The sequence below is a fragment of the Pristiophorus japonicus genome, chromosome 12 (genome assembly GCF_044704955.1).
Source record: "Pristiophorus japonicus isolate sPriJap1 chromosome 12, sPriJap1.hap1, whole genome shotgun sequence".
Classification (NCBI taxonomy): Eukaryota; Metazoa; Chordata; class Chondrichthyes; family Pristiophoridae; genus Pristiophorus; species Pristiophorus japonicus.
Window position 1 is genome coordinate 157,296,730 of NC_091988.1, and position 66,680 is coordinate 157,363,409.

At 43.8% G+C, this 66,680-nt stretch overlaps 1 protein-coding gene across 1 annotated transcript; it reads left to right on the forward strand.

Annotated features, from left to right (window-relative positions):
* The first annotated feature begins 6,606 nt into the window (after positions 1–6,606).
* Positions 6,607–59,031, forward strand: LOC139277022 (protein-glutamine gamma-glutamyltransferase 2-like). The gene is made up of 12 exons (XM_070895028.1): positions 6,607–6,733; positions 13,553–13,735; positions 25,599–25,717; positions 32,452–32,580; positions 34,062–34,239; positions 44,151–44,286; positions 47,314–47,417; positions 47,977–48,219; positions 48,496–48,768; positions 50,149–50,309; positions 51,921–52,054; positions 58,531–59,031. Exons 1-12 carry the CDS (start codon positions 6,670–6,672, stop codon positions 58,679–58,681), a joined length of 1,875 nt encoding a protein of 624 aa, XP_070751129.1. The 5' UTR covers positions 6,607–6,669; the 3' UTR covers positions 58,682–59,031.
* The last annotated feature ends 7,649 nt before the right edge of the window (positions 59,032–66,680 follow it).

Below are 66,680 nucleotides of genomic sequence, written 5' to 3' on the forward strand. Positions count from 1 at the left end.
TTTTTAAAAAGGGAGGGAGAGAGAAAACTGGTAATTATAGACTGGTTAGCCTGACATCAGTAGTGGGGAAAATGTTGGAATCAATCATTAAGGATGAAATAGCAGCACATTTGGAAAGCGGTGACAGGATCGGTCCAAGTCAGTATGGATTTATGAAGGGGAAATCATGCTTGACAAATCTTCTGGAATTTTTTGAGGATGTAACTCGCAGAGTGGACAAGGGAGAACCAGTGGACGTGATGTATTTGGACTTTCAAAAGGCTTTTGACAAGGTCCCGCACAAGAGATTGGTGTGAAAAATCAAAGCGCATGGTATTGGGGGTAATGTACTGATGTGGATAGAGAACTGGTTGGCTAGAAGCAGAGAGTCGGGATAAACGGGTCCTTTTCAGAATGGCAGGTAGTGACTAGTGGAGTGCCGCAGGGCTCAGTGCTGGGATCCCAGCTCTTTACAATATACATTAACGATTTAGATGAAGGAATTGAGTGTAATATCTCCAAGTTTGCAGACGACACTAAGCTGGGTGGCGGTGTGAGCTGTGAGGAGGATGCTAAGAGGCTGCAGGGTGACTTGGACAGGTTAGGTGAGTGGGAAAATGCATGGCAGGTGCAGTATATTGTGAATAAATGTGAGGTTATTCAATTTGGGGGCAAAAACACGAAGGCAGCATATTATCTGAATGGTGGCAGATTAGGAAAAGGGGAGGTGCAACGAGACCTGGGTGTCATGGTTCATCAGTCATTGAAAGTTGGCATGCAGGTACAGCAGGCGGTGAAGAAGGCAAATGATATGTTGGCCTTCAAAGCTAGGAGATTTGAGTATAGGAGCAGGGAGGTCTTACTGCAATTGTACAGGGCCTTAGTGAGGCCTCACCTGGAATATTGTGTTCAGTTTTGGTCTCCTAATCTGAGGAAGGACGTTCTTGCTATTGAGGGAGTGCAGCGAAGGTTCACCAGACTGATTCCCGGGATGGCTGGACTGTCATATGAGGAGAGACTGGATCAACTAGGCCTTTATTCACTGGAGTTTAGAAGGATGAGAGGGGATCTCACAGAAACGTATAAGATTCTGACGGGACTGGGCAGGTTAGATGCAGGAAGAATGTTCCCGATGTTGGGAAAGTCCAGATCCAGGGGACATAGTTTTAGGATAAGAGGTAGGCCATTTAGGACTGAGATGAGGAGAAACTTCTTCATTCAGAGAGTTGTTAACCTGTGGAATTCCCTGCCGCAGAGAGTTGTTGATGCCAGTTCATTGGATATATTCAAGAGGGTGTTTGATATGGCCCTTACGGCTAAGGGGATCAAGGGGTATGGAGAAAAAGCAGGAAAGGGGTACTGAGGGAATGATCAGCCATGATCTTATTGAATGGTGGTGCAGGCTCGAAGGGCCGAATGGCCTACTCCTGCACCTATTTTCTATGTTTCTATGGTTCTATGTTTCTAATCACATTGGAGGCCTAATTACATTATAGGACCTCAACTTGCATTTATTCGTGAGCACCCATCTGTTTCCGATGGGATGTTTGCCACCAAAGTCAGCTCCTAAGTTATAAATGACAATTGATGGGTTTCCAACGGGAACAGGGCGGTAAGTTGATTATCACTGTTTTCGTGGCTCATCCACTCCATTCTCGTCAGGTGGGTTGGGTTAAAATCGGCCCACCGATATTTTAATCCATTTGCCCGCCCATTCCCTATATCTTTTTATATTCTTCAAGCATTTTCAAATACTTGTCCAATTCCCTTTTAAATTATGTTATCATTTCTACCTCAACAGCCGCGTGCGATAAAACATCCGAATAATCTCTGTGTGAATCTTTTTTCTAACCTCCCCCTTTGCTCTTCTGGTGATAATCATGGGTCTATGCTCCTTGTTACTGAATTGCTAATTCTTTACTTTCCATCTTAAACCATCTCCTTGATCCTGCCCTATTCCAGTGAAAAAGACGCATTTTTTGAAGCCTTTCTTCATAGCCAAAATGGCCATGAAACTCATAATAATTTGACAGTCTAGGTTTTAACCAGCAAATGAACATCGACTGAATATTAGGTGTTATCTGCATCTAAAAGTTATATTGTCGTTTGTTACAATTAACAGTAACTATACCATTGCATCACTGAATTGACACAGTTCTTTAATCCACCCCTATCTGAACTCAACAAGCTACTCCTGCTCATTTTGTGGTGATTTCTGGGTGTGGCTCAAGATCAGCTTCCATTCTATGCAGCCACTTTAATGCTTAGTAAGGCAGGAACTACTTTATTTTTTAGTTTGTGATGACTGAAAATTAACTTTAATTTCAATTAATTTCAAATATGTGAAGTGTTTTATGTATTTATTATGTTGTGTTTCTTGTCTTAGGGGTTTATTCTCATTGATAATAATGGGAACTTGTAAAAACAGAGTTCCCATTATTATCAATGAAAATACGAGACAGTGATTGGTGGTCCAGGCCCATGTGACTCCAGCTTTTTCGTGTGTGTGGGGAAGTCCTCTCCCTATATGCTACACATTGAATGAAGGCCTCCGACTGGAACCGAGGGCACCTCCAGGACCACCAGGTACGTTCACAAAAGATTTTCGGGTCAGAGGCATTCGTTCGAAGGAAGCCACCGACCAGAATTTTAGCCCCATTGTTTTGTCTTATAACACTCCTGTGAAGTGCTTTGGGATGTTTTACTATGTTAAAGGCGCTATATAAATACAGGTTGTTGTTTATACTTATTGCTGCATTCCACTGTCCACTTTCCACGGGGCTTCTTTATATCACTGCCAACATTACTGCCTCATAGTACTCAGTAGGAAAGATACTTAATGGAGTGAATTTGAACTCCCTGTTAAATCCTCACCACAACAATACATTATAAGCACATTGGGCCCAAGTTTCCCCAGGAGTTGCTCCGTTTATTTTGGAGCATCTTGATTTTTCTGGAGTATCTTTTCAGTTGCAATTCTGGCCATTTAATTTGCGCCGGTGTAAGTGAGCTAGTTAGGTTTTTTTTTTAAGTTTAGTTTTTTTTTTCAAAAGTTCCCAACCACTTACTCCTGTTTTGGCCATTTAAGCAAGTTTTGCCAACAAATAGTTGCTCCAAACTAACTTAGGCCAGCGGAAATTGCCACTTCTGTCCGCACAGAAAAACCTTACGTAGATTTAAGGAGTCGGCGCAAGTAACTACATTTAAAGCACCACCACACACCAAACAAAGCACAAAAAGTAATAAGCATTCAATAAAAAATAAAGAACTGAAGTAAATAATTAAATTAACAAATAAAGAACTGAAATAAATCCTACCTTCAACTAAACTCGGCAGCAGCTTGCCGTGCGGGAGTCCCTTTGGCCTGGGATAGGTGCGGGAGAACGCAGCATCTGAACTGGGGGCGGCGGGGGGAGGGAGGGAGGAAGAAGTCTCAACACAGCAGGCTGGAGGGAGCTGAGGGTGGTGGGTGGTGAATGCGGCATCTTAACGGGGGAGGGGAGGGGAGGGAGGCGGGGGGATTTTTTGAGATAGAGAGAGACACATACCCGCATGAAATGTATTCAATTTGGTCAACAAAATAACGCCACGAACCGATATTGGATTGGTGCTAGCAGATGTTGGTTGTTTGCCTTGGTTCATTCAAAGTTTGCTTTTCTGGCCTCAGCCAGCTTGGTAATTCAGCTCGAGTCAGGTCCCCATCTGCCTCGCCTCCGCTTGGCCTGTTCCTTCACTTTCACACGTTGCATGAAGCCATCCCCGCTCTCTGAATGCTTCGTGTGCCCCACACGCACATTAACCCTGTTGCCAAACATCTCCTGCCTTTGACTTGCTGGTTGACAATAATGCCTTCGGCAAGTTATGCTATAAAGATCCCAATCGTCATAAAATATTCAAGATATGTTAAATCAAAGCGTGCGCTGACACATCGGCACAGCCACTGAAATAATGCTGCTAGGGCCATTGGGGGCTGCTCACATGAACACGACATTGGGGGAGCCCATTCGGCCAGGGCTAGTTGTGGCGTGATTCGGGCCCCTCCCACACAGCCTGCAGAGATTCGGGCTACGAGGAGCTACTGCACATGCGCGCACACTCTAGTGTGCATGTGCAGAGGTCCCGGCACTGTTTTCAGTGCTGGGACCTGGCTTCGCCCTCCACACGATCTGCTGCGCTGTGCCAAGGGCCTGGATTGACCAGACTGCAGGGAGAATACGAAGGTAAATAATAGGCGCCGTTTCGGTTCTAAAAAGTCGGCACACCATATGAAGGTGCACTGTCCTAACCCTGGGGGTAAACTTAGGCCCATTGTCACTGCAAGGCCCACTACTGCGTATGAAATCTTGGCCTAGAACAATTTGTTATGGAGTTTGGCTTGATACATGAGGCGGGGACTTCAACTCATACCCTCTGAAGAGAAAGTGAATGCGTTAGCACAGCCGTTAGAATAAGGTGACCATATTTTCTAAATCGAATCCAGGGAGACACAGTGTGGGAGCACAGCAAAGTAGGCAGGACAGAAAATGTAGGTTGCGCAACGTAGCAAGGCAAAACATTTTTAGCAGCCTATATTTTAACAGTTGCACATATACAAATGCAAAACAAGTGTGCATATTATTACCGCAGATATGATGGCACACTATTGAAGGCACCGTTCATAAATACAATAACACTGTTCAGGAACGAACAGTCGAATCTTGCATGTGTTCTATGTCATATGCCATTCAGTCAGCATCATAGCTATGGCAACTGCAATAGTGCTGTACCATCTATACTCACCCCCAAGTACCCTATCTTTTAATTTCTCAATTTTAAATGTGTTCCAAACAGATTGAGATTTTCTATTTAAGGTATGAAACACCCTCTCTCAGATAGTTTCAGAATTTAGAGCGTATTCTTTTAAAAAAAAAGAATGAATCCTACCTTTGCACCATGTTGATCTCTGAGGTAAAGCAAATCCATTCACCCACCAGCTCTCACCCTTGGCTTCTCCTCCAATTTTTTTTCCCGCTTATGTGAAGGGATCCACCCTCCCGCCAGTCACTATTGGCTGAAACAGCTGCCTCCTTATAAGATGAAACCTAACTCCCCTGTGCCACTTCTGCCCCCAGCAGCAGCCTACACTCAAATCACAGAAATTACAGCACAGGAGGAGGCCATACGGCCCACCGCATTTATACCAGTGCTAACTCTTCAAGTGGCACGATCTACTTTAATCGTTGCCCTTCCCTTTCCCTGTCTCCTGTTATAGTGCCTCTTTTCAAATAATCCTTTCTTGTACAGGAGTGTGATATTTGCCATTCTCTGTCATAATTCCCATTACCATGCTCTGGTACTTGCAAGGACAAAAGAATAAAGCTACCCATGTGGTGAACCAGGCATTGTGGCAGTAACAAGCAGTACCATAGGGCTCAATTTTGGCCCACCTCTTTTTTTGGCACACTTACCGGAGTAGTGGCGCTTTTCGCCTTTCAGAAATGCGCTGAAAAAATTCCTCCTCACTTTGGCCGCGTGGCCAGTCGAGCCGGGGGCGCAGCTAGCGTCCTGCGCTGAAAACAGTGCCGGGACGTCTGCACATGCGCATTGGAGTCGGGTCGCGATGTCCGCGCATGCGCATGAACACCGAAATTTGGCAATCGGCCATTTTTAAAGAGATACGTAGCTGCTTGTGTTTTGCCATTTGCTTGTTGCAGCCTGTTCGGTGATTTTGCTTGCTGCAGCCGCTGTGTGTGCTCCGATGTCGGCAGTTCAATCGCTCAAGCCCCTAGCTCTGGCCGAGTGGCCTCCCGGTGCGTTATCGTCCCGCACCTATCCCAGGCTGAGTGACCTCCCGCACCGGCCGGCACACTGCCTTCTCGGGCCGAGTTTTCAGATGAAGGTAGGACTTACTTCTACTTTTTATTTGTTATTGAATGCTTATTACTTTTTGTGCTTTGTTTAGTGCTTTGTAAGTCTTGGAGCTTTAGGTGCAGGTCCTCTCCACTTCCCTTCCCGCCCCATCCCAGGCCAAGTGAGCCCCGATGTACCTACCTGCGCTGATTTCTTAACTCTCCGCAAGGGTTTTCTGAAGTGGCCACATACGCTGGCCTAAGTAAATCAGGAGTAACTATTAGCTGGCCCAAGTGGCCTAACTGTCCAAAACTGGCGTAGGTGGCTGGTAAGGCCATTTTGAGAAAAAACAACTTTAAAAATCGTAACTAACTCACTCACACTGGCGCAAATTGAATGTGCAAAATGGGGATTTTTAAGATCCGCCAGAAAAATCAAGTTACTCCAAAAAAACAACCAAAATTGAGTTCATAGTGTGGAGGGGGGAATGATTTTGCCTTCCATGAGGCTGAGCACTTGGCCTCAACTGCTCTACTGTAGAGTGCTTGCAAGTGGGAATTGGCCAAGTGCACACAGGTGGTGACCAGAGAGTAATTTATTCTACCGTCTCAATTAGAAGGAGTGCCTGGCCTGGAGGCGCAGGGGAACATTACAGGGAAAGAAGAAAAAAAATGCTGAAAGGGTTGATTTGATTCATTAAGTTCTTACGAGAGGCAGCTGTCAGGGTTGAAAGTAGGCGTAACTGGTTGGGCAACTTTGAAGCTTGGACAGCCTCGCTAACAGGAAGGAACAGTTTGAAGACATGTTGCAGCCAATGACAAACAAGTTGAAAGTATAAATGTTAACAGATTTCTGACAGAAATGACAGTTACCGAAAGAACATCAGAGCTGAGAGACCACTTCTTTGATAGAAACATGGGAACATGTGAGTTGAGATGAAGCATTCTATTTTGGGATGGTGGGGGAGGAGGGGATACAGAAGGAAGAAAGATTTGTTTAAAAAAATATTTAGGAAAGTTAACAATGTAATGAAAGAGGGTGCATTAGAAACAGCTTCTTATTTTAAAGTGGCATTGTGAAAGGAAAGAAGTATAAAAAGAAAAAGTTGCATGCGTGCCAGCAATTGAGATGTTTAATAACTTGTTGGAAATTGCAGAAACTTTGCGGGAAACCCCATTTCCTAATGTATCGCAGGTCTCTCATCGTGAAAGTTGGCAGCACAGTGGTGTTCATGTTGGCACTCGTTGGCTGAGTGGTGCTGCAAACCATGATAGTTTTTATTTGATATTGATCGATATTTTTCTGTTTCACTTAATATAACGAGCACTGTTCTTGTTGTTTTATTGTCCTCAATTCTTTCTTTGATGTAAATATTTTTATTGATTTTAACAAGTGTATTTTCCCCTATTGATTTGAACCAGCTCGGCTTTAGCTTTGTTTTCAGTTTATTTGTTCACGGGATGTGGCCACCGCTGGTAAGGCCAACATTTATTGTCCATCCCTATTGCCCTGAGAAGGTGCTGGTGAGCCGCCTTCTTGAACTGCTGCAGTCCAATTATGCAACCGTTGAATTTTACAACACAGAAAGAGGCCAGTCAGCCCACTACACCTGCGCCATTTTTCTGACAGAGCTATCTGCTTAATCCCATTCAGCCGCCTTTTTCTCATACCCTTTTAATTATTTTTTTCCTTATGAATTCTGCTTCCATCACTGTTTCTGGTCAGATATTTCACGTAATTAACATTTCTAACAAGCCTCTGCGTAAAAATGTTTCTCCTAAACACGCCCTTAATTATTTTGATGGCGGTCTTAAATTTATGCCCTCTAATAATTAGCTGACCAATCAATGGATTTCCCCAATTAGCCTTGTCAAAACTGCTTATGATTTTGAACACCTCCACCAGCTCTCCATCTACATAGAGAAACATAGAAAATAGGTGCAGGAGTAGGCCATTCGGCCCTTCGAGCCTGCACCACCATTCAATAAGATCATTGCTGATCATTCATCTCAGTACCCCTTTCCTGCTTTCTCTCCATACCCCTTGATCCCTTTAGCCATAAGGGCCATATCTAACTCCCACTTGAATATATCCAATGAACTGGCATCAACAACTCTCTGCAGTAGAGAATTCGACAGGTTAACAACTCGTTTCTCCTCATCTCAGTCCTAAATGGCTTACCCCTTATTCTTAGACTGTGTCCTCTGGTTCTGGACTGCCCCAACATCGGGAACATTCTTCCTGCATCTAACCTGTCCAGTCCCGTCAGAATTTTATATGTTTGTATGAGGTCCCCTCTCATCCTTCTAAACTCCAGTGAATATAGGCCCAGTCGATCCAGTCTCTCCTCATATGTCAGTCCTGCCATCCCGGGAATCAGTCTGGTGAACCTTCGCTGCACTCCCTCAATAGCAAGAATGTCCTTCTGTCCTTCCTCAAATTAGGTGACCAAACTGAACAGAATATTCCAGGTGAGGCCTCACCAAAGCCCTGTACAACTGCAGTAGGACCTCTCTGCTCCTACACTCAAATTCCCTAGCTATGAAGGCCAACATACCATTTGCCTTCTTCACCACCTACTGTACCTGCATGCCAACTTTCAATGACTGATGTACCATGACACCCAGGTCTCGTTGCACCTCCCCTTTTCCTAATCTGCCGCCATTCAGATAATATTCTGCCGTCGTGTTTTTGCCACCAAAGTGGATAACCTCACATTTATCCACATTATACTGCATCTGCCATGCATTTGCCCACTCACCTAACTTGTCCAAGTCACCCTGCAGCCTATTAGCATCCTCCTCACAGCTCACACCACCACCCAGCTTAGTGTCATCTGCAAACTTGGAGATATTACACTCAATTCCTTCATCTAAATCATTTATATATATTGTAACTAGCTGGTGTCCCAGCACTGAGCCTTGCGGCACCCCACTAGTCACTGTCTGCCATTCTGAAAAGGACCCATTTATCATAACTCTCTGCTTCCTGTCTGTCAACCAGTTCTCTATCCACGTCAGTACATTATCCCCAATATCATGTGCTTTAATTTTGCACACCAATCTCTTGTGTGGGATCTTGTCAAAAGTCTTTTGAAAGTCCAAATACATCACATCCACTGGTTTTCCCTTGTCCACTCTACTAGTTACATCCTCAAAAAATTCAAAGATTGGTCAAGCATGATTTCCCTTTCATAAATCCATGTTGACTTGGACCGATCCTGTCACTGCTTTCCAAATGCGCTGCTATTTCATCTTTAATCATTGATTCCAACATTTTCCCCACTACTGATGTCAGGCTAACCGGTCTATGATTACCTGTTTTCTCTCTCCCTCCTTTCTTAAAAAGTGGTGTTACATTAGCTACCCTTCAGTCCATAGGAACTGATCCAGAGTCGATAGACTGTTGGAAAATGATCACCAGTGCATCCACTATTTCTAGGGCCACTTCCTTAAATACTCTGGGATGCAGACTATCAGGCCCTGGGGATTTATCGGCCTTCAATCCCATCAATTTCCCTCGCACAATTTCCCGTCTAATAAGGATTTCCTTCAGTTCCTCCTTCTCACTAGACCCTCGGTCCCCTAGTATTTCCGGAAGGTTATTTGTGTCTTCCTTCGTGAAGACAGAACCAAACTATTTGTTCAACTGGGCTGCCATTTCTTTGTTCCCCATTATAAATTCACCTGATTCTGACTGCACGGAACCTATGTTTATCTTCACTAATCTTTTTCTCTTCACATATCAATAGAAACTTTTGCAGTCACTTTTTATGTTCCCAGCAAGCTTCCCCTCATAATCTATTTTCCCCCTCCTAATCAAACCCTTAGTCCTCCTCTGCCGAATTCTAAATTTCTCCCAGTCCTCAGGTTTGCTGCTTTTTCTGGCCAATTTATATGCCCCTTCTGTGGATTTAACACTATCCTTAATTTCCCTTGTTAGCCACGGTTGAGCCACCTTCCCCATTTTATTTTTATGCCAGACAGGGATGTTCAATTATTGAAGTTCATCCATGTGATCTTTAAATGTTTGCCATTGCCTATCCACCGTCAACCCTTTAAGTATCATTCGCCAGTCTATTCTAGCCAATTCACGTCTCTTACCATCGACGTTATCGTTCTTTAAGTTCAGGACCCGAGTCTCTGAATTAACTGTGTCACTCTCCATCTTAATAAAGATTTCTACCATATTATGGTCACTCTTCCCCAAGGGGCCTCGAACAACAAGATTGCTAATTAGTCCTTTCTCATTACATACCACCCAGTCTAGGATGGCCAGCCCTCTAGTTGGTTCCTCGACATATTGGTCTAGAAAACCATCCCTAATACACTCCAGGAAATCCTCCTCCACCGTATTGCTACAAGTTTGGATAGCCTAATCTATATGTAGGTTAAAGTCGCCCATGATAACTGTTGTACGCTATATTGCACGCATCCCTAATTTCTTGTTTGATGCTGTCCCCAACCTCACTACTACTGTTTGGTGGTCTGTACACAACTCCCACTAGCGTTTCTGCCCTTTTGTATTCCGCAGCTCCACCCATACAGATTCCATATCATCCAAGCTAATGTCCTTCTTTACTATTGTGTTAATTTCCTCTTTAACCAGCAATGCTACTCCACCTCCTTTTTCTTTCTGTCTATCCTTCCTGAATGTTGAATACCCCTGGATGTTAAGTTCCCAGCTTTGATCACCCTGGAGCCATGTCTCCGTGATGCCAATTATATCATATTCGTTAATTGCTGCCTGCGCAGTTAATTCATCCACCTTATTACGAATACTCCTCGCTTTGAGGCACAGAGCCTTCAGGCTTGTCTTTTTAACACACTTTGCCCCTTTAGAATTTTGCTGTAATGTGACCCTTTTTGATTTTTGCCTTGGGTTTCTCTGCCCTCCACTTTACTTTTCTTCTTTCTATCTTTTGCTTCTGCCCCCATTCTACTTCCCTATGTCTCCCTGAAAAGGTGCCCATCCCCCTGCCATATTAGTTTAACCCCTCCCCAACAGCACTAGCAAACACTCCCCCTAGGACATTGGTTCCGGTCCTGCCCAGGTGCAGACCGTCCGATTTGTACTAGTCCCACCTCCCCCAGAACCATTTCCAATGTCCCAGGAATTTGAATCCCTCCCTTCTGCACCACTCCTCAAGCTATGTATTCACCTTAGCTATCCTGCAATTCCTACTCTGACTAGCACATGGCACTGGTAGCAATCCTGAGATTACTACCTTTGAGGTCCTAATTTTTAATTTTAATCTAACCTGTGTTGTTTCAGTGACCGGGGCCTTAGTTTTCACTAGTCCATACTTTTAACTAAAGCTTCTCATCCCCGTTATCATCTTATGCATCATCTCCATAGCATTGACATCTTTCCTAAAGTAAGCCATCAAAAACTGGGAACAATACAGGTGATTCTCCTCTTCCCTGCTCTGGAAGTGTGCCTAAATTATAGTTGTAATATGGAGGGAAAATGGAAGGAAACTCATTACATTGATTGCTTTGCTCTCAAACTTCATCCTGTTTTTGTGAAGTTGTGATACCTGTCCCCAGAAGTTAATTTCACAATCCTTCAATTTGATTCATTCAAGGGCAAGTCTAACTAACAGCAGAGGCTGTTAGAGGCCCTGCCACACCAAATGGTGGTCCAATATTTATACTTGTGCTTAATGATGTAAGGGATGCAAACCTAGCTGATGTGCTGCAACTAAATGATGGCCATGTCTATTGCTTTACATTCTTAAAACTAAAACGGTATCTGCCATAGCTCAGGTGTAACACTCTCTCCTCTGAGTCAGAAGGTTGTGAGTTTAAGCTCCACTCCAGGGACCTGAGCACAAAATCTAAGCTGACACTCCAGTGACACTCCATATTCAGCTCCAAAAGTGAACAAATGGGTTCCAGTACTAATGAACCCTTCCAAAATGGATTTTTCAGCGGTGTCGCTGTCTTAATTTGGGCGTTATCACCACTAAGACATTCAGCATGTAGGTAAGGGTTTCTAATGAGCCAGCTGCTCCCTGGCCTTTTTAAAGGCTAGGGTTTGCAGCAAAGCCCTGGGGGGGGGGGGGAAGAAAGAGTTTTGGAAGGTTGTGCAGCAGACCAAGACGATGATGGAGACTCATTGAGGAGAGTACTGCAAGGTGCCACCAAAGCAGTCCAGGCACCGGAACCTTTGCTTAAGGACGCCTATGCACTGCTCGATGATGCACCTGGTGGCACAATGAGCGTCATTGTATGCATGCTCTGGCGTTGTCCTGGGGATCCGCAGTGGAGTGAGCAGCCAAATGGATAGGGGATATCCCTTGTCCCCAAGCAGCCAACCACAATCCTGATTCGGGCCGGTGAAGACGGCAGGCTCTCTGGTCTGGCGCAGAATGAACGAATCATGGCTGCTGCTTCCCTTGCCCGCTGCCTGTCTGCATGGTGCTGATGGCGATGCCTTCTCCTGCATGCCGCCCTGCTTCTGAGCAGGTGTATCAGTTGTCTCCCTCCCTCCCAACACTCCTCCCATCCTCAGGGTGAACCCTGCCAAGCAGGTCTCTGCAGCCCACAGGCCTCCACTAAAGAGTCAGACCTGAAAGTTGTACAAAAGTATGTGCAAACCTCTGAGCAGCCCTCAGTAGGTTGAATGGAGCCAAAACAATTAATAAAATTATTAAAAGATAAATACAGTGGATGCTGTAATCTTAAATAAAAATACTAAAATTAATAAAACGATTCCCCTGCCAAAGGACCCCGATCGCGGCAACACTCCAGTGGTGTCCCGGTCAAGCACTGACTCGAATACCTCGCGGGGGCACTTTTTGCAGCTGAAAATCCTTGTCCTTGCCATTTTTCAGTGGCCCGCCGCTACAGAGCTCACAGCTGGAAAGTTACCTTTACAGAGGCTTCACTGCACCGTTTCCAGCGGAAGTGCACACCGCTCAAATCGCCCCCCGAGCTGAATATGGCTCGGGGATGGAAAAGTACCTGACTGCGATGGCCAATCAATTTTTTCGGTCGACTGCCCAAACTCCACGGTAGCCATCCCTTCGGGGACGGTGAATTTCAGACCCTGAATGTGTACAATCGTTTGCTGATCCGCATTTTATTCATTCTCTCAAGTGAATAAATGTAGCTGCAATTTCCAGTGAGGTGAACTAACTGCAGTAAATTTAAACTATAAATTTTCTTGAGTTATCATCTCAAAATGTACACACCCACTTGTTATCTATGGAAGAATTCAGCCTGCAATGCATATCTGGCAGCAGAGGCAGTACTTTTCTTAAGAAGTACATGTAGAGGCAGCAGCCTCATTATTCTCAAGCCGGCACCATACTATTTAGGGAGTGCCTCTTCTTTCAAGAGAAAGAGCTAAGAGATTGCAAGATAATTATAGTCGAGGAAGATCATTCGGCCCACCTTAATTCATCCATCGAGAAAGACCCTACAGTTTCCCCGCCACCCCCGCCCCCCTCCCCTCCCCCCCCCCCCGCCTGCAGTTGATGCATCTAATTGTTTCTTGAATGATTCCAGGGTTCTTATACCACTACTTTCTCTGGAAGTCCATTCCAAATGTTTGATTTTGACTTTAGTTGTGTGAAGTGGGTGATAGCAAATCAGCAGCCCATTTTATCAGTCCGTAACTAATTTCTACTTACAAAACACAAAACTATATCCATTTCACACAAAATAAAATGGAACAGTTTATGGTTTTCTTTTCTCTTGTCTTTTATAATTTGATAATCCTGTGGATTCTGTTGCAGTTGGTGACGAGAATTACATCACTAACTTTCACTGTGAGCAGAACAATAAGCAGCACAAGACTGCTGAGATCAGCACCGAGCGACTGATAGTCAGGCGGGGACAGACCTTCCACATCACGGTGCAATGCAACATAGATGGATATATTATAAACAGCGGCAACATTATGCTTTCTGCTGAGACAGGTATGTATTGGAGAGTTTTAAATGACTTATATGAAAGTCAAGGTTAAAAAAAATGTAAACTTTTCTAATAGTTACTCAAACTTATAGTGCCCCAACTTGCTCAGTTTTTTACAATAGATTTGAATCACACAGTTTAAATTTCTCTATGGAAAAAAAGTAATACACAATGAGATCAGCGCATACCACACTGATGGTTGGTTCTTGTGGAGACTTGAATGATGGGTACAATGTGAGGGCTTAAACATTCCTCTGAAAGGAATGAATATAAACTAGATTGAAATCAAGAAGCACTTTTTCACACAAAAGGATAGTGGAATTCTGCAATTCTCTCCCCAAAAAGGCTGTGATTATTGGGCCTTTCTCCCTCAAAAGGTTGGGCAAATTGAAATTTTCATGAATTAGTTCAATAGATTTTTGTTAGTTAAGGTTCTCAAACTTTTTTGGTTGAAGGCCCTTTTTTCAAATGGATTAGTACTCACAGATCTCGCATATAAATTATTGTTGGACCCCTGTATTGATACTGTACTGGGATCTGCTGACAATGAATTGCAATATAGCTATGGTGACATTTACAAAATGGAAATCACTCAAGCATGCATGTATAAAATGATACTGATTTTAAAGCAATGATTTTTTTTAAAATTACACCTGCATTGGTTATCCAGTGTATTCAAGTGCTGCCCAGATTATTATGTTAAATTTGCTCCTTGGTCAACCTTTGATCAGCCCTTGACCATGGACAGACAGATCTAATGTAATGTATGTCCGATTTACAAGGCCTGTTCTTGTTGGCCATATCCCGGCACTGCTGCAGCCGGCTGGTAGTTTACAGATGGTTGGTTCCTCTCCAAACAACTGGCTCTGTGCTTTTCCGACTCCGACCCTTGTTGCCGGCAGTGGCACCTGCGGCAGCTGCTGGCATGTAGTCTTTATTTCCCTCCTTTTCCTCCTCCTCTTTCTTTTTACATTAAGAGGAATTTTACTGTTTTCATAAATACTGTACATTATAGAACACAGAGTATTTAACTCTGCACTGTGTGTTGTCACTTTACCATCTGTGGATCCAAATCTTCACAAAAACCAAGTTGTTTACAGTTACCTTGTAAAGTAAGCTAGTCCTAGAAAGATGCAACTTAAAAGTTTTACAAATGTGACCAATGGCCCCTGGTTTAAATACAGAGAACACTTTGCAGCTTCAGCTCTCTGCAGGCAACGTTCTTTGCATGTGAACTGGCGAGGCCTAGTGCTTCAGGCTTCTTCAGGTCCCTTTAGACTGTATTTCATTTTGTGCTTCTCCTTCTGACCCAGCAAAGCATAGATTTTCTTGCTTCTTTTTCCCTTTAAACCTTATCCTCTTGCTGTTTTTGTTTCTGTGTGAGGAACCCTTTGTGCTGATGGTGTTCTTTTTTGTCTTGTTTCTGTACTTTGTGCTCGTTGACTGTGCTCGGAGTAGAGAGCAAGGGCTGAGATCTATCTCTCATATGCGCTTTTTAAAACAGCCAGCCACCGCTATAGTAACCATTCATTGCCCTGTTCAGCAGTGCCCGGCTGCTCCGCACTGGCTCGCTCTCCATTGGGGTTTACTCACGGAGCCCCTGGAAAGTCACTATGGATCCCCAGGGGTCCGCAGACCCCAGTTTGAGAACCACTGAGTTAAGGGTATCAAGGGATAGGAACCAAAGGGTAAATGGGATTGAGATACTCATCAGCCATGATCTAATTAAATTAAGAACAGGTTCGGGGCAGTGGTGGTGGGGGGGCGGGGGGGGGGGGGTAGGAGGGCCTATTCATAGCCCTATCTTTCTATATTCCTATGCTTTATGCAACCAGTGATGGTGTAAAGTAAACCTGTGAGATCTACAGGGGCGAAATTGCCTTGCACCCCGATTGGGTGTGGTAACCTGCTGGGGCCAGGACTTCCTGCGCCCGGTGTAGAAGTCCTGCCCCGGCCACTGAATTGGGCTTACTGCCGCTCAAAGGAAGTGTAGCTTTCCACTTCCTTTAGGGGTGGGACCAGCGGCACCAACAGCGTAGCGCTGATGGGGAGGGCCGCTGCGCACTCTGCAAGGCCTCTGGTCGCTTCCACTAGACCAGCACAGGCCCGACATCCAAAACAGAATGGCGGGCTGCATGATGGCAGCCCGGACCACGCGAAAATACAGGTAGGGAAGCCAACCCGAGATTCAGCGAAAAAAATGTAAGATGGTGACGCAGGGCGCTGGCAACCTCCCCTTTAACTTCCGCCCCGCGAGCAGAGGTCGGCCAGCTTTGCGATCGCCGTGGGGGGAAGTAAAGGGTCAGCGTGCATGGTGATGGCATCATCGCCAGTCGCGCCCCTGCCCGATGCGCCACTGCCATGTCAGCGCCTCCGCAAACTCCCAGGCAATTCTCCCCCACCGCACCCCCGCCACGGGTGAAAAGTGTTCTGTGGAGGCGCTAACGGGCCTCTGAAAAAAGGGACGATTTCGCCCCTTATATCTCTTGGCTTCTCAGATGCAGTTAGGAAACAAGTTGGCCCTTCAGTTAGCAAGTTCCTACTTTTTCTTTGCTTTTTCTTTGCCTCCAACATCACCTGACCAGCTCACCTGAAGAAACTCCCTAGGTTTGTTCAGGTAGAGATAACTGATGGTGGCTGCTGTGAAGTGCTTGGGAGGTACGAATCACTGGCCTTTGAATTATCTCCTGTTCTACATCTAGAAAAAGAAGAGATGAAGATATGTTGCAATGGTTGAATCTCATAGAATATTAATTGCATGAGAGTTTCTTGCACATTATTGTCCTTGGGTGCATGCGTTTGTAGCAGTGAGTGGACAGAGCAAGAATAAAGATAATTATACAAATGACATTAGGCTTGAGCTTGAAGGACCTTCACCTTCCCCATTCCCAACCCTCTATATAGCTGCTATGCCAAGTGACTTTAAAAGACCTGATGTACAGTCATTGTGTGATCCCCTTCCTGCTGTCTGCTCTTGGCTGTTATGCATAGCTATAGATACCGATGGTAAGCATCACCATGAGTGACAGATAGTCTAAGGGCCTGAAAGAGTGTAATGTTCCAATACACTTCAGAGAATGTAATAGTTCTTGAAGCAACCTTTGCAGAGCTTGTTGAGGTCCTAAGCTTCTTTCGGACTTGCAACAACTTTCTGCCTATTGGTCTCTGAGTTGACATGTGTGGCCATCCCCTGCCAGGCACCTGGTATTACACTTCTGTGGCCTTGTGTTCCAAGTATTGCAGCCCTCCTGAGCTACATCCGGTTGAGTATCACCTCCATACTAGCACCCAAAAGCCTTTGCGATCTTCCTGCTGCTCTCTCAGCTGTTTCCATAATCTTTGCCTTCCTGCACCAACAGTGTCAGCTGTAGCTCAGTGGATAGCACCCTTACCTCTGAGTCAGAAGGTTGTGGGATCAAGTCCCACTCCAAGGACTTGAGCACAAAAACTTCTAGGCTGACACTCCAGTACAGTGCTGAGGGAGTGCTACACTATCAGAGGTGCCATCTTTTGGATGAGATGTTAAATCAAGTCTGCTCTCTCAAGTAGACATAAAAGATCCCACGGCACTATTCCGAAGAAGAGCAGTGAAGTTATCCCTAGCATCCTGGCCAATATTTATCCCTCAATCAACATAACAAAAAAAAAGATTATCTGGTCATTATCACATTGCTGTTTGTGGGAGCTTGCTTGTGCGCAAATTGGCTGCCGCATTTCCCACATTACAACAGTGACAACACTCATTGTACTCAAAAGTACCTCATTGGCTGTAAAGCGCTTTGAGACATCTGGTGTATATAAATCCAAGTATTTATTTTCTATGAAACTGAAGTCACTTCCCGCAACCACAACAGGCTTTAAAACCTAACGGCAGGATTTTTAATCTAGCAGCCCATTAAATTTCCCATCCACAAAGCTGGGAGCTCCCAATATTGGTGTTGCACATATCGGGAGACCACTTGCTTGATGTTAATGAGATGGGCCATGGAAATCTACAAACAAATCAATGAAGCCCACTGTAGCCACCTCTCCCCTGGACTTTGGTCCAGAACAGTGTTTATAATGTAATCAAAATTATAAGAAAAATGTCAGGGTTGTGCAGAAGTTACCCTAATTATATTGTTATTAAAAAATGACACAAAATATACTTAAAACTACTTTTTGAAATATAACTGACTTTTTTGTTTAGTTAAAATTGAAAAAGCTGGGGATTCTCCAGAAAACAGAGTTGGTTGATTTGTTAGCATGCAATTACAACCTGGTCAGAGGTGGACTTAATTAAATTTTTCTTGTCTGTCTTTAGGACCAAAACCTTCAGCAACATCTGGAACCAAAGTCTTGTTCCCATTAAGTTCAATTAATACATACAAGTGGAGTGGAGCAGTTGTTTCTAGCACCGGAACCACATTGGTCCTAGCCATATCCCCATCTCCAAATGCTAAGATCGGAAAATATACTTTAACTCTGCTCAGGCCAACAGGAAACCAGTACAGGAACTACAGACTTGGAGAGTTCATCCTACTTTTCAACCCCTGGTGCACAGGTATGGTCCTTTTGCATTTAGAAAGTTAGAACCAGGCTGCATATGAGAAACGTGCCAACATTAAAACATTGATGAATCCACTGAATTTTTGTACCATGGCCAGAAATAAATGTATCCACTTGTGGGAAATCCAAAACTAGGGGTCATAAATATAAGATAATCACTAATAAATCCAATAAGGAATTCAAGAGAAACGTCTTTACCTAGCGAGCGGTGAGAATGTGGAACTCACTACCACAAGGAATAGTTGAGGTGAATAGCACAAACTTTCAAGAAGAAACTAGATAAGTGGATGAGGGAGAAAGGAATAGAAGGATAAGCCGATAGATTTAGATGAAGTAGAGTGGGAAGAGGCTCATGTGGAGCATTGACTAGTTGTGCTGTAACTTCTATGTAAAAAAAATAGATTCCAACTTTGCAGATATAAAAAAGCTGGTGTACAATCTACTTATTGATAATTCTGCAAAAATATTGAATTATCCAATAATTTTTAATTATTTTGCATTATGATAGTTGGTCAAATGGTGTATATCACAGGATAGCCTGTGATATTATACAAATGAAAGTTGTTGTTGTATCCAACGATCATATGATCCAGGTGCAGTATTAGATGTGACGTGATTGTATCCTTCGGAAAAATTGGCCATTTTGTAGAATATGTTTTGGGGGGAAATCTTTTAAGAAAAAAAGGCATATCTTTATTTTCTAAATGTTCTGAACTGTACCAGAGCAGGCCTACTGTGGACACGTATCTAAATGGACAGGATCCATTACAACACTTGCATTTAAATAATGCCTCTCATTTACAAAAAGACATCTCCAAGCACTTAATAATCCCAGTTGTTGGTTCTCATGTTCCAAATTTAGGTGATGCAAGCTGCTCCAGCATTAGGAATCTATTTACCAGAACCCACAGGAAAGCCTCAGCCCATTAACTGTGCTCCTTCCACCAACTCAATCCTACTATTCAAACCATTTATTCTCTGAAAAAGAGGTTGAGAAAAGTTTCTTCACCACTCCCCAATGGCTCTGCCAAGGAAAATTTTAAAAACACAGTATTACTCTAGATCTAATTTTAATTCTATTATTCATCCTTGACAATTTGTTTTCTGAGCAAACATTTTTATTGTCCTGGCAACTCAGGAAATAGCGGTTTCCACACAGCACTTCATCATGTCTGTCTACTTAACCTAAACCTTCAATCCTGCTTATAGCCAGAAATTTATCTAGTGCCTTTTCAGTGGTGTGAGTTGACACTGCATTGAATGTTTTGCTGGAAGCCTGTTGGACGTATCTACTACTCTGTGGGAGGAAAAAGAAAGCAGCTTTCTAATCACATGTGCAACTTAGTCTCAAGGCACGTAAGTAATAAATAAATTCAATTTGTCTGTCTAGGGTCAGAGGTTGGCCGCATGGAGTAAATCGAACTCTTAAAAATCTGTGCAGCAGATTGTCTTTACTTTATTAACGAATGTATTTGTAATAAAAATCACTGTTTTAGAATAGTCCACGCAACATCATAATTTATAAAAAAGGCTTCCCGTTATGTAATATTGGTACCTGTATAAATCACTGGTCGATCAGGAAGCACAACTTCTAAAAACAACAACTTGTATTTATATAACACCTTTGACATAGTGAAACATCCCAACACGCTTCATGGGAGTATTATGAGATTTATAAAATTGACACCGAGGTACATAAGTAGAAATTAGCGCAGGTGACCAAAAACTTGGTCAAAGAGTATGGGAGCATCTTGAAGGAGGATAGAGAGGCGGAGAGGTTGAGGCAGGGCATTCCAGAGCTTGGAGCCTAGCCAACAGAAGGCACAGCCACCACTGGTTGAGCGATTATAATCAGGGATGTTGAAGAGGGCAGAATTAGAGGAGCACAGACATCTCGGAGGTTTGTGGGGCTGGAGGAGATTTCAGAGATAGGGAGGGGTGAGGCCATTGAGGGATTTGAAAATAAGGATAAGAATTTTAAGATCGAGGCGTTGCTTAACCAGAAGCCAATGTAGGTCAGCGAGCACAGGAGTGATGAGTGAGTGGGATTTGGTACAAGTTAGGACACGAGCAGCTGAGTTTTGGATCACCCCTAATTTACGTAGGGTAGAATTTGGGAGGCCAGCCAGCTGAACATTGGAATAGTCAAGTCTAGAGGTAATAAAGGCATGGATGAGGGCTTCAGCAGCAGATGAGCTGAGGCAAGGGCGGAGACGGGCGATGTTCGAGGTAGAAATATGCAGTCGAAGAAATGCTGTGGCTATGTGGTCGAAAGCTCATTTCAGGGTCAAATATGACACCAAGGTTGCGAACAGTCTGGTTCAGCCTCAGACAGAAGTTGGGGAGAGGGGTGGAGTCAGTGGTTAGGGAACAGAGTTTGTGGCGGGGGCCAAAAACAATGGTTTTGGTCTTCCCAATATTCAATTGGAGAAAATTTATGCTCATCCAGAACTGGATGTCAAACAAGCAGACTGACAATTTAGAGACCGTGCAAGGGTCGAGAGTGACTAATCTTTTACTTGAGAACTGTTAATTTTGTGTTCATGTCCTATTAGGGTTGACTTTTATGATTTTAGCTTCAGGCGATCGTATCGCATACCAGAAAGTCGAGTGTCTGAATTGCCTATTAATATTAATGGAGAAAGCAATGCAGAGCATAAATCATGCACACTAGGCTCAAGGCCCAAATTTACAACATGTGCTCCTACTGCACAGGGTTTGGTGGAGGGAGCCCTCCCTCACAAGTATCGCCCTAGCTCTATGCTCACAGTCAAAGTTTACTAAGAACAAGAAGTTGAAGATGAGGCCAAGGATTTTAAATTCAATGCATTAGGAGACAAAGAGCCAATGTAGGTCAGTGCTGTAATGTATGCACATGGAAGTATGCTCACAGGTTTGTAGAGCTGTTGCATTGTGAGTGGTCAATAAACCCCAGTCAGTAGAGTCTAGGTCATCCACGATGAGGTTTGCAGTTGTGAGCCTAGTGGATGAACTGGTAATGTGTAGTGTGATTGTTAATAAACCAGCTAGTTCTTAATAGCAATGTGTTACTGTGAATTCTTAAGCAAAGGACCCATGAAGCAAATACATTACAAGTGAGGACTGCGCTGCAGAGGCAACTGGTGACCTTTTGAGAGGCATGCTAACCAAGCCATCATGTTACCATGGTGGTGGCCCCTCTTGCGGAAAGTATGCTTCCAAGTTACTAGTGATTTATACGGCTACCAATACTACATAGCGGGGAAGCCCTTATACTATATATATATATTATGGTAGTGTGAACTTCTCTAAATGTGATTTTTTTAAATTACAAATATATCCTTTATTCAAGTAAAGGCAATCTGCTGCCTAGATTTTTAAGAGTCAGATTAACTTCTTGTGGTCAACCCTTGACCTTGGACAGACAGATCAACTTAATTCATTGCTTACGTGGCCTGTTCTTTTTGGCCGAATTCCGCCACTGCTACAACCGGCTGGTAGTTGGGACGGGATCTTTGGTTGCGGATGGTCAGTTCTCATGCTGCGCCGTTCCACTTCCGATTGCTGCTGCTGCCACTGGCCCGCACAGGAAGGGACTGCTGTTTGAATAGACACCCGCCTCGCTGTTCGTTACCTGCGGCCTCCACCGCCTGCTTCAGAGCCGGATCCGAGGCCCATGTGCGTGCACACAAAAATTCTAGGTGAGGCAATGGCTACTGCAACAGCTGTTGCTGGTGTACACAACCAAACAAGGCAACATGAGACTGGCATGCAGGCAGAGATGAAGATGCCGCAATTTCAGAGTCTGACCTGAAAGCCCTCTTGGAGGAAATTGACATCGGCAGGCACGGAATGTCACTCATACAACTTGGAAGGAAATGGCACTGAAACTGAGTGTCAATCTTTCACACCAAGGACTGCAGAGCAGTGCCATAAAAAGTTCAATGACCTAACTAGACCAGGCAAGGTAACATGACAGACACTCTCCCTTTACTTCCTTGCCCGTCCTGGGTACCAGCATATTCTTCATCCGCTTGTACAACTAACCCTTCACAGTGGACTCTGGGAATCTCAAATTCAGGGTCTAGCTATGGTTACCCAACTTCCCGAAGAGCAATTGCTGACATGCACAATGCTAAAACCCTTTCCTCCATTTCAACAGCTCTTTAGCTCTCATGCCACTTAGAACCCACTCCTCAACTGCTAGCCTTCCCCTCATGTACTCAATCTTCTTGCAGGAGAAATTGGTACAAAATGCCTGCGAAAGGCAGGCCCATGGAGGGGGTAACCCCAACTTTAAGCAACTCACAATCTACAAGGAGCTGGCCATTGAGGTCATGGACAGGCATTCTACTGTTACCATGGGAGATAGCAAGGTCAGCCACATATTGTGGTATCAGATTATTAATTGAATACAAACACTGGAGAAGGGTGGTGTTCTGCATGGGCAAGCAGGCAGAAGGACACTGGGCATGGAGTTGCAAGAATGATAATAAGCCATGCTGATACTGTAATAACATGAGAATGAACACTGTTGTCCTGACATCACTGTGAAGCACTACAGTCACAAACTTCCACCCTCTTCTCTATCACCTTAATCCAGTTCAGCACTTCTGTAACATTGTTCATTATCGTGTTATTACAGTATCAACATGGTCCATGCAAAGTATTCCTCTTCTCCAAGCATACCACAAAATCAGGCAGCCAGCAACCCTTTGATGACTACTAAATGTTAGTATCCAGGGCCTTAGCAAACTGGCTGACATTGTATATAAAAAAAAAAGGAAGACTCCTCTGCTCTTAGAAACATAGAAACATAGAAACATAGAAACATAGAAAATAGGTGCAGGAGTAGGCCATTCGGCCCTTCTAGCCTGCACCGCCATTCAATGAGTTCATGGCTGAACATTCAACTTCAGTACCCCATTCCTGCTTTCTCGCCATACCCCTTGATCCCCCTAGTAGTAAGGACCTCATCTAACTCCTTTTTGAATATATTTAGTGAATTGGCCTCAACAACTTTCTGTGGTAGAGAATTCCACAGGTTCACCACTCTCTGGGTGAAGAAATTCCTCCGCATCTCGGTCCTAAATGGCTTACCCCTTATCCTTAGACTGTGACCTCTGGTTCTGGACTTCCCCAACATTGGGAACATTCTTCCTGCATCTAACCTGTCTAACCCCGTCAGAATTTTATATGTTTCTATGAGGTCCCCTCTCATTCTTCTGAACTCCAGTGAATACAAGCCCAGTTGATCCAGTCTTTCTTGATAGGTCAGTCCCGCCATCCCGGGAATCAGTCTGGTGAACCTTCGCTGCACTCCCTCAATAGCAAGAATGTCCTTCCTCAGGTTAGGAGACCAAAACTGTACACAATACAAATAGTGCCATGGAATCTTTCACACCCACATGAGAGAGCAGACGGTGCCTCAGTTTAACAACTCATCCGAAAGACGGCACCTCCAACAATGCAACGCTCCCTCAGTCCTGCACTGAGAGTGTCAGTCTAGATTTTTGTGCTCAAGTCCCTGGAGTGGGACTTGAACCCACAACCTTCTGACTCAAAGGTGAAAGTGCTACCCACTGAGCCACAGCTGACACTGATGCATAGAGATCCAGGGCCACTGTAACTTTCACAGTCACTGACAGTACCAAATGCATACCTGATTGTGTCCAAAGGTCTTAATTGGGGAGATGGTGTAGTTTTATCATAGCCTCCCTGCTTAGCTTTACTCTCCCAAGGTATTACTCCTCAGTCATTCCCAGGCAGCTGTGCTTAGAACAGTAGACACGACATTGCACATTGGCAGGACCTCAGTGTGCTTGCATACCATCTTACATCACAGCCTGCCCCGCCTGTTGCTGTAATTAGCTGCGATACCCATTCTTTTCCAAATACTGTGAACTGGAACTCCGCACTGTAGCCGATTGCTTGTCAGTAAAGCAGAGCACTCTGCATGCGCTGATGAAATGATAGGGATAAATGAGGTATGGAAATGCACTGCTCAAGAGAAGTGGGGAGAGTTGCAAAATGCCGTGAGTTGAATTTCAAACCCAATTCCAGTATTCCAGTATTCACTACCTCAACAAAGTACTACATATGGATTCAGTGCTGATGAGCCCATCATTGGGAATTTAGCAACGGGCTAATTTTGCACAGTTCCACACCTCTGAAATTACTGTTACCCAATTCATAAATAGTGCCAGCAATCCTAGTAAAACCTTCAGTAATTTCCAGGCTGGTATCTCAACATGGACACCTACTTATAAATCCTACTTGCCAAACACACTGCCATTGGTGGTAGTCATTATTTACATAAGGTTAAGAGAGCAATCTAACCAGTTTGGATAGTGTCTGCCCATCCCCAAGGGCTGATCTACCTGTCACATTCCTTGCAATCTTTAAACATATCTTCAGACTCCCCATGAGCAGCATTACGTGGGATCACATTGCGTTTGTTTAAAACTGTGGGCCGAGAAATTGGATCAAACCTGAATTGGGGCATGATCCTGGTGCACGTGCACAATGAGGCTGGCAGCAGGAGCATGGCAAATTGGTCCACTGGCATCAATTAGATAGCACCAGCCCACTCTAGGTGTGGGAGCAGGTGGAATGGGGAGTGGGAGGGGCAGGGGAGGAGTGGGGGAGTGGTAGCAAGATCGTCTGGCTTGGATGCCGGCTGATGGCCTCAGGGGAGTCCGGGGAAAGGAAAGCAATCAGGAGGGGAGTGAGCAGTGGCAGGCAGCGGTTTTAATGTGGAGCACGGAGGAGCACTCCTGCTCCTCCAGGCTCCGCAATAAGGTAAGTGAAATAAGCCTTTGACCAACCTTTCAGGTGGCAGCCTCCAGCGGTTCCTTTAAGAACCACTGGTTCAGCTGTCAAGCGCCTGAAGAAACTGACTGCAGCGTGCAGGGAACGTGCTGTGATAAATCACAGTCCAATTTCGTACGGGATGCTAAAACAGGCGCTAGGCATTTTCAATTGGCCTAACTCCAGTTTCAGGCATGCGATCTTGACGCCTATGGAGTAGTGCTAACCAATATGGAGTGCTCGTCCTGCATGGAATGAGCACACAAACGCCTGTTTTACTTAGGCGCCTGTTTTACACCTTCAAACAGGCGCAGCATAATCTAATCTCTAATTACTTTGAAGAATAAACACAGCAGGATTATTGTATTCATATACCCTGTCAATTTACTGATCATAAATTTTATTCTTCTTCTTTTCCTGCTGTTGAAAGCTCCGATTCCTAATCCAGTCCTGAAGAAATATTTGTTAGCCTTGTCATTGCACATATACAGATTACAACTGTGTTATTAAATCTGTGCTTTACCCTGTCAGAGGATGAAGTCTTTCTGGACAGTGATGAACAACGAGAGGAATATGTGCTGAATGAAGACGGAATCATCTTCACGGGCAGTAGTCGTTGTATTCAAAGTCGCTCTTGGTACTTTGGACAGGTATTTAAAATCCTTGAACAATTTAATATTGAACTCTGTTTACCCATGAGCGACAACACATCTTCGGCCCATACTCAAACTCACACCGAATCCCGTTCACCCATCACCCCTGTGCTCACTGACCTACTTTGGCTCACGATCCACCAATGCCTCAATTGTAAAGTTCTTATTCTGGTAATCAAATCCCTCCACAGCCTAACCCCTCCCTATCTCTGTTACATCCTCAATCCCTACATCTCTCCGAGAACTCTGCGCTCCTCCCACTCGGGCCTCTTGTGCATCCACCACTTCCTTCGCTCCTACCATTGACGGTTGTGCCTTCAGCTGTGGAGTTCCCTCCCCAAACCTCGTCGCCTCTCAAACTCTCTCCTTCTTAAAGACGCTGCTTCAAACCTACCTCTTCGACCAAGCACTTGGTCACCAGTCCTAATGTCTCCATGTTTGGCTCGGTGTCAATTTTGCCTTTTTACGCTCCTGTGAACGCCTTGGGACGTTTTACTACATTAAATGTGCTATATAACTGCAAATTTTTGTTGTTTTAAATGGGTCCAAACTACAGCCTCTTGTGCCCTGTGAGCTATATCCATTGCAGCATTTAGAATAACACTAAACCCCTGCAGACTCAATAAAATTTATCTCTGAATATATGCAGCTAAACTTACATGAACAAATGCAAGGTTCCGACCATCTATCTTTCAGATGAGACGTTAAACCAAGGCCCCATCTGCCCTCTCAGGTGGACATAAAAGATCCCATGACACTATTTTAAGAAGTGCAGGGGACTTCTCTCCAGTGTTCTGGCCAATATTTATCCCTCAATCAACATTACTAAAACAGATTATCTGGTCATTATCACATTGCTATTTGTAGGACCTTTCTGTGCACAAATTGGCTGCCATGTTTCCTACATTACAACAATGGCTACACTTCAAAAAGTACTGCATTGACTGTAAAGCACTTTGGGATGTCCAGTGGTTGTGAAAGGTGCTATATAAATGCAAGTCTTTCTTTTTTTCACCATGGATTCCAAAGTTTAGTTACATGCATTGAAGATAAATGTAAAAGTTGCAAGTGATGTATATTGAATATAATTTTGATTCCTGCCACTAAAGAACTGTAGCCTAGATATTACTGTCAGTGATATTAACTTAACACCTTCATATGACATTCTTTTGTCTGCTATTTTAACAAAAGCAATAACCTATTTAAAATAAACCGGTTAATAGCTGCATTAAAATAGTGGAAAAGGAATGCAATACTAATGTATTTGATCATTAATATCACCAACAGTAATTTCCAGGCAGCAGGTTTTTTCCAAATTCTGTAAGCAATGTTAAATAGCAGAGAGGCTGACACTTCACGGGATGCATGAATCCTAAGATCTACATGACAATTACAACCATAACAATGATGGTTCAGAATCCAGCGATGTAATAGGTCAAGATAGCAATACGAATTCCAAAATTCCTGGGTTCAGGGAGCGCAGATTTGCATAGCAGTGGCAATGGAAGGGGATAGGCATGGATTTGGAATGATCCCAGATCCATCAGAGTTCCACTCCTTTTCAGTCCCATCAGAAACCCCAGCAACATTGGGGGCGGCTGCCTTTTATCTCTGCACATTTGTGAATTAGCAATACTTGAGTTCCTGGTGTCCAGCATTGGTAGAGCCATGAGCTGAGAGGCTTTCGAAATCCAAAGGCCGCTTTTGCAGAGAGGTCGAGTGCATTGTTGAAACCGGACAAAGAGAAAATGGCGGATGTACAAAAACGGTTCTGGCTTTCTTCTTGAGTCCCATGTGCCGATTAATGTGTAAAATTCCACCCCCGTGCTCAGAAATGGCTGCCAAAGACGTGTAAATGACCCTAGCCAACTCTAGCCCAATGATTTTGATGGGGTGAAGCTCATGTTGAAAAATTGACTTTGCCCAGGATTTACACCCCATCTCTGGCTTCTCCAGGAATTTAAGGTCATAGTGTCAGATTCCCTGCCATCCTGCTTACAGTATTGGGAATTTTGCCCCTAATGTCGCTTATTACATAAGATATATGGCACAAAAACAAGCCATTCGGACCAACCAGTCCATGCCGGCATTTATGCTCCACTCGAACATCCTCCCATCTTTCCTCATCTAAATGTAACAGCATAACCCTCGATTCCCTTCTCCCTCATATACCTGTCTAGTCTCCCCTTAAATGCATCTATACTATTCGCTTCAACCACTCCCTGTGGTAGCGAGTTCCATATTCTCAGCACTCTTTAGGTAAAGAAGTTTCTTCTCAATTCTCTATTGGATTTCTTGGTGACTATCTTATATTGATGGTCTCTAGAAATGCTCTTCCCCACAAGTGGAAACATTCGCTGTATATCCACTCTATAAAAACCTTTCATAATTTTAACGATCTCTATTAGGTCACCATCAGCCTTATCTTTTCAAGAGAGGAGACCCAGCCTGTTCATCCTTTCCTGATATGTATACCCTTGTATTTCTGGTATCATGCTTGTAAATCTCTGCACCCTCTCCAGTGCCTCTATATTCTTTTTATAATATGGCAACCAGAATTGTACACAGTACTACTCTAAGTATAGTCTAACCAAGGTTCAATACAGGTTTAGCATAACTTTCCTACTTTACAATTCTATACCTCTAGAAATAAACCCTAGTGCTTGGTTTGCTTTTTTTATGGCTTTGCTAAACTGTGTCACAACTTTTAGTGATTTATGTATTTGTATTCCGTAATTCATTTGTTCCTCTACCCCACCTAGACTCGCACCCTCCAAGTAATAATTAACCTCCCTATTCTTCCTACCAAAATATAATACCTTACATTTATCTGTGTTGAACTTAATTTGCCAATTATATGCACATTCTGCAAGTTTGTTAATATCCTCCTGTAATTTGTTGTAGTCCTCCTCAGTATTGACTATCCACCACCCCCCCCCGCCACTCATTTGGTGTCATCCGCAAATTTAGATAAATAAAATTTATTCCAAAGTCTAAATCATTAATCTAAATTGTGGTCCCAGCACTGATCCTTGTGGAACACCACTACCCACCTTCTGTTACCTTTTACCCCTACTCTCTGCTTTCTGACTTGAAGCCAGTTAGCTATCCATTCTGCTACTTGTCCCCTGACACCGCATTCTCTGAGCTTGTTCATCAGTCTATTATGGGTTTCCTTATCGAAGGCCTTTTGAAAATCTAGATAAATTACATCTACTGCATTACCATTGTCTACTCTTATACTTCCACAAACTATAATATATCTAACTTTAGGTATTGCATGAAACATAGAATAGTTAGAATGAAATTTCGGTACTTTGGGGCCCTTCTGCAAATCATCACGACTATTGGTAATTTCGCCACCATTGTTGCCATCCCTGCCCTCAACCACTCAAACCCCCGGTGATAACATCTCCCATTGCTAGCCAACAAAACAACAACATGCATTTATATAGCACCTTTAACAGAGTAAAATGTCCCAAGGTGCTTCACGGGAGCGTTATCAAACAAAATTTGACACTAACCCACATGGGGGATATTAGGGCAAACTTGGTCAAAGAGGTAGGTTTTAAGGAGCATCTTAAAGGAAGAAAGAGAGGTGGAGAGGTTTAGGGAGAAAATTCCAGCTCTTACTGCCTCCTGAACATAACATAAGAACATAAGAAATGGTAGCAGAAGTAGGCCATTTGGCCCCTCGAGCCTGCTCCACCATTCAATACGATCATGGTTGATCTGATCATGGCCTCAACTCCACTTCCCTGCATGCTCCCCATAACCCTTGACTCCCTTATCATTCAAAAATATATCTATCTCCACCTTAAATATATTCAATGACCCAGCCTCCACAGCTTTCTGGGGTAGAGAATTCCACAGATTCACGACCCTCTGAGAGAAGGAATTCCTCCTCATCTCCGTTTTAAATGGGCAACCCCTTATTCTGAAATGATGCCCCCTAGTTCTAGATTCCCTCATGAGGAAACATCCTCTCTGCAGTTACTCTGTCAAGCTACAGTATGCAGACGACACCTGCACCTGCGGCATACAGAGGCTGCACTCCAGGACATAGTTGACGTATTTACTGAGGCGTACGAAAGTATGGGCCTTACGCTAAACATCCGTAAGACAAAGGTCCTCCACCAGCCTGTCCTCACTGCACAGCACTGCCCTCCAGTCATCAAGATCCACGGCGCAGCCCTGGACACCTTGGACCACTTCCCATATCTCGGGAGCCTCCTATCAACAAGAGCAGGCATCGACGACGAGATTCAACACTGCCTCCAGTGCGCCAGTGCAGCCTTCGGTCGCCTGAGGAAAAGAGTGTTTGAAGATCAGGCCCTCCAAACTGCCACCGAGCTCATGGTCTACAGGGCTGTAGTAATACCTGCCCTCCTGTATGGTTCAGAGACATGGACCATGTACAGTAGACACCTCAAGTTGCTGGAGAAATATCACCAATGATATCTCCGCAAGATCCTACAAATCCCCTGGGAGGACAGGCACACCAACATCAGCGCCCTCATTCAGGCTAACATCCCCAACATTGAAGCACTGACCACACTCGATCAGCTCCGCTGGGCAGGCCACATAGTCCGCATGCCAGACACGAGACTCCCAAAGCAAGTGCTCTACTCTGAGCTCCTTCATGGCAAACGGGCCACAGGTGGGCAGCAGAAACACTACAAGGCCACCCTCAAAGCCTCCCTGATAAAGTGCAACATCCCCACTGACACCTGGGAGTCCCTGGCCCAAGACTGCCCTAAGTGGAGGAAGTGCATTTGAGAGGGCGCTGAGCACCTCGCGTCTCAACGCCGAGAACATGCAGAAATCAAGCGCAGACAGCGGAAAGAGCATGCCGCAAACCGGTCCACCCACCCCTTCCCTCAACGATTATCTGTCACACCTGTGACAGAGTCTGTGGCTCCCATATTGGACTGTTCAGCCTCCAAAGAACTCACTTCAGGTGTGGAAGCAAGTCTGCCTCGATTCTGACGGACTGCCTATGATGATGACTCTGTCAAGCCCCCTCATAATCTTATACCTTTCAATAAGATCTCTTCTCATTTATCTAAACTCCACTGAGTATAGGCCCAACCCGTTCAACCTTTCTTCATACGACAACCCCTTCAGCTCAGGAATCAACCTAGTGAACCTTCTCTGAACTGCCTCCAATGCAAATATATTCCTCCTTAAATAAGGAGACCAAAACGGTACTCAGTACTCCAGGTGTAGTCTCACCAACCACATCTTTTGCAGGACTTCCCTACTTTTATACTCCATCCCCCTTGCAATAAAGGTCAACATTCCATTTACCTTCCTAATTAATTTGCTGCACCTGCATGCTAACGTTTTGTGTTTCATGTACAAGGACCCCCAGATCCCTCTGCACCGCAGCATTCTGTAATCTCTCCCAATTTAAATAATAATTTGCTTTTTTATTTTTCCTACCAAGGCACAGCTGCCAATGGTGGAGTAATTAAAATCGAGGATGAGCAAGAGGCCAGCATTGGAGGAGTGAGTGATCCCCGAGGGTTGTAGGGCTGGAGAAGGTTACAGAGATAGGGAGTGGGGCAAGGCCATGGAGGGATTTCAAAACAAGGATGAGAATTTTAAGATATGGCTCTTTCAGAAGTATTTCTAGCTGAAGTGAAAGCTTTCCAAATGAGAGGTTCAAGCTTTCCTTGCCTGTTTTGGATATCTGATGTGAAAACTGGCCTCCAATCCAGAGTTGTGCATTGAGGTGGATGTCAGTAAGACCGCCTGTGCTGAAACGAGCCCTTCATTATATTCTTTCAGGAACAAATGTATTATATCCTTCACAGCGAAACAATATACAGGCAAAGTATTCAGGGTGACATGGTTTTGTGTTGTCAGTGAGGGACATTATCATTCACTTCAGCCAAATATTCCTCATTGGAACAGCCTTGCAAGTTATTAATCAAAATGCTCTATTGGATCTTCGCCTCTATGTCAATATTGATTTCTATTTGCCCTCTTCACTTGTTGTAAGATTTTGGAACAGATCCTTCAAAAAGCATGAACCCTCTATTTGCACATAAAGTCGACAATTATTTTAAGGATTTGTCTTTTGAGTTCCTAGACAAATGCAAAGGCAAGTGTTGAATGTGGTGCTAAGAAAGGCTGGAGTAATATGCTTTACCCAACTGGACAGCATCTATTTCAAACAGACACCTACCTATTTTCTACACTGGAGTTGGCTGTGTTATTCGCATGTGATCTTTCACTCATAATTTTTGTTTATGTGCTCCAACCATGTGATGCTCTACACCCAAGTGCTAAAGAGGAAAATTATTGCCCTATGTCACAGGCGCCGGCCCTGCTGTGGTTACAAGGGCATTGGCCGGGCTATGCTATGCTATAGACACCCAATGCCTCCAACAAGGTGAACTCCCTGGGCATGCTGGATTTCTGACAGAAGCCTGCCAAAATGTATTTAAATGAGCTAACCGTGGAAAATCTGCTGGAGTCAGCTCATGACCAAAAGGAGAGTGCAAAGCTTGCTGCACCACCCTTTCAGCAGCGTAGGCACCTCCGGAACAACCTGGCCATGCTGTTCCAGCACTGGAAAGAGAACGCCATAACAATATCACTGCATGTTGCAGCAACTGAAGTTAAGCATATTGCTGCTATTCAGAAATGGATAGAAAAGATTCTATCATCGCTGAACAATTGTCAAATAGTATTCACAGAATAATGGATGTGTTCTTTTGCAGTTTGAAGAGAATATCGTAGATATCTGTCTGAAGTTACTGGACAACAATCTCAAATGCCTGAAAACCCCAGAGAAGGACTATTTACGCAGAAATGATCCGATTTACATCAGTAGAGTTGTGGCAGCTATGGTAAGCATTGTAACAGTACATTTGATAGTGGTGGGAGTAAAAAGTTATAGATAATGTGTTGGCTTTCAACTAGGGTTTATTTGTCTAAGCAGATTTAATGTGTTCTCTGACTTAATATTTCTGTCTCCGCAATCCCTTCTTCCAGATCACAACCAACACTTTGAGATTGTGATGTTAGTTGTGGTCTGGTTGTCCTTTAAAACACTACACCACACAATGGAGCTTTGAGGCCTTGCTGAAGATCATCCATTCTTTTTTTGCCGTGCTCCCTCGGTACTGCATTGAAGTGTCAGCCTTGGCTAAGTCTGTAGCACTCTTGTCTCTGAGTCAGAGGGTTATGGGTTCAAGTCCCACGCAGGAGACCTGAGCACATAATCTAAGTTGACACTGTTGGAGTGCTGCACTGTCGGAGGTGCCACCTTTCAGGTGAGATGTTAAACTAAGCCCTTGTCTGCTCTCTCAGATGGATGTAAAAGATCCAATGGCACCATTTTCAAGAAAAGCAGTGGAGTTCTTCCCAGTGTCCTGGCCAATATTTATCTTTCAACCAACATCATTAAAAAAACGATTATCTGGTCATTATCTCATTGCTGTTCGTGGGACCTTGCCGCATTTTCAAAAGTACAACAGTGACTTCATTGTAGTACTTCCATGGCTATAAAGCACTTTGGGATGCTGTGCGATCATGGGAGGCACTAGATAAATGCAAGTTTTTTCTATTTGTTTGTTTGTTTCTTTCTTTCTAAGTCACACTGCAGGATAATGGAAAGAAAATCTAGGAGATATTCAGTAGTGCAGGCATTTGGTTCTGATTGAATTATCCAAAGGTTCCAATCTAGTTATTCATCAAAAGCACTGCTATCCTTTTTGGCCATCACTCAATCTCCCTCTCATTCATCCTTTCTTATTTCTTTATTCCTAGTCATGTTTTATGATTTTATGTCTGTTGTGCTTACTTAATACTTTCAATAGCCACATATTATTTAAGAAAATAAAGCCTGATGCAAGAAATGGCCACTCAACCCATCAAGCTTGCTTCTTCTTTACTGCAGGTCTGTAAGGCTCCAGTAACCTAATTTATTGTGACTGTGCATAACCTGCTTTTTATAAAAAAGATTGAGAGATTCATTCAGCATAATTTAATTCAGCATTGTTGTGTCTTATTACTAAACTTACTGCACCTCCCTTTGTAAATAAAGGCCTTGATCTTCAGTTTGAGATATAGTGGACTAGTTGATGGCCTTACAAATTGCAGCAAGGCCAAGAATCTAACAAGTGTTGAAGTGTGTGGTTCGCCCTTCATGCCAGGGAGGGATGAGGGAAAAACTAAAGTCATCTTGATAAAAGTTCAATAAAAGGCTGTAAATTTTCTATTGCAATAACCTTTTTGATAACATCCATGTAATGGTCTTCGTTGCAAGTTTCAGGAATACAAACTACACAACGGTGTTAATACAGATCCACTGTTCTACCTTTTTCAGGTGAATTGTAATGATGACAGAGGGATACTTCAGGGCAAATGGAATGCACCATATCAATGTGGGGTATGCCCTTGGAATTGGAATGGAAGCGTTGCCATCCTTCAAGATTGGAATCGTAATGGCTATCGACCGGTTCGCTATGGGCAGTGCTGGGTGTTTGCAGCGGTGGCCTGCACAGGTACGGAGGGGAGGAGGAAAAAGGGATTTCATTCTGAAATGGATTCTAATTCTAAAACCTCAATGTCAATGCATTAAAATATATCCTAAAGTATTTGAAATATAGTTATAACTGTATGACTGCTCAGGTGTTTGGAAACATTTAGATGTTTTGGAATATATGTTTATATTAATATCTATTTTGTAATTCTTTTGTTGAGAAGGTAGTCAATAGTGGTAATTCATTGATCTCTTAAGTGTCAAGTTAGATGGCCAAGTTGTAACCAATGTCATGAACTGGTTCTGGAAACACAAAAAATAATGACCGTCAAACAAATCTATCCACCTTTGTGGAAATAATAACAAAGAGAAGTTTTTATGATATATTAAGATATATTATGGAGCTTCCTATTCAGAAACACATACCAACCATTTCATTTCTGTTTATGGTTTGGACTTTTTTTCCCCAAACTCTTTTTTTTTCATGCCAATGGCCTGGTAACAGTTACTGTAAATGGACACTTACAATCTGAAATCCGTGTCGATCACTTTCTAGCGTTCTGTGTAGCTCACAATTAGAATCATTCCATGGGCGTTCTCCTGATCCTTTGCCTTAACTCCGGCGAAAGATCCACAGAAACCTTGTAAATACCCTTTTCACCATTTCTCTGGGGTTTCTGTGGATCTTCCAATGAGGTTACGGTGGATGATCAGAACTCTGTGAAATTCAACCCCCATAGAATGTTATAGTGCAGAACAGGGACAGTCAGCCCATCGTGCCTGTGCCAGCTCTCTGAAAAAGCTAGCCACTTAGTTCCATTCTCCTGCTCTTTATTCACACCCTTTTAGTTTTTATATTTTTCAATTATGAATCCTCTTTCCTTTTAAAAGCGATTGTGGATTCTGCTTCTCATCATTGTGTCTGGTAGAGTAATTCCGTGTCACACCAAAGCTCTGCAGATAAAAACAACTTCTAGCCACTCCTTGTTCTTTATTAAATTTGTGCCTTGGGTAGTTCCTGACTCACTGACCAGTGGCAATGGTTTAATTCTTAGTTACCTTATCAAAAGCCCTCATAACTTTAAAGAGCACCATTATATCTCCTCCTTGTGAAAAGAGTCCCAGTTTATTTAGTCTTGTCTCATAACTAAACCCTCTCATTCCTGGGATCATCTTGGTAACTCTCTTCTGCACTCTTTCTATGGCCTTGACATCCTCCCCAGAGTAGGGTTCCCAAAACTGGACATAATGCAGCAGGTTTTCCTCTTATTGAACGTGCGTGCATTGGATTCCCTGGGTGCAGGACATAGAGAAAATTGGGCGGGCTCCCTAACTGATGTGCTATATACTGCACTCAAGTGACCTAATGGCTCGGATTTTGCAGTAAGAATATTGGCAAGGCTAATAGTGCTTACCGTTAGTTGCTGTGCGAGATGCACTGCTCCTCCACAAGCTTCGCTATACTGGTATCTCAGAGACTGCATTTAAACACACCAGAAAAGTTAGGGTTTGTCCATTCAAGCATAAGTGAATTTTTAACAGCGCGAAAGCAATGTTCACTCTATGTAAGCTGGGAAAGGTCCCGCGCAGGCCGCTCACCAGCTTTTACATTGTGAATACCGCGCATGCGCAGACATTTAAAGGACAGTGCATTAAAAGAAACTGGCCGTGCAGCTTACAGGGAACATCGGTGATAAGTTTTCCTTACAGCCAAACAACCTCTCTGGCACTGGAGATTTGCTTTTCCCAGTGTGGTATCTCATTCCATCAAATGTTAATTACAGTTGGAGATTTAAAAATGTTTTTAGACTTTTTCTTTCTGTCTTTTATGGCTCTCTTTTAATCCCATCTTTCTTAGCCCTCTCTTTATTTCACTTTCTGTACATGATCTTACATTCAATTAAATATTCTGGCCTAGAAATTTGGGATGTTTGTGTCATCCTTAGTGCCCCTGAAGGCAAATGGGGCACCAACAACTTTTCACCCGGGCACGGCGCTGCTAACGTCTCTCGCTAAATTTCGTGGGGGGTTTTTGGCATCGGTAACCCATACCCCACCCTGCTCTGCCGGCGGTGATGACGTCATCACCATGTGCAGCATCCCGTTATTGCTCCGGATGCCAACGACAGCTTCAAGGGACATGAGCCGGGCTGCAGCCTGCTCGCCTGGTGCAAAATGTCCCGCCTCCTGGATGTTACCCAAACAGGTTCAACAGAATTTTACCCCCTCTAGCTTATACTTCTTGGTTTAGACTCTGTGTATTTCAGTAAGGATTCTTCAATCTGATTAGTTGAAGCGACACGCCATTCCATGGCCTGCTCACACAGGTCCCAGACCCCCTGTAGAGGGTGCCACATCATTTTGGCTCTCTAATTATCATAAATGTAAAAGCCCACAGGAAGTTTGTGGGCATACGTAATGATAAATGCCCCTCATTCACTGCTCACCACAATACTCAGGCCAATATGTTCAAGTGCTACAACAGGAAAATATACCCCCTTTTCCATCTACAGCCTAACCAATGATCTGCATAGTTTCGCCTTACCTCTGCTCTTCTACTCGCTGAAAAAAAACACCAAAAACATTCTCAATCTATAGCTCACGCCACCACAACATAAATCGCAAAAATAAACAATCACACTTACCTGAGGTCGACATTACTTGCCTCACTGCGGCTGCTACAGCTCGGACCACCCGTTTTCACAGATCGGGCGGCAGCCAAAAATTGAGCCGGTGATGCAACCAGGGGCATTGCACACCAGCCTCTTCTGGGCGGTACTGCTCTGCGCCCAATCGAAACCAGCACCAAATGCCCCAGAGGGGAGCTGGAAGCTGGACGCCCTCCCAGAAGTGTTTACCGCCACCATTGCCACCCCTCCGGGGCACTAACAGGGATAGCAAATGAGTGAAAATCGATTTACAGAAGCAAATTTAAAGACAGGTACTGTAAAGTACAAATAGTAATCTAGATTACAAGCTACAATTGTGTTTTTCTCAAAGAGTGCATTGTTCTACCAGTCCCTCCAAATAAACTCTTGAAAAATAATGGGACTAAAAGCAGACAAGTCTCCTGGACCTGATGCCTTACATCCTAGGGTCTTAAAAGAAGTGGCTGCGGAGATAGTGGATGCATTGGTTGTGATCTACCAAAATTCCCTGGATTCTGGGGCGGTCCCAGCGGATTGGAAAACCGCAAATGTAACACCCCTATTTAAAAAAGGAGGCAGACAAAAAGCAGGAAACTATAGACCAGTTGGCCTAACATCTGTCATTTGGAAAATGCTGGAATCCATTATTAAGGAAGCAGTAGCGGGACATTTGGAAAAGCATAATTCAATTAAGCAGAGTCAGCATGGTTTTATGAAAGGGAAATCATGTTTGACAAATTTGTTGGAGTTCTTTGAGGATGTAACGAGCAAGGTGGATAACTAGTGGATGTGGTGTATTTGGATTTCCAGAAAGCATTCGATAAGGTGCCACATAAAAGGTTACTGCACAAGATAAAAGTTCACGGGGTTGGGGGTAATATATTAGCATGGATAAAGGATTGCCTAACTAACAGAAAACAGAGAGTCAGGATAAATGAGTCATTTTCTGATTGGCAAACAGTAACTAGTGGGGTGCCACAGAGATCGGTGCTGGGACCTCAACTATTTATAATCTATATTAATGACTTGGATGAAAGGACTGAGTTGCCAAGTTTGCTGATGATACAAAGATGGGTGGGAAAGCAAATTGTGAGGAGGACAAAAAAAAATCTACAAAGGGATATAGACAGGCTAAGTGAGTGGGCGAAAAATTGGCAGATGGAATATAATGTGGCAACATGTGAGGTTATCCACTTTGGCAGAAAAAATAGAAAATCAAATTATAATTTAAATGGAGAAAAATTGCAAAGTGCTGCATTACAGAGGGACCTGGGAGTCCTCGTACATGAAACACAAAAAGTGAGTAAGCAGGTACAGCAAGTAATCAGGAAGGCAAATGGGATAGAGTATAAAAGCAGAGAAGTCATGCTACAACTGCACAGGGTATTGGTGAGGCCACACCTGGAGTACTGCGTACAATTTTGGTCTCCGTATTTAAGGAAGGATATATTTGCATTGGAGGTTGTTGAGAGAAGGTTCACTAGGTTGCTTCTGGAGATGAGGGGGTTAACTTATGAAGATAGGTTGAGTAGGTTGGGCCTATATTCATTGGAGTTCAGACGAATGAGAGGTGATCTTATCGAAATATATAAGATAATGAGGGGGCTAGACAAGTTGGATGCAGAGAGGATATTTCCATATAGGGGAAACTAAAACTAGGGACAATGGGCCCAAGTTTCGGGTGGAGTTGCTCCTAGTTTTTTGGAGCAACTAGTTTAGTTTGGCGTATGTTAGAAATTGCAATTCTCGGATATTAGTTTGCTCCAGTTCTAGTGAGTTAGTTTAAGTTGGCTTTAGGTAAGGTACTTTTTTTTCAAAAGGGGGTGTGTCCAGCCACTCAGGCCTGTTTTGCAAGTTTCGGCAGTGAAAACTTACTACAAACTAACTTAGGATGGAGTAAATGTCCACTTTTGTAAGTTCTGAAAAACCTTACCTAGAGTTAAGTTTAGTGCAGGCACAGCCAGTGGCGGGTGGGAAGCATTAAGCATAAAGGACACATCAACATCACAACAGCGGGGGGGTAAGGGAAGTTAGTGGATTTTCCATAAACACCTTCACAACAACATTAAGGGCCCAAGTTTCGAGCCGCGCCTAGAACGGCGCAGTCCCGACCTGGACGCCCATTTTTCACGCCACAAAGTGCGCCTAAAAAAAACATCCAGATTCTCCAGCTCCCTACAGGTCCTCTGGCCCTCGGCGCAGCGCAGCAGGAGCTGTAGGGGGCGGAGCCAGGTCCCTGCGCTGAAAACAGTGCCGGGACCTCTGCACATGCGCGCAACAGTGGGAACGCATGTGCAGTAGCTCCAGGCGCCCGAAACTGTGTGGGAGGGGCCGAAGCACGCAGCCCCTAGCCCTGGCCGAATGGCCTCACTGAGGCTGTGTGAATAAGGATCCTCCCACGCCCAGCTTCTGCTTCCTCCCGACCCGACTCGACTCCCGCTTCCCCCCCGCCTCCCGACCGGACCCGACACCGACCCGACTCCCGCTTCCCCCCCCGCCGCCCCCCCCCCCCGGACCAGACTGGACCCGACACAACTCCCACTTCCCGCCCCCGCCTCCAAACCGGACCCGACACCGACCCGACTCCCGCTTCCCCACCCCCCCCCCCCACCCCCCGACTGGACCCGTCCTGACCTCCCTCCCCCCGACCTGACCTCCCTCTCCCTCCCTCCCTCCCTCCCCCCAACCCGAACAGAACCGACCGACCTCCCACCACCCCCCCCGACCCGCGCTCCCCCCGACCCGACCCAATGCCACCTACCTGTAAATCTGGTGCTGGGGACGGGCCCTGCCCGAAGTCTCGGGCCGGGCCCGGCCCGTTCAGCCTCCCTCCCCCATCTCCTTCCCCCACCCCCTCTCCTTGCTCCCCCATCCCCCTTCTCCCCCTTCTCCCCCCTCTCCTTCTCCCCCCCTCTCCTCCCCCTCCCCTCCCCCTTCTTTCCCCCCCTCCCCCCTTTTCCCCCACTTCCTCCCTTTTCCCCCCCCTCCCCACTCCTTCCCCACCTTCTCCCCCACCTCCCCCTTCTCCCCATCCCTCCCCCTTCTCCCCCTTCCCTCCCTCTGCTCTCTCCCTCTACCCCCCTCCCCTCGCTGTCAGAAACACAGACACTGACAGACAGAGAATGAGAGACACACAGACAGAGAGATAGAGACACTGACAGAGACACACTGAGGGGGGCATCCCAGCACACTGTTGGAGGGCTCCAGGTGCTGCAGTCGGTAAGTAGAAAATGTTTTATTTATTGATTTTTTTTTAATTATCTCTTGTTAATTTTTTTTGATTGATTTATTGGTTGATTTATTGATGTTTTTATCATTTATTATTGATGATGGCTCTTTATTTGTAAAACTGAAGTGTTTAATGTTTGTAAACTTCCCTTTAAACCGCCCCCCCACCATTCCCTACGCCTGATTTGTAACCTACGCCTGATTTTCTAAAGTGTAGACAAGGTTTTTTCGAGCGTACAAAAATCTTCACTTACTCCATTCTAAGTTAGTTTGGAGTAAGTTTTCACTGCCTAAACTTTGAAAACAGGCGTAAGTGGCCGGACACGCCCCCTTTTGAAAAATAAATTCTGTTCCAAAGTGAAACTGTTCTAACTGACTAGAACTGGAGCAAACTAAATGGCGAGAATTCCAATTTCTAAGATATTCCGTTCTACATCAGTTGCTCCTAAAAATCAGGAGCAAATCATGGCAAAACTTGGGGCCTAAAGAAGCAAAGTACATTTAAAGCGCTAAGCTCTAAACGAAGCACAAAAAGTAATGAGCAATTAATTAATAAAAAATAGAAGGAACCCTGAACCTAAAGCGCCAAGACCAAAGTATTAAGTAATCAATCAATACAAAATAGATGTCTTACCTTTATGTGACGGGAAGGTGTCTCTGTCAGTGTCTCTCACTGTAGTGTCTCTCTCTCTCTCTATCTGACAGTGAGGGGTGCGGGGGGGAGTATGTGTGTGGTGTGTGTCTGTGTATGTGTATGTGTGGCAGTGGGGGGGTGTGTGTGTGTGGGGGGAGGTGGGAGAGGGTGTGTGTGGGGGGGTGGGAGGGGGTATGTGTGTGGGGGGTGGGAGGCGGTGTTTGTGTGTGGGGGGGTGGGAGAGTGGTGTGTGTGTGTGGGGTGCGGGGGGTGGGGGTGGGGAGGGTGTGTGGGGGTGGGGGGGAGAGGGGGGAGGGATTGTGTGTGTGTGGGGGGGGGGGGGGATGGGGGTGTGTGTGTGTGTGGAGCAGGGATGTGGCGGGGTGGGTGTGTGTGGGGTGGGGGAAGAGGCTGGAAGGAGGCACCCCTGCTCTCTCCTCCAGCCCTTCGATCATTGAGTACCCCCCAACCCACGCCCTTCCATCCCGGTACCCACGCCCCCCCCCCTCCTCCCGGTACCCACGCCCCCCCTCCTCCCGGTACCCACGCCCCCCCCCCGTACCCACGCCCCACCTCCTCCCGGTACCCTCGCCCACCCCCCGGTACCCACGCTCCCCCAAGCCATTGCGCAGGCACACATGCTCCAATGCGCCTGCGCAACGCTGCCGGCACTGAGAAGAAGGCATGATCCCTAGCCCCGCCCCCCTGCAGGCAGGCTCCTCCCCAGGGAGACTACGCTGCGCCACGCCGCGCCACACCATGGTCCAAGAGGACCGGAGAATTGCTCAGAATATTCCGGCGCACCTTCGAGCCCAGGCAGGTCACGTAAGTCTCGGAGGTGCGCCGTTTTCACCAGATGCCGAAACTTGGGCCCGTAGTCTCAGAATAAAGGACCGCCCATTTAAAACTGAGATGAGGAGGAATTTCTTCTCTGAGGGTTGTACATCTGTGGAATTCTCTGCCCCAGAGAGCTGTGGAGGCTGGGTCATTGAATATATTTAAAGCGGAGATAGACAGATTTTTTGAGCGATAAGGGAATAAAGGGTTATGGGGAGCAGGCAGGGAAGTGGAGCTGAGTCCATGATCAGATCAACCATGATCTTATTAAATGGCAGGGCAGGCTCAAGGGGCCAGGTGGCTTACTCCTGCTCCTATTTCTTATGTTCTTATGTGTAATTCAATCTTTTGCTATAATATATAATCAATTTCCTACATTACTTATAGAGAGTTTGATGCAGCTGACTGTATATTGGCAGTGTGACAGAAGTGCAGAACACTGAAATGTTTATACATAAATTGCTTTCATATAGAAGGAGTGTCTTCAAAGATTATCCTTAACAGCACTGTGACAAGTTTGCAGAGTCATACATAATTGGCAAGGTAATCAGTTGAAATGTTGCCACGACAATGCCAGGAAACTAAACAATGGGCTATGTTATGGGCAACAAGACTGAAAACCCATTTATGTCAGATGTCCAGATTGAATAAAATGATAAAGGATAAAACGTTCAATTGGCAAAGTACTCAAACAGTTATTGATCATTTCAGTAATGATTAAAGCTCTTTAATCATGAAATAGATTTCTCAATGGAATTCCAGAGTTAGTTGGTTCATGTCAATTTTAAACAAACCAGCACTTGCTCCATTTTTTTATTAATGAGTTACGTTCGCCTTTTAAAACTATAAACCTAAAGAGACTCATTTTTAGTTTTGTTACAGATGATATGATAAAATACATAGTGTAGTATTGAGAAATACTTATGGCTCACACCTCCATATCTTTCACGCTGAAGGATATCAATTGAAGGATATCCATATCTTCCTTAGTTCTGTTCTGCTTAACATTATTCAAGCCAACCCAAACTACTCAAAATTACCAAAACTTGTTGCACAATATCTGAAACTCCAAAACTCCCGGATTCTTTGAAACAAGGCCATTGTCTCCCTATGCCATTCTCTACAAACTCCGAGACTGTACTTTTTAAAATGCATTTATTCGTGTGATGTGGACGTCGCTGGCAATGCCAGTATTTATTGCCCATCCCTAATTGCCCTTGAGAAGGTGGTGATGAGCCGCCTTATACAACTGATTGACGTGCTAGGCTTTTTCAGAGGGCAGTTAACAGTCAACCACATTGCTGTGGGTCTAGTCACATATAGGCCAGACCAGGTAAGGGCAGCAGATTTCCTTCCCTAATGGACATTAATGAACAGATGGGTTTTTGCAACAATCGGAAGTTTCATGGTCACCATTACTAATATTAGCTTTCTATTCCAGATATTTTTAAAATTGAATTAACTGAATTTAAATTCCACTACTGCCATGGTGGGATTTGAACTCATGTCCCCAGATCATTAATCCAGGTCAGTTGGATGACTAGCCCAGTAACATAACCAGTATGCTACCGTTCACAAAATAAAATACTGTTCTACATATTTAATCTACTTTGTGCTACCTAATTCACTCCTAGGTTGTCACAAATTTTAATTTTGCTCAGGAATAGGAAGGAAATAGAAGAACATTTTCAATGCATTAAGTTTAATAGACCAAATTTTACACAGCTCCAGTCTTGGCATATAACTTTGCTAGATGTGGGTGCGAGTCTTAACATTGGCGTATAATGTTACACTGCTATGTCTATCCCACATTACTGTTTAGTTAGCTTACACACCAAGAGGAGAGCCAAACAAAATTTACCCATTCATTACTCACTTGATCCTAACAATCCTCAAGCCAGGTGCGAATGAGAAAAATGGCTGCTTGTTAGGTGTCAGCCCTAACTCAGTTGGAGCACTCTCGCCTCTAAATCACAAGGCCGTGGGTTTAAGCCCCATTCCAGAACTTGAGCATATAATCTGGGCTGACACTTCAGTGCAATACTGAGGGAATGCTGCACTGCTGAGGGTGTTGTCTTTCAGATGAGATGTTACACTCTGTCTGCCTGCTCAAGGTTGGTGTAAAATATTCTATGGTACTTTTGGAAGAACAGGGAGTTCTCCTGATATCCTGATGAACATTTATCCCTCAACCAACATCACTAAAACAGATTATCTAGTCATCTCATTCATTGCTAGTTGCGGGAGCTTGTTGTGTGCAGATTGGCTGCTGTGTATCCCTGTATTAAAGCAATGACTATAATTCAAAAGTACTTAATTGGCTGAAAAACATGTTGAGGTTGTGAAAGGTGCTATATAAATGTAAGTTATTTCTTGTTATACTGATTGGTTTGCTAGATTTTTTTAAATACTTAAGGAACTAATATTTAACACCCCTGTGTAAGTGTTTCCTGAAAATAAAATACTACATTATCAAAAACGGTATTGAGATGCTGCTAGTTTTCTCCGATCTCTGATTCTGCTACAGTTATAAGTATATGCAATGAAGTTATTATGAAGTAACCATTTTCATTTTTATTCCTTTAGTTTTGAGATGCTTAGGAATTCCTTCTCGTGTTGTCACAAACTTTAACTCTGCTCATGACACCAATGGGAACCTAACAATTGATAAACTATATGATGAATACGGGAAACCATATGGAGCAGTAAAAGATAGTGTGTGGTGAGTATAATTAGTATAGATATACTAATAACATTTTAAGATAGGAAAAATTGCAAATGTTAGCAATGCAAATCATGAAATAAAAAAAAGAAATTGCTGGAAATACACAGCAGGTCAGTCATCACCATAAAGTGAAAAGACAGGTTAGCTTTTTGCAGTGTCCAGTCCACCCTTCATCAGAAATGAAGATCCTGTTTTAAGACAGGAGCCAGAAGGCTCTACAACCAGTGGCCATCACGACTGCCGCAGATCTCTCCGGCAGTGGCTGACAACTTATCCTTCGCATTCAGGTGCTGGGAAATGCCAGGGGCGGGCAGTATCTGGCCTATGCAAATGATCTGAACCTGGGAATAGAGACAAGCTCAGGTCAAGTACACTCTACCCAAATATTACCCATGTAGAGGAGGGGCAAAAGGAAAATCAGTCCCAGTCACCTAGATGTTTGGAAAGGTTGACAGTTGTCTCTTAGAGACTCACCTTTTGAAGGGGAAGGCGGTCCTTTCGTAGCTCCTCTGGTTTTGCCGAATGCTACGATTTATTGACCTGTGAAAAAGAAGACATTTAATAAACTTAGGTCAGAGGACTGCCTACTAGACCTGTAGCTTATATCACTGAGGGGCAGTATATAGATGGAGAGGGCCAGAAATGAATCCTTGCAGAACTGCCAAAGTGATGGTGCAGAACTGGGAAGAGGTCATTGTTAGAGATGCTCCGGCAATGATTGGAGAGGTAAGAGAATCACAAGGGCAGTGCCACTGAGAAGGGACATTGGAGGACGATGGTATATTTGACTATGTCAAAGGCTGCAGAGGGGTTGAGGAGGACATGATCACAGTTACAAAGAATGCACTTTGGTTAGGGCTGTTTTGGTGCTGCAAGAGGGGCAGAATCCTGATTGGAGAGATTCAAACAAGGAGAGATGGGCAAGGATGGGGGACAACACATTCAAGAACCTTGGGAGAGGAAAGAGAGGATGGCGATGAAATGGTAGTTAATGAGGTCAGAGGTGCTGAGGATGTTTTTTCAGGGGAGTTTAAGATGGTTTTGATAGGGAAGAGGACAGTACCTGATGCGAAGGATCCATTTAGAATGTCTGCTAACATGGAAGCTAGGAAGCTAAGTTAGGTAAGCAGGAGTTTAGTGACAATGGAGTCAAGCAAGCAGCAGATAGGTTTCATGAAAGAGTTGAGCTTGGAGAGGGCATTGGGTGAGATGGGTAGGAAGGCGATTGGAGGAGGTTTAGCTTAGTTGGAAAAGTCAATGGGAAAGCAGCAGATGCAACTGAATGGATGGTCACTATCTTGACAAAGAATTCCATGAGCTTCTTGAAATTCTTAGAGGTGAGCAGGTGGAAACAGGTGAGAGGAGTTTAAGGTAGCAATTGGTAATAGAGAAAGGAGCCTGTGGTTATCTTTTCCCTCCAAGATGATTCTAGAGTTGTGGGCAGTTTGTACAAAGGAGAGCTTGATGTAGTTGAGCCAGATCTGGGATAATTCTCTTTTTATCTTGTTAAAACTTCCTTTCTTTGCCAGTCAGGTAGTTTACAACTGCAACTTATATTTATATAGTGCCTTTAATATAGTAAAATATCCCAAAGTGCAATATCAGACAAAGTGTGACACCAAATCACATAAAGAGACGTTAAGACAAGTGCTCAAAAGCTTGGTTATAGAGGTAGATTTTAGAAAGTGGCTTAAAGGAGGAGAGAGTTTTAAAATCATCTTTGATTGTTCCGCTCCTTTTCAATTTTTATATCAAACTTAATTTTATTATGGACACTATATCCCAGATGTTCCACAATACTTGCCCCACTTCATTTAATTTAATACTTCTGCCCTGCTGAATATTTTCACAACTAAGACAAAGTTTTAGACTGGGTCTAAAACCTGCCTCAAAGAAGTTGGTGTGAATGGGGAAAAATTAATTGGAATATGTATTGAATCATTTAATTGAAGTTCAAATTGTAACAGGAAAATGCTCAGTAATAGTGGTCACTGATATCCATTGACATCATAGAAACATAGAAACATAGAAAATAGGTGCAGGAGCAGGCCATTCAGCCCTTCTAGCCTGCACCGCCATTCAATGAGTTCATGGCTGAACATGAAACTTCAGTACCCCATTCCTGCTTTCTCGCCATAACCCTTGATCCCCCGAGTAGTAAGGACTTCATCTAACTCCCTTTTGAATATATTTAGTGAATTGGCCTCAACTACTTTCTGTGGTAGAGAATTCCACAGGTTCACCACTCTCTGGGTGAAGAAGTTTCTCCTCATCTCGGTCCTAAATGGCTTACCCCTTATCCTCAGACTGTGACCCCTGGTTCTGGACTTCCCCAACATTGGGAACATTCTTTCTGCATCTAACCTGTCTAAACCCGTCAGAATTTTAAACGTTTCTATGAGGTCCCCTCTCATTCTTCTGAACTCCAGTGAATACAAGCCCAGTTGATCCAATCTTTCTTGATAGGTCAGTCCCGCCATCCCGGGAATCAGTCTGGTGAACCTTCGCTGCACTCCCTCAATAGCAAGAATGTCCTTCCTCAAGTTAGGAGACCAAAACTGTACACAATACTCCAGGTGTGGCCTCACCAAGGCCCTGTACAACTGTAGCAACACCTCCCTGCCCCTGTATTCAAATCCCCTCGCTATGAAGGCCAACATGCCATTTGCTTTCTTAACCGCCTGCTGTACCTGCATGCCAACCTTCAATGACTGATGTACCATGACACCCAGGTCTCGTTGCACCTTCCCTTTTCCTAATCTGTCACCATTCAGATAATAGTCTGTCTCTCTGTTTTTACCACCAAAGTGGATAACTTCACATCATGGACAGATAAATCATAACTGATTCTTATGGAATTGAAAGATCAAATAATCATTGAAGCTGAAGTTGTGACTGATGGTCACCGATAGGTCAACCAAGTATTGATATGTTTTTATTGCCCTAATTAAATGCACAAACATGACACAATTATTTCTGAGAATTTTAGTAACCTGAAGAAATCCTGCTGTTGTTGCACTTTAGGAACTTCCATGTCTGGATAGAGAGTTGGATGGCGCGAAATGATCTGAAGCAAGGTTACGATGGATGGCAGGTACTAGACCCAACACCACAGGAGAAAAGTGAAGGTAAAGACTGAAATAAGATTTATGGTTTCATTGCATAGTAGATCAGAAGTGAAATATCTGAAAGTAGTTTAATTGAGGGGTTCTGATATTGTAAACTATAATTATGGACTTCAAGCAGTCTATACCTTTCCCACTATATTGACTTAATTACTGATGTATTGAGTGTAAATGGTGCTTGTGTCCTGCACTAATGTTCTATAGGCCTAACATAGGTCTGCCAGGTGGCAGTATTAGCTTCTCAATGGAAAATGTCCTCTGATCAATAGAGACTGTGGAACAAATTCTTCAGCATAGTTCATTCACACCACTTTCAGTGCTTACTAGCATGAGGGTATCAATCCAAAATAATACTATTTCGACCCAATTACATGACAGAAAAAGCAAATCTTTAAAAAAAATAAAAACAAGCAGCTTTATTTTAATAAAAGTGAATGATTTTTGAGCACACTAATGTGACATGACTGTAAGGACTTCTGAAAGAGTTTTATTAAATTTGAACCATGGTATGGTTCATTTAAATTGATTAAGGTTGTTTTGCACTCATTACTTTGGTTTTTAGGAGTTTTCTGCTGTGGGCCTGCTCCAGTCAATGCAATCAAAGAAGGGGACGTGGATAAAAGGTTTGACGTTCCCTTTGTGTTTGCGGAGGTCAATGCAGACCAAGTAACTTGGATCTGCTATAGAGATGGCAGAAAAGAAAAGACATCTGTTGAAACACAAAATGTGGGCCAGCATATCAGCACCAAGAGTTGTGGCCGCACTGATCGTGAAGACATCACACACAATTACAAATATTTTGAAGGTAAGGAAAAGAAGCAGACATTTCAAAATATGGTTGTTAAAAATCTTTATTATTGTTCTTGGTTGCATCATGATGCCCATAACAATCCAATTTTATGGCAATAGGTTCCAATACCACATGATATTTTATAATGAAGATGAATTGCCAGTAAAGTGTGTTTTTATAGATACAAATGTGGATTAAGAAACCATTCACAATTATCCAAATAAAGAAAGCGAGAAAAATAAGTGAACCACTATTTTCTGATATAACCAACTTATTTTTCCATATATTTAGGCTCTGCGCGAGAACGAGCAATCTTTTCTGAGGCTGATATCAAAAACAGACTGGATTCTCAGCCAGAAAAGAAACTGCATTTGCATGTGAAGGCTGATGAATCAATAAACCATGGATCTGATATTCAAGTTCTTGTCACCATCTCCAACAGCAGCTCAGTAAATATGGCCTGCAAACTTAGCTTTAATGCTCACATAATGATGTATAACGGATCATTGGTCAGTCATTTTATAGAAAAGAACATGGAAGAAATTGCCGTTAAAGCCAATGGAGGTAATGAAACCGCTACTGATCTTGCATCTGGCTTGTCTTCATTTGTTGTAACATATAATCTATTATGATTTGGTCATATCTGCCATGATACCAGAAACATACTACGTTGAGTATACAGTAGTAAAGTGATCTGCTTAAATTGTCAGGCTTACTAAAAGATATAATTTAGTAACCAGTTATGGCAGAATGTAAGAGCTATTATATGCGTATCTCTGTCACACTTTTACCTGATTTGTTTAAATCTCATATAACTGTCTTGTTCCCTTCTGATTGGCTGGTGTCCATAGCATCATCATAACCCTTCCCTTCTCCACTTCATTTTGAATCGGAATGCAATTAAGAATTCTTCCCTTTTCAGTGTATTGAATACTCACAGCATGACAGAGGAGTTGCTACTTGCAAGTCTTTAGTTCTGTGATGAAAAGTCAATGAGATGGCTTTCTATTCCATCGAAACCTCAAAATAACATAAAATCACATGTTCATTTACTATGTGAAAAATAGACTTCTTCAAATCTTCAATCCCCTCATCTTTCTGCATTGAAAATGTCTGTAGTAAGGTTTTCCAGAAATTATAGAAATGTTCATCATTGACATCAAGATTAGACATTCACAAAGCATGCTGGGACTTGCTGTTTGTAAGCTGGAAAATTACTGAGTGAAGGTCCCCAGGGAAACCAGTTCTAAGACAATCAAAGAAACCAAAGTTTGTTTAAAGTGCAAATTATTAGCCCTTTCTGTCCCTATTTTACCTCCACCATTGCTGAAATCTTCATCCATGCCAGTCACCTCCAAACTAGACTGTTCCAACACCACCCTCACCCACCTCCAAATCTCCACTTTACAGAAATTCCAATTCAGCCAGAGCTCATATCACTCACACCCTATCCCATGGTAAGTCCAATTCATACATCACCCAGACCTTCGTAACCTGTACTGGCTACCAGTGCCTCAGTGCATTGAATTCAAAATGCTTGTTTAAACATTCCTCCACAGCCTTACCCCACCCTATCTTTACGACCTCCTCCAACTTACATCTTGGCTCACACCATCTGCTTTTCAGAATTGATTCGCTGCATTCCCCCCACCCCCATTCCCTCACCCCACCTCACTCCACCTCTGATGACAAAGCTTTCGACCATCATTGCCTTAAATTCTGGAATTTTCATCCTAAATCCCATTGTATTACTATATCTCTCCACACCTTTAAAAGCCTTCTTAAAACCAATCTCTTCAACCTTCTCTTCGGTTAACTCCCCTATCCAATTCCAGTCCCTCCTCCCCTTTGAGGAGCATTGTGAGATTTAAAGACATTATATAAGTATAAGAAAAGACTATTCCATCTAAACTTATGGCAATTTTTAAAAATTTGTTCTTTCAGATATGACAATAGCTCTCAAAGTGTTGTATTCAGAGTATGGCGATTACCTTGAAAATCATCATTTAATCAAGCTGACAGCTTTGGCAGCTGATGCAGTGACAAATGAAAATGCATTGGCAGTGACGGATATTTCCGTGATCAATCCTGATATCACAATTGAGGTAATAACCTGCAACAATGCTTCACCAGTGAAACTACAATTGATCTGTCCATCTCTGGAGATATTTCACTTTTTCCCCCATCACATTCATTGGTCTAAATACACTTACCCTCAATTAATACACAGAATGATTTTCAAACATTACACCATAGAACACAATACAGGTACAACATCTGAATTATTATAAAGTTATAAATAATTGGATTATTTTCATTAATGACTTAATGGAAAGAAGATTAAGATGGTATTGGAGAACCTTTGGCAATTGGAGAGAAACTGAGCATAAATGGGATTTTTGGTGGAGCAGGAACAACTCTGAGGAATTTTCCCATCATTTGCTTCCTCCAATTCTACCAGCTCATAATGACATCCTTTTTCATCTTCCCCATAAATTTAATCTGGCATTCTTCTCCCCTTCAAACACGGTTCCAGCTGATCTTTAAGCTGGTACTCTCCCTCCCCACACCCTCTTAGTTAATACTGAAGCTTTTCTTTCTCTTTCACCACAAAGTACCACTTTCAGCTTCTCCCCTTTTTCCCCTCAAAGCACTGGCTAAAATTGTGACCCTTGTCCTCTTCCTTTTCCTTTCCACTACCTTTCATTTCTCTTACCTTTCCCTTTCCCTCTCCCCTCGGTGCTGCTCCTACTCGGGTCCAGCTGCAAATGGAATTGATTCTGGTTGCTGCGTACTAGGCATAGAATCTTCAGTTCTCACAAGAGTTCCCGCCTACAGTTTAAAGTGTACGGAATCCAATTTAGCAGCAGGTCTCAGAACATAAGAACATAATAATTAGGAGCAGGTTTAGGCCATTTGGCTCCTCGAGCCTGCTCTGCTATTCATCTTCTACCACAACTCCACTTTCCTGCATTATCCCCAAATCCCTTGGTTCCCTTAATATCCAAAAATCTATCGATCTCTGCCTTGAAAATACTCAAAGACTGAGCCTCCACAGCCCTCTGGGGTAAACAATTCCAAAGATTCATCACCCTCTGAGTGACGAAATTTCTCCTCATCTCAGTCCTAAATGGCGGACCCCTTATTCTGAGACTGTGATCCCTGGTTCTGGACTCCCCAGCCAGGAGAAACATCCTCCCTACATCTATCCTGTCAAGCTCTGTAAGAACTTTGTATGTTTCAATGAGATCACCTCGCATTCTTCTAAACTCTACAGAATGTAGGCCTAGTCCACTCAATCTCTCCTCATAGGACAATCACCGCATCCTAGTAATCAGTCTGGTGCACTCCCTCTATGGCAAGTATATCCTTCCTTAAGTAAGGCAACCAGGGAGGAACAGTGTCGAGGGCAAAAGGATTGCACTGACTTGTGTGTCAGCAAACACTGATATGTGAACTGAGCCCCCAGAACTGATGCCAACTTGAAAGGCTGATCATTGGTATGCAGGTAAGAGTTCTCAAATTAATGACAGATCAATCCTCAATACTCTGATAAATAGAGAAGTGGAAGAAGAAAACATTCATTTTAGGGGCAGTTTAGACAGGAGTTTGTTTCAACAAATGTTCAGCTCCAACCACGATATATTAATAAACATGAGTTTAACTGATTTCAACAGTCTGGGACAACAGCGTTAAACACCGATTTGTTTCCTCAGATTCTTGGTAAGGCTGTCCTGAACCAACCGATGATAGCAAAAATCAGTTACATGAACCCTCTGCAAGTGCCACTGATGAACTGCACCTTCACCGTAGAAGGGGTGGGTCTGATTAACGGGCTGGAACGGCTATTGTAAGTGGAAAAAGGAATGGTTGCTAAAAATATAAAATGCACACAATAGAGCAAACAAATTATTCATTTTTGTTATACATAAGTCTGTCATTTGCATTCCTTGCATTGTGCAGAATATTATTGGCTTGTCTCTTTCTGTAACAGTACATATAGGGTTAAAATCAGATTCACTAACAAGAAATAAGCCAGCTTGTTTTGATGCACAACAGGACCCAGAACAGATGTCGAGGATAAAATTAAACTTCGGTGGGGGCGTAACATGGGTGGTAGCAGATTGGCAATGGACTAGGTGCCCGATCCACTAGCACCTGTTTTGCGCTCCAGCCAAAGTTCCATTTTATGTCCATTATGTCTGTGGTGCAGCCTTGATAAAATGCAACATCCCCACCGACACCTAGGAGTCCCTGGCCAAACACTGCCCTAAGTGAAGGAAGAGCATCCGGGAGGGCGCTGAGCACCTCGAGTCTCGTCGGCAAGAGCATGCAGAAAGCAAGCGCAGGCAGCAGAAGGAGCGTGTGGCAAACCAGTCTCCCCACCCATCGTTTTCCACCCACCCACCTGTGACAGAGACTGCTATTCCCGTATTGGACTGTTCAGTCACCTAAGAACTCATTTTTAGAGTGGAAGCAAGTCTTCCTCGATTTTGAGGGATTGCCTATGATGATGATGATGGTGCAGCCATCGATTCGAATACAAGCATAGTTTGTTTTGTTTGAATAAATATTTGATTGGTAGTTCTATTTGAGTTTACGAGATACCTATAAACATTTCCTTTGTCCAGAACAAATTGTGAAAGTTTGGCAACTTGTAGCCAGAGCTCCAGTCCAGTTAAATACTTAGGGTATTTATATTGAGCTGACAATAATTTAAATGAAAAGCAAATTTATGTTTTATTTCCTTGATCCCAAATAAATGTATAATACTCTGTCAGGGCTTTAATGTATTTTTGCACTACTTTAGTATGGTAAACCAATTTCCTCTGAAGTGGAAACTGAGGCAAATATTTGGCAGTATGAAGGGAGTGCAGCATTGCTGGTAGCCGATAATACTGTTCCTGGATTAGGAATTCTTACTGTGACATGTTAAATGTCTATTTCCCCAAATTGGCCACGCATATTGCCCTTTTAAGCACAACTATTTTAACATTGTGTTTTTAAATATTCCACCAAACATAAGGGAACTCAAACTTTAGCCATGACTGAAACTTATATAACCTGGAATAATCAGGGAAGATCATATGAGGGCATGTGACTTAACAAGTAGCTGAAATACAGTGATGAGGGTTTTATGTTTACAGCAATTGCTTAAAAGGGAATGACCTGATTACCAGCTAAACCTCACAACAGGGTACAGTGCCCTAGTGCTTATGGCAGCTCCAATCTAAACATGGCAAGTTGTGAAATTCAACTAAATAAATCTGGTGACTTACGGGCTAGCACCAAGAAAATTGACTGCTGAATTGTTATAAAAATCTCAATTGGTTCCACTAGTGTCCTTCAGAGGCGGGATCTGTCATTCCAACCTGATTGAGCCTACATGAGACTCCAGTCCCACACTATGCGGTTGACTCAGTGTCACCCATGTCTGGTGTATCCCAAGCTTGAGACCATAGGAACAATGCCACATGTGATAATAAATGAGACTATTGTGTGTAGAAATACTTGATTCAACTTAGTTCTAAGTGTATAGATAGATGTGAAGTAAGTTACATTTGTTACCTAATGAATGATCAAATCTGTTTTCCTGAGCAAAATAGTGGAGGTTGAATTGACAATAATTCGAATGAAAAGCAAATTTATGTTTCATTTCGTGGATCCCAAATACATTTATCATAGTGTCAGGGCTCCAATGTATTTTTGCACCTACTTTAGTGGATAGAAAGCACAAATCGCTTGCTGTGGAACAATTCCACCAGCACCAGGTGCCCTCCACTACCCCTTTCAAGTGCCTATTCTTCATGTACAATCCTAAACAGCAAGTGGTGACAGAATATTCAGCTGTAGGAGCATCGCACTCAGCCTATTCCTGCCCTTATCAAACATTGACACATGCACATGTTCCAGTAAAGATCACTTCAGTACTGATCAGTCATGGGAGCCCTGGTTAGTTTCTCCTCCTGTAGCCCAGAGGCACAGCGGCCACTATTGTCCCCACCAAGCTGAGAGGAGTTAAGTTATGGGTCTCCAACTGTTTGGAACAGTAGGGCAGATCCTTGTGGTACAACAAGCAACTGGACTGCATCTAATTGATTAAATTACAGCATGATTAAATTGCCAACATGTACGCAGAAAATTAAATCTGCCATATCCTACTTCCAATCTAGTTTGCACTTCTTCGAATCCTGGGACAATGCCATTCACAACAACTTGCATTTATACTGTGGCTTAATGTAGAAAATTGTCCCAAAGCACTTCACCGAGAGGAAAGGAAAAAATGGACGCTGAGCATAAGAAAGAGATGATAGATGGGGCGACCAGAGGTTTGATCAAAGACGTGGGTTTTAAGAAGGGGCTTAAAGGAGAAGAAGCAAAGAGGTTTAGGCAGGAAATTCCAGAACATGGAGTCTAAAGGGCTGAAGGCATGACAGCCGATGATGGGATGAAGGGAGGTGGGTGTAGTAAAGGTCAGAGTCAGATGGAACGGAGAGTTCGGGAGAAAAGGGTTGTATGGCTGAAGAAAGTTATAGAGCTAGAAATGAATTATGTCCTACATAGAAACATAGAAACATAGAAAATAGGTGCAGGAGCAGGCCATTCAGCCCTTCTAGCCTGCACCGCCATTCAACGAGTTCATGGCTGAACATGAAACTTCAGTACCCACTTCCTGCTTTCACGCCATACCCCTTGATCCCCCGAGTAGTAAGGACTTCATCTAACTCCCTTTTGAATATATTTAGTGAATTGGCCTCAACTACTTCCCGTGGTAGAGAATTCCACAGGTTCACCACTCTCTGGGTGAAGAAGTTTCTCCTTATCTCGGTCCTAAATGGCTTACCCCTTATCCTTAGACTGTGACCCCTGGTTCTGGACTTCCCCAACATTGGGAACATTCTTCCTGCATCCAACCTGTCCAAACCCGTCAGAATTTTAAACGTTTCTATGAGGTCCCCTCTCATTCTTCTGAACTCCAGTGAATACAAGCCCAGTTGATTCAGTCTTTCTTGATAGGTCAGTCCCACCATCCCGGGAATCAGTCTGGTGAATCTTCGCTGCACTCCCTCAACAGCAAGTATGTCCTTCCTCAAGTTAGGAGACCAAAACTGTACACAATACTCCAGGTGTGGCCTCACCAAGGCCCTGTACAACTGTAGCAACACCTCCCTGCCCCTGTACTCAAATCCCCTCGCTATGAAGGCCAACATGCCATTTGCTTTCTTAACCGCCTGCTGTACCTGCATGCCAACCTTCAATGACTGATGTACCATGACACCCAGGTCTCGTTGCACCTTCCCTTTTCCTAATCTGTCACCATTCAGATAATAGTCTGTCTCTCTGTTTTTACCACCAAAGTGGATAACCTCACATTTATCCACATTATACTTCATCTGCCACGCATTTGCCCACTCACCTAACCTATCCAAGTCACTCTGTAGCCTCATAGCATCCTCCTCGCAGCTCACACTGCCACCCAACTTAGTGTCATCCGCAAATTTGGAGATACTACATTTAATCCCTTCGTCTAAATCATTAATGTATAATGTAAACAGCTGGGGCCCAAGCACAGAACCCTGCGGTACCCCACTAGTCACTGCCTGCCATTCCGAAAAGTACCCATTTACTCCTACTCTTTGCTTCCTGTCTGACAACCAGTTCTCAATCCACGTCAGCACACTACCCCCAATCCCATGTGCTTTAACTTTGCACATTAATCTCCTGTGTGGGACCTTGTCGAAAGCCTTCTGAAAGTCCAAATATACCACATCAACTGGTACTCCTTTGTCCACTTTATTGGAAACATCCTCAAAAAATTCCAGAAGATTTGTCAAGCATGATCTCCCTTTTACAAATCCATGCTGACTTGGACCTATCATGTCACCATTTTCCAAATGCGCTGCTATGACATCCTTAATAATTGATTCCATCATTTTACCCACTACTGAGGTCAGGCTGACCGGTCTATAATTCCCTGCTTTCTCTCTCCCTCCTTTTTTAAAAAGTGGGGTTACATTGGCTACCCTCCACTCGATAGGAACTGATCCAGAGTCAATGGAATGTTGGAAAATGACTGTCAATGCATCCGCTATTTCCAAGGCCACCTCCTTAAGTACTCTGGGATGCAGTCCATCAGGCCCTGGGGATTTATCGGCCTTCAATCCCATCAATTTCCCCAACACAATTTCCCCAACACAATTTAAAAAAACTGGAAGAATTTAAACACAAGGATGTGAATGTTACATCTGAGAGTGTGGGGGACCAGGAGCCAATGTAGGTTAGCAAAGACACGGGTAATGGGCAAACAGGACTTGGTGCAGGCTAGGATCCAGGCAACGAATTCTGGGTGAACTGAAGATTATAGAGGATGAGCGCCAGCCAGAAAAGCATTGGAAGAGTCTGAACATTGGGAAGAGACAGGCAATGGTACAGAGGTAGAGTAGATAATCTTTGTAATGGATAGAATGTGGGATTGGAAGCTCAATTCAGGGTTGAACAGGAGGCGGGACAACATTCCCTTTAAGTTGCGTGGCCACGTAGTGCTTCAGCTTTTAAATAGAAAAACCGCATCTGCACAGTATTGACAATGGACCACGCAGTCACTTAAATATCCCACGTGGCCCCCAAAATATTACAGGGAACATTGAGCTGGGCTATTTTTTTTAATTCATTCTCAGGATATAGGTATTGCTAGCAAGGCCAGCATTTATTGCCCACCCCTAATTGTCCTTGAGCCGGTGGTGGTGAACCTTTTTCTTGAACCGCTGCAGTACGTGTGATGAAGGAACTCCCACAATGCTGTTAGGTAGGATATCCAGGATTTTGTCCCGATGAAGAAAAAACAATTATATTTGTTCAAGTCAGGATGGTGAGTGACTTGGAGGTGATGATGTTCCCATGCACCAGTTGCCCCTTGTCCTTCTAGGTGGTAGAGGTCGTGGGTTTGGGAGGTGCTGCTGAAGAAGCCTTGGCGAGTTGCTGCAGAGAAACCTGTAGATGGTGCATACTGCAGCCACGATGTGCTGGTGGTGGAGAGTGTGCATGTTTGAGGTGGTGGATGGGCTGCCAATCAAGCTTCTTAAGTGCTGTTGGAGCTGCACTCATCCAGGCAAGTGGAGTGTATTCCATCACACTCCTGACTTGTAGGTAGCAGAGAGGCTTTAGGCAGTCAGAAGCTGCACTACTTGCTGCAGAATACTCAACCTCTGACCAGCTCTGGTAGCCACAGCATTTATGTTGCTGGGTGTAGTTTAGTTGCTTTATTTGAAGGAATCCCAGAGATGTTAGGGCCACTTCTCCTTTCGCTGTGAGGAGGGGGTGGGAGCAGAGCATAGGGGAGGAGTACTGCTCCTTCTGCAAGGTCAATGTTCTTAAACTTCCGAATCCAGGAGGCCTGTAGCTACATTCCTGTCTGCCAGCACCAGAATGGGAGAGCAGCAGCCATAAGGCATGAAGATTATGCTGAGAGGGGGTGGTGGGCTTTTCTTATACTCTGTCGTGTTGCTCATGGAACCTTGCAGATCCTGTGGTCTGCACAAGGTTCCAGCACAAGCTTCGCTATCAGTTTTTCATTGCACTTCAACATTTGGGTGACCAATGGGCACGCTAAGAGGAAAGTGAAGCAGGAAGTCCAGGAATGCCCGGAGGGGGGTGGGGGGGGATGGTGGGGGGGGGCCTTTAGCATGCTAACACTGGCCCTGCACCTAATGTAGGTGGAGACCAAGTTGCACCAATTTAAGGAATCCTAGAAATGCATGGACTTCACATAACTGGCCCTAGTTTCCTTATCATTACGTCTGTGAGCAGAGTGTTCCCCAGGCACAACAGAGAAGAAAATCGTCCCTCATACTTTTTGATTTTGATTTCTTTATTTTCAACATTTTCAGCTGACTTTCACAACTGCCTTTGTGCAATTTCCCGTGGGGCTGAATCATTTTAGACAAGGCACGATGGGTTTCCCATTGGGAATTCCCAGCTCTTTAGAGGACAAAAGAGAAGCAATAGAAAGATATTGGGTAAGATAACCGAGCTGGATAGACATGAGGGATAAAAGGTCAAAGCTTCCTGGGATCGCTACGTTCTGAGAAGTGGATGGCCCACGGGGCGGAGTCCCCAGAACTAACTGAGCATAGACAGAGGACCTGTGATCTACTGGTTTGCAGAATAAAATATTAAATCAGCTGAAGATCATTTCAGTTTGGTTCTTTTTATTTTACATTAAAGTGAATTTAACTATTTTCGAGATCTCTAAAAATCTATTGAGGAATTTTTTTCTTTATCCAATGACATTATATTACATATGACATTGCTCTTATGTTGTTGCAGTCTCGGTAACACAGCGGTGAACGAAATGGCACAAGTGAAATTTCAATTCATTCCCAAGAATACCGGCCTACGGAAATTAATGGTGGATTTTGACTGCAACAAAATGAAGGATGTGAAAGGATTCAAGCATATCATCGTCCAAAGTTTTTAAACTAGTCTGATTAACTCTTTCAGACTGCATTGCAACTTTAGTGCTATTACATGATACATCATATTCACATTCTCCATGCTTGGAAACACTTTTTAATCAAAATCATTCAGGGTGTTGGAAACTCTATGGGCTCAGTTTTCCTCGGTCATTTGCGCTATTTTTTTGGCACGCACCATTTTTTCTGGCTTATTTATCTTTTTCCAAGTTTCCCCCTGTGATCTACGCCGACATAACTGACTTAGTTACGACTTTTCTTGGCCAGTTTTTTTTAACGTCATGTCTGCGCTAGTTTTATTCAATTGTTCGCAGTTTGGCCAACATTTTTTCCTCCTAGGTCGGCTTATCTGGCTCCTCCCGAAAAACCTTCTGGTGAGTTAAGAAACCAGCGCACATTCACAAATCGGCGCTGAAAGACGCCATTGTTTTTAAATCAAAGATTTTGGAGGGAGTCAGGAGCACTGTCAAAATCAATAATAAAGTTCAACTTTTTTTAAACCTATCAACGTAGAAATGTAAATTTGTTGGATTTCAGAAGTTTTCTCTTTTTTTTTTACTCACTCACACGCCACAGCAAACGTCTTGAAGCAGGGCTGGAGGGTCATAGGTTTGGCCGGGAGAGAGAGAGCGACAGACAGAGAGACAGACGGAGCGAGCGAGCGAGGGGAAGGGAAGGGAGAGAGAGAAATCACAAGACTCTGTTGGGGTAAAAAGACTTCTCTTCCTCAAGGTGGATTCACTGATATAAGGAATCGACACCTGCCCGCCTGTATAGCGACCACGGAATCACTCAGATGAAACCTCAGTTTAACTGGTTGTTATTCAAGCATGCTAGGGAAGTGTTCATAGATGAATCTTCTCAGAACAAAGATTTTACAATTGCAGTTATACATTTTAGAGGTTTGCGACCCTCCTACAAAACCACCGATTGGCCTATTACTATCAGCGAAGTTACATTGATTTGTTGACCCTTATCAGACCAGCTCTGAGTGGTCCCCCCCCCGCCTGTCCATCTCCCATCACATGTCACCTTCCCGGAATGTGTTATTCAGTGGTGTCAACTTTGCCTCAATTCCTCATGACGTTGATTAATCTTGTGCCTCCTTATCCCTCTCCCAAGAACTCGAGTCAAAACTACCAGTCAATACCATCCTGTTCCCATGCTGCTATAATCTATGTTCCCAAACATTTTACTGTCCTTGTTCTGTACTGAATATGTAAGTTTCCATGAGTCTGTACTAAGGTTAATACAACGGATGGTTCATTAACCATCAAGCTTTGCTGCTTCCCCTTCTTAAAACACATTCAAGCAAGTGTATAAGCGTGCTTTACATACATAAGCGAGTTTTACATACAATCGGTCAATCTGGACCATGTGTCAGATCAATTCACTACCTTCAGTATCCCCCTTACTGACCATCTTTTATCCCCTTACAATCCCCCCTAATGGCCTTTGACTATATGCCCAAGATAGGCCATTTCCCAATTAATTCCTCATGGGTGAGCCTCCGGGGTTGTCCTTTCGCTTGGGTAGCGCTACTTCCCGCATTGCAGGACACACCTTTGGCTTTCCCATCAAGATTATACTAGATAAGTCCTTTCTGCCGGACTGTCTATATTCCCTTTATTCAATGTTTTAACCATAGTTCAGGCTATGGCCTGCCTCTTACGTCGGTTACACCTTTTACAGACTAACAATAGCAAGATGACCAGTATGATCCCTTACACTACAACTAGTACATTGAGTCCAGCATAGTTCGTGTACCAAGGCTATTTTTTGCCTCCGAATATCCTGCTCCAGTCGAGTTTGTTCCTCATTCAGTTCGGGTATCGGTTTTCCTTGTGGCCCGATGGCCTTCTCATACCCATGTTGGATAGTATCTATCATTGTCCCATTTCTTCCTTTAGTTCAGGGTTCATAACGTATCCCTTTAAACATGCGGGGTAAAGCAGAAGTCCGTATCCATTGATGGCGCATGGAGTATCTCCTCCCTTATTTGTGACCGTCATCTCAATCACCGTGGTGCTCACACACTATTCCCCATTTCCTTGTGGAACAGTGCTGGTTTCGTAGTCCCCTGCTAGCGGGGTGATACTCAAGGTGCACCCGTCAATTTGATCATATCCACAGTCGTCTTTGATTTGTAGTGGATCTCGGCATAAAACAAAGTAGTTATTTTTATAACAATTATCTATGCTGAGACTCTTAGTACTGTTGTTCTCTTTAATTACATATCTGGATTGACATGGTACCGCACACGAGTTTGATTTTTTATTTCCCCTATATTATTTGTTGGTATAGGGGATCTCCCTTTGTCACATCATACTGCGGTATAGAGTTAAATGTCCAGTTACACATCTGACCTTTGGGACTCAAGCATGACTGTTTCTCCACACTTCACATGCATGAGTCATGTTTTTGTCCAAGGTCTAGTTGGTAAATACATCAAGTGTTAACCAATCCGGCACCTTTCCATTTTGAAGTTGCTCTTGGTTATGTTGTATACCACTGAGTAACCATGCTCCGTACCCTGCGCAAACTATTTCTGTCTGTATGGTTCTATTCAAGTTTCTTTCCGCTCTAGTTCTGGCATGGTCTCGCAATGTGTGACAATTCCCTCTCCGCGTCACTACCCAGTTATGTCTGTACCCTTTCATTATCCTGATCCCTATCCAACAATCCCTGTAAGATTCGGGTTCGGGTGTTGACCCAATCACCTATCGTGGGCAGGTCTATAGTGTTTACCGTTGCAACTCCCGCCGCATATCCCGTGCCTACCATTTCTAGTATCCCTCTTTTATCCGGTCCCTCTTTCCACTTTAGACCTCATGATTTTTGATTCAGGGCCTTCAAGTGCTCGTAGGGTCAGGTTCTAATACAGGCTTATAGTTTTGACTCGCAGAAGTTGGGGATGGCTAAGTCTGTTAAGTTATTCGCTGACGTACCCCGAAGTGTATCTTATCCTTGGTCTGCCTTATTACCTTTTGTCCCAGCGTTCATAGTTGGACACGGTGGTACTGGGGTTGTGGTGGTCAGGGCTCCGGTAGTGCTCACTGTTGCTAAAGTAATGGGTGGGGCTATGGTGGTGGGTCTATCTCGGGAAATAACCCTCCAACACCATTCATTGAGTGAAATCTGCACCCCCCCCTTCCCCCGGGTGCAGTATCTTTGTCCCGCACTCCTGGTTATAAAACACACTGCAGTCTTATTCACACTAATTATTAGTCCCGTATTACTGGCCCATCCCCAATTTCTCGTTACGTTGTTTTATGCCCGTTATTCCGACCATGCAATTTAAGTTCACTATTGCTCTATCTGTCACAGTCAGCATTTTTGATTCCTTATCACAAATAATGTCGCCTGCGTCCCTGTAATACAGGCCTTGCCATCCCTCAGCCTGATGCCCTTGATATGAGGATGAGTTATCCCACGTTGTTCCCATGAGCACCAAAAGCCTACAAAAAACAATATTTCCCGGTCATCACCGGTTAGTTAGTTATTATGTTTTCCAACTGGGTCCAGTGTTTCCACTTGCCGATACTTCTTATAACTACGCAGGCGCACGTGTTGCTTACCATTCTCACCATCACCTGACTGCCTAGTTGGGGTATTTGGACCTTCTGTTCTTTCGTGTCGTTCTCTAAGTCCTTGATTACTTGTTTGTCTCTAGCCTGTGCTTTTAAGTCATGTAACTGCTTACAGAGTTCCATCACAAACCCCCGTATCCTGTCTTTATAAGGTCCTATCCTCACTTCCTGTAACCAAGACTTCTGGCAGTCTCATAGCCCTTTTGGTCATTAGTTCAAAGGGTGTTAGTCCTGTCATCTGACTAGGGGTTGCCCTGAGTTTCATCAGTACTCGGGGTAACCTGTCTACCCATCCGTTTCCAATTTCTTCGATCTTCCCTGTGAAGTGTGTACCTTGATCTGAGTCCAGCTGTTGTGGTATTCCCCCTCGTGGTATTTACTCTGCTAGGATCCTGGCCATGGTTTCTGATGAACAGTTCTAGTGGCGCAAGCTTCTACCCACTTCGTAAATTGGTCTATTATAACTAGGCAGTATGTCTTCCCCTTGTTGCTGGGTAATAGTCCAGTAAAATCTAAGTTCTCCCAGGGTCCTTTCGGTGGGGGCTGATGTCCCATTCTGACCTTTACTTTCCCCCTGGGTTGTATTTTGTGCATGGCATGCACCTTCTACAGTGGTTCTCTATATCGCTACCAGTTCTCTTCCATCACCACCATCTGGACATCGAGCTTATCATGTTGCTTCTACTTGTATGAACATTCCCGTAGTATAAATTCCCATCTTTCCTCCATACCCCATCGGTCCCTTGTTGGGTTCCTCTCTGCTTCCACCCCTCCTTTTCCTGTGGAGTGGCTTCTCCCTGTATCTTAAGCATGTTTCCTTCCTCAGGCCTGAATGTACGTGCTCTGACCTGGGCTTCCCCAGCCAGTGTACCTGTCTCCGCCATTTCCTTGGCTGCCTCGTCTGCCCTTCACACACTCTTGAGGTAGGAGAGAGGCTTCCACTAATTTCTTAACAATCCTCGTATTTTATTGGTCCTTCTCCTGAAGTCATGTATCCCCGTCTACTCCAGGCTATCATAATCATGCACTACTCCAAAAGCATACCGACTGTATAGATGTTTACTCTTTTTCCCTTAGCCATCCTCAGAGTCTCGGTGAGAGCCACCAATTTAGCCATTTGAGTCGATAAGTTAGAAGGGAAGGACGGCTAGCAAGGGGCCTGTCAGCTGCTATCTACCACGGCCCATCCCATCCGTGGTGTTCCGCTGATATAGCGCCGGGACCCATCTATGTATAGATCCATGTCTGCCTCCTCAAGCGGGGTTTCACTAGCCTGACTACTTCCCTCGTCTTCTCCTGTCGGGCTACACTGATGCTCCTCTCCCTGCGCAATGATCCACCCTGCAGGGTTGTTACAGTTGTCTTTTATTGTTACTGTCCCGTTGGGGAGGTAAGAGCATTGCTTCCCACCTAGCCCTTCGTACGTCAGATACCGTTTTTAGCCTTCCTGTGTTAAGCACTTCTACTAAGGTATGCTGGGTATGTAGGATAACGTGTCCTGACATTACTATGCCACTGGCCTATGCCTGTCCCCATGTAAACTTTACTGTGGTATGTATAGATGTGGAAGGGCCTTTTCTGGTCAGGTAATCCCAGGGCTGAAGCACTTGTGAGAGCTTGTTTTAACTTTACAAACACCGTTTCCTGATCAGGGCCCCAGTTCACTGGATCTTGGGAGGGCTGTCCTCCTTTGACCAGGTCCTGTAGAGGTTGGGCCATCTCAGCATATTCGGGGATAACATTTCTGCAGTAATTGAATAGTCCTAGTACGTGCCTGACCCCTCTCACGGTCCCTGGCTTTGGTATCGATCTAATAGCCTCCTTTCTGTCCTTGAGCATTTGTCTTTACCCTTGTGTTATATTCTAGATATGTTACTTCACTCTTTCTATATTAAAGATTACACAGTTTAAAAAAATGTTTTTATAACCATCACAATTGTATTTTTCTTCTGGCATGTGGGAAAATATTCACTTCCAATTAAGAAACCCAAATTAATAATGTCCAGTATTTTTTTAAATTCCATGCAGTGTTGCTAAAGTTGTTTGGTGAACTAAATAAAATAACTATCCGTGGAAAGGGTTAACTCCTTTGCAGGTTTGTAAGAAGGTATGACGTCATTATGTGACTTCGCGTAATTCTTTTTTTTAAAACCTTTCCCAATATCAGAATACGGCATCCATTTTAAAAAGGTTTTCAAACCCGAAATTTAAATCTCCTTTACTGAAGTAGAAACGTTCCCATGATTTAAAATAGCATTTTCCAACAACCAAACGGCAACTTTTATTTTGCCCAGCAAAAATCATTATCAACATCGAGTGTCTTTTATCTCTTTTCCAATGTGGTGAAGGTTTCATATTCATACTTTGAAAAGGAACCGGAAATTCACCGTGGCCACAATAGAAGTCCGGTTTTCTTTGGTTAATTACCCTCAATAATCCAATTAAACCAATATCTTTTTCATAGCCAATATAAAATAGCATCCAGTAAGTTACATCATTTTCCATATGCTCCTTTCTTCAAATGCCTTTCCAATGAACTGTAAAAATACTGAATTAGTTTTCGTATCTAACAAACATTTTACACAGAAGGCTTGTGGCTCCGAGAAATTGTTAATTTAAACTACTCAGACAATCGCAATTTTTTGTACTCCAATTACACGTTCAATTTGTTCTTCTTTTAGCAACTTTAGCTTCAAGGTTGAGGTTTTTTCTTTTGTTAAACAACCCATCCTTTGTGCATTTCATGGCTCCGTAAATCAAATTAACTCTGCACCTGCATTTCTAACTTAAAATCTAATTCAATTTCAGGTGCACAATGAACATTTTAACACAGCTCCATATCCAAAAAGTGGGGGAGCTGGAACAAACATACAGACTCATCATCCCCTCCCCTTTAAATCCTAACTTAATAATCTTTTGATCGTCTTCCTCCAGTCCATCATTAAACATTTTTGTTTTCTCTTCCTCGGCACAAAAGCAGCAGCTTCTGTGTCGGTTTTAACTTGTAAGTTTTTGTTGGATTATTTTCACATTCTTTCCTGCTAGCATTTATACTCGAGACCCTTCTGGTACATATCTCAGAGACCCCCCCTTGGTCTTCATTTAATCCCACTGGCCAGTTTTTCCGAACCATCCTGGGCACCCACCGCGCCTTTAGGTTGTATTCCTTCTAGTTTGCGCCGCGCATCATCAATACAGGCTTCTCCGTTATTACCATGTCATCTGTCACGCTTTAGGACATACACCTATCCTACCTCGGTTTTCATCTTTCTGTGGTTTGCTATAACTTAGTTAAACAGATTACCCCCTCTTAGTTCTTTATACAGATTACCTCCTTCCCAGTCAATGCTACAACTCTGCAAGTGGTACAAAAAAACATACTCACTGCAATAGCTAGCTGCCACATCATCTGGGTCAGAGTGTCTGTACACTGCTCGCAGCGCCAAATGGGGTAAAAAGAAGACTTCGCTTCCTCAAGGTGGACTCCCTGATATAAGGAATTGACACCCACCTGCCTGTATAGCGACCACGGAATCACTCAGACGAAACGTTGGTGTAACCGGTTTTTATTCAAGCATGTTAGGGAAGCGTACACGGATGAACCTTCTCAGAACAAAGGGTTTACAATTACAGTTACACATTTTCGAGGTTTGCGACCCTCCTACAAAACCACCGATTGGCCCACTGCTATCAGCGAAGTTACATTGATTTGTTGACCCTTATCAGACTGGCTCTGAGTGGTTCCCCCCCGTCTGTCCATCTCCCATCATATGTCACCCTCCCGGAATGTGGTGTTCAGTGGTGTCAACTTTGCCTCAGTTCCTCATGATGTTTGATTAACCTGGTTTTCCAGGGTGGTGCCTCCTTATCCCTCTCCCAAGAACTCGAGTCAAAACTACCAGTCAATACAATCCTGTTCCCATGCTGCTATAATCTATGTTCCCAAATATTTTACTGTCCTTGTTCTGTACTGAATATGTAAGTTTCCATGAATCTGTACTAAGGTTAATACAACGGATGGTTCATTAACCATCAAGCTTTGCTGCTTCCCCTTCTTAAAACACATTCAAGCAAGTGTATAAGCGTGCTTTACATACATAAGCGAGTTTTACATACAATCGGTCAATCTGGACCATGTGTCAGATCAATTCACTACCTTCAGTATCCCCCTTACTGACCATCTTTTATCCCCTTACAACTCCAATTATTAAAGGCTGGGGGGGGGGAGGGGGAAGAAAACAAAAAGAGGAGAGAACAAAAGAGGAGAGGAGCCGATCGGAAGGCTTGGAGCCCGGGGAGGGGGAGGGCGAGAGAGAAGTCACAAGACTCCGGGGGTGGGGGGGGGGGGGGCAGGGGGGCGTGGCGGGGAAAGAGAGGAGATGTCACAAAACCTTTGGGTGTGGTCCATCTAGAC

Excerpts from the sequence above, each read along its gene's own strand:
- LOC139277022 (XM_070895028.1), top strand. The coding sequence starts at position 6,670 with ATGACAGTTACCGAAAGAACATCAGAGCTGAGAGACCACTTCTTTGAT. Across the intron at positions 6,734-13,552 it reads TGATAGAAACATGGGAACAT|TTGGTGACGAGAATTACATC; the intron begins GTGAGTTGAGAT and ends ATTCTGTTGCAG. Across the intron at positions 44,287-47,313 it reads GCAGTAAAAGATAGTGTGTG|GAACTTCCATGTCTGGATAG; the intron begins GTGAGTATAATT and ends GTTGCACTTTAG.